This window comes from Heteronotia binoei, chromosome 5, assembly GCF_032191835.1.
Source record: "Heteronotia binoei isolate CCM8104 ecotype False Entrance Well chromosome 5, APGP_CSIRO_Hbin_v1, whole genome shotgun sequence".
Classification (NCBI taxonomy): domain Eukaryota; kingdom Metazoa; phylum Chordata; class Lepidosauria; order Squamata; family Gekkonidae; genus Heteronotia; species Heteronotia binoei.
Genome location: NC_083227.1, coordinates 83621919 through 83693231, shown reverse-complemented (window position 1 = coordinate 83693231; position 71313 = coordinate 83621919). Strand labels below are relative to the sequence as shown.

Below are 71313 nucleotides of genomic sequence, written 5' to 3'. Positions count from 1 at the left end.
AGGAGGGACGTGATGGAAAGCTGAAGTCAGAGGGGCAGATAAAGGGAAGGAGATATGAGTTGCCAACTCCAGGTTAAGAAATTCCTGGAGATTTAAGGGGTGGGGCCTGGAGAGGATGGGGTTTGAGGAAGGGTGGGACCTCAAACAGGTACAATGCCATTTCCCCCTGTGGAATCAGTCTGGAAAATTCCTGGACATTTGGAGGTGTTGCCTGGGGAGGGTGGGGTTTGTTGAGGAGAGGAAGCTCAGCAGGGCTGTGTGCCAAGCGTGCTTATTTCTGTACCATAATTGTCTCTTAGACAAAGAGCAGGTCACCAGCTCTCTACTGCTCCCCCCTTATTTACAGCCATTGGGCAAGCAATAAATCCATCTGGCCCAAGGATGTTTATGCTACAGCCTGGCTTGTACCACTTTCAAGTCTCCTCTCCCACAGGTTCACACAGACAACTCTTATCTTCTGTTAGAGAAGTGTGAGAATGGGAGATGTTTTTAATAGCCTAAATTCCTTAGTAATGAAAGAGATAGTGTGTAGTAACCTTTGAACCCGTGACTCAAGTATACATCTGTAATGTAACCTTTGAAGATATCCTATATAGCAACTGTGTAACCCTGTATACGTCATTACTCCCAAGGCTTGTGTCCTTGGTACAGCTTCTGAGTTTCTAACAATAAAACAGCTTTGATTTAAAACAAAAGGCTGCTTATTGAGAAATATCGATGCTTGACACCTCTAAAGCTACCATTTCCTCAAGGGAGACTGATCTCTGGAGGTCAGTCGTGATTATGGGAGAGCTCCAGACTAAACCTGGAGGTTGGTAATCCTACAGGATAGGGATGCCAGCCTCCAGTTGGGACCTGGAGATCCACGGAATTACAGTTCATCTCCAAACTACAGAGGTCAGTTTCCCTGGAGAAAATGGAGGCTTTGGAAGGTTGACTCTGTGGCATTGTACCCCACTGAGGTCCCTGTCTACCCTAGGCTCCATCCCCGAATCTCCAGGAGCTTCCCAACCTGGATCTGGAAACCCTCCCCTTACCCCATTCCCGGGCAGGGGCAGGGCTCTTTTTATAGCAGGAGCTCCTTTGCATATTAGGCCACACACCTCTGATGTAGTCAATTCCCAAGAACTTACAGGGCCTAATGTAAGCTCCAGGAGGATGGCTACATCAGGAGTATATGGCCTAATATGCAAAGGAGCTCCTGCTACAAAAAGAGCCCTGGGCAGGGGGCACCTGGCAATCCCATTATGTGGAGGGGCAGCATGTACATTCTCTAAACAAATTGCTTCTAGCTCAACTCCCGATTGAGAATATGAGAAGAAAATGATAATGGCTGATAAATAGGTAGTCAAAAATAACAATGGAATTGGTTTCAGTGTGTAACATACTTACAGTGTAAGTAAACATAAACTGCCTTCTTCGGATCCAGAATCAGTCCCTGTAGTACCTGCCTACATTCAGGAAGTTAAGAGTGAAAAAAAGAAGAAAGCAGAAAACAGAGTGCCTTAAAACACTGAAGTTAGTCAAATTACCCTGTAATATACTGAGTCCTCCGCCTCCCCATGCAATCATGCAATAAATAAATACTGCCCTGAGCCACTTGTTGGGAAGGGCGGGATAGAAGTCATAAAATAAATAAATAAAATAAATAAATAAAACCATTTTTCTAGATTGGTTTTGGCCTGCAAAGTTAACAGAGGAAATGTGAAGTGTCACCTTTCCTTGCTGCACCCTGACCCAAACGTCTATAGGGAGTCTGTGAGATAACAGAATGGTGCTGCTGGCAGCTTGGTGCAAAGTACACTGGCTGCTTGTGTAGTGCAAGTAAAGGACAACTCGGTAAAACAAGCCCTCTTCAGACCAGCTGGAGCTCACCACAGACATTAACATGTTCTGGGAGGACTACAGTAGGTGCATCTCTCTTTGTGTATGTTCACAGCAGTTAGGGGAGCAATGTGAATGGGTTGCCTGGATGGGCTTTATTTATTATTGTGCTTATTTTCTCATTTAAGAAAGGACTAAATAAATATTTCACAGTCCATTGCAAGAACTTTTCATTACCATTTCTTTGTGCAGCAGTAGTAATAGTAGTAGCAGTAGTATAAGTAATAGAATCTGCAAGTACTTAAACACGATTCAAGAGGGACCATCTGGTGAAACCGATTCAGCTGCCTACTATAGTATAATCATTATTCTGATCCTCATGCTGGTCAGGTTAGTACTTTTACTGCATGTTGTCTCAGATGTACATTGAGTGCAACTGAGACCACAGGTGTATTTAAGGGTGCTGCCTTTACTTCTTTTAAATGGGCTCATGGACATTATGCCACTTTGTCTTTGATTGGGAAGAAGTCACTGTTTTCTGAGTCAAATTTTTTTTTAAATACAAGCAAAGGACTAGAACACTTTTCATCCTCAGAAATGTCTCAGTTATGCCATAGCCTAAGTCTAGCTAGATAGGGCTGGTCATGTTAGTCTGTTAGACTCTAAATCAGAGTCTTGTGACACTTCAAAGATGACATTTTTATTCTACATAAGCTGCTGTGAACTAGAATCCACTTTGACAAATGCAAGTAGTGGGTTCTCGCTGCACAGTTAGCATCCATCACATGCATCAGAAAAGTGGGCTCTAGTACATAGAAGCTCAGGCTAGAATAAAATGTGCTAAAAGCTTCCTGTTTCTTTCTGCTAGCTACTAAATAAGTTCTTGATGTGATCTGCACTACAATCTGACCTATGTGTTTCAGATGGTTACATCTTACATTCCAAGCAAATATCAAGCATGATTTTCAAGGGCAAATACCAGACTGAGCTCTTAAATCAGGGGTGTCAAACATGCAGCTCGGGGGCTGAATCAGGCCCCCAGAGGCAGGGGCATCTTAACAGCATTATGGGCCCCGGGCAAAGCAGTGTACTGGGCCCCTACGACAACTGCTCACAGGAATAAAAATGTAAATGGTTACTAGTACTGCGTCATACACAGATTAGTATGGGGCCCCTATGCTCGTGGGGCCCAAGGTCAAGTGCCCATCAGGCCCATGCATTAAGACAGCCCTGCCCAGAGGGCTTCTATCAGCCCCCCACGCAACAAGCTCTTGTCTGCTTCCTTCTTCCTATATCTTGCTTCCTTCTGCATCTCAACTTGCTTTGTAAGGCTTGCTCAACTGCGCAGGAGCTACAGAGCAAAACCTCAGTCTTCTCCATTGGTTGAGGCTCCTTCCTCTCCTGGTCCCCTGGGGGGGAGGGAAAGAGCCAGAGCTTCCTTTGCCCAGTTCCCTGGATCCCATGGGAGAAATACAAAGAAAGCACCTTTAAGACCAACAAGTGCCAATGTTTTAAACATGTTTTAAGTTTCAAAAAATCTTTTGTTGTGTTTGTGTCCTTTCAAAAGTTTATATCTCTGCTACTTAATCTTAAATATGTACACACATGGCCTGGCCCAACACGACACAGCCTAGTCCAGCCCAACAAGGTCTCATTTATGTCAGATCCGGCCCTTGTAACAAATGAGTTCAACATTCCTGTCTTAAATGCTGGGCAGAGCTGGTCTGAATTAGACCCAAGCTGATTGCCTAACATTAACTTTTGCAACTGGACAGGTAACTTACAAAAGGGGTGCAGTGTGAATGGGAACCAATAAGTGCTTGATTAAGATTGGAAGGCACATAATGTGGCAACCTTGCTAAAGCTAAACAGTTGGGGAATGTGATAGGGCCTTAATGGAAGACCTCTTGTGCCAGCTTGGTTTCTAGACTAGAAGTGTGATGGGATATAAATGCAGTTAATAAAATCCTAGCCTTTTCTTTCTGAATACACTGAGTTCCCTCCATTGCAACACAGACAGAAGTATGCTAAATCAAGGAGTAAGGAAAAACCCTGTAAAAGTAAAATAGGTGCACTGTTTTTTAAAGTACTATTAGAGATAACAAAATGGTGGGAAAATTAACCATTTGGAAGAAGTTGTGAAACGTATCTCTAAAACTCATTTGCCAGCAACAAGGGGGTCATAAGTGGATGTTAGTGCTAAACAACCACCGATGCAGCTGCAGATACCAACAAGGCATGGTTACATATAAATAATTTGCCACTTTCTCTGCCCACCTCCACACCATTATGGTTGATGATAGGCAAAAACAATAGATGTAGCCCCCTCCACAGGTATAGAGCTATGGTGATGGGAAATTCTTTATCTTTCATATTTCTTATGCTATTGATGAAGGTGGCATCCATAACCAGGAAAAAAACCCCACAAATTATTTTAAAAGATAGCCTTTATTCCTCATTGATTTGTTGGAGTTATTTCCTGAAAAGTTCCTCCAACTAATTTAAGAGGAAATAAGATTGCTGGGCTTGATAAACTTAATGGCAGATAACTGATGCCTTGGAGAGGAACAAAGTTTGACTCCAGCTTTAAGACCAACAAAGTTTTATTTAAGATACGTGCTTTCATGCACACACACACTTCTTTGGATACAAAGAAATGGAAATTAGCAGTTCATACATATAGGTAGAGGGTGACCAGTAAATTAGCATAAAGCATCAAATGAAGATGTTTAACAGATTTTTTTAAATTTTTATTTTGTGTGTGTCTGTCTGCACCTGAAAGTCATGTCATCTTCTGGTGACTAACCCCCACTGGGGGCCTGGAGGATATTCAGGGAGGTGGCTGAATAATCCTGCCCTCACCTCCTGACTGGGTATTTCAAGGTCTCCCATCCAAGTACTGACCACAGTCAACCCTGCTTAGGTTACAAACCTGAGATCAGGTTTTCCTGGGCTATCCAGGTCAGGGCAAGATGTTTAACAGATTCAAGGACCAAAAAGAAAGCTTGGCTTATATGGTCATTTGTTTGGGTTTAATTCTTTGGGGGAGGGGCATAGTGAAAGTAATAAATATCTCACAATTGGAGATTGATAGGCAGATGTATCCTTAATTGTAGAATGCTGAGAGTAATTAACAGAGACCCTGTCATAACACCGTATCCTCTCAAGCGTGGAGGTACCCTCACAGCATCTTCTTCTTTGAAGTGGATGTAGAGTGATCTCTCCTGTCCCCAGATCAGAGAAATACATCCCAATCTACCACTCAAAATTACATTACATTGTACATTATGTTACAGCCCACCAGCAGGCGAGTGCACTTGAGTTTCTTTGTCAGGCTGAGGGGCAGGAGGGAAGGCTTTGACAAGCTGGTGCCGGGGCAGGAGGGAAGGCTTCAAGGCTATATATACATATGCACACAAGTAGTAGATGAGGTGTACACTTCTTTACATCAAGCCGCATACCAAAGTGACAGCTGCCCCCCCCCCGCCCACAAATGAATGCCAAATGTTTCCTATGGGGACTGAGGCAATTGCCCTGATGGGGGCAGCAGACCCCCTGATCCACCCACAAAATGAACTCCAGGTGTTTCCTGTGGGAAACCTCTATGAGACTGAGGACAACTGCCCCGTTGGGGAATGGGTGGAGACAAATGCTAGGGGTTCTTCATTATCCATTCATAGAAATGAGTCCATCTCTCCAGCACTTCATGCTTAGGTTCATCATTTAGAATGTCTGTCAGCATGTCTATTTCTTATTGGTTAAAAAATTATTTTTGGTAAATATGATGCCACAAATAACCAATAAGATAGCTAATAATACATATGGTAACTGCTACTAGGACAATTTTTGCCAAACACTGGGAAAAGAGGGAAGTACCGACTATAGAAGAAAATACCAGAAACCGTTGAAATGGACATGCAGACATTCTAAATAATGAACCTAAGCATGAAGTGTTGGAGAGATGGACTCATTTCTATGAATGGATAATGAAGAAAATAGAGTTTTAAGGTATGTCAAAATGTTATTCTTATACCTAGTTTAGAAGTTTACCACCTAAGGGTTGAAAGAGAACAAAGACATTTATTGTATCAATAAGTATATCTTCTCGCTCCTCCTTCTCCCTTTTCCTCGATTTTACACCCTATATAGTCATAACTACAATAAAACCTTTTTGAAAAGAGATCAAAATTACTTCTCTACAAGAGGCAGTCTGCTGTGTCTTAAAACATAACAGCTGATAAATGCTGCCAGGACTATATAAAAATAAAAACCCTTAAAATCTGTTGATAAAACCCTTCTATAAGGGTATAGATATATTACAATGGAATAAAAATACTAATCAGCATTAAGTGTTAAAATCTTTTATACACAGACCTTAGCTGAAACATTCAAAATCAAAATAATGAAATACTTTGAAAGGGCATAAGAAATTAAGGCATCATTAGGTAGGTGTTTGCAATAACAAAATAATAATTAATGGGGCAGAGTTATTAGAATGGAGCAGAACTACTAAATATTCATTATGTAAGTAGGTGCATTACTTGTTTGCTGAGGGACTTTTACTATAGGAATATAACATTTTATTTCTTCCCTCCTCTGAATGTCAGAAGTTCTGAATGAGAACCTCCTAAACAAGGGTTCCGACACTTCCCACCCTCACATACATTTGCAAACATGGGTCATATTATTAAAAATAACTTATTTAAGCCTTGCAGAATATGTTACACAAAATCATGTAAATTACAATGTTGTGCAATATTGATTTTGAAAATCTTACATTGTAAAAGTGATTCTCTCCCTCTCTCTCTCTCTCTCACACACACACACACAGAGCGGGGAGAGGGAGGGTGTTGGCATGTATGCACATTTTCTTAATACAAGCCATTAAATGCCAGGTTCTGCATTTGCAGTTATCAAAAAATCTATAACCAGGGTGTGACGAAATCTAAAAAAGGCAGTCATAATTCTAAAACAATCTGTTTTTTGGAGCTGCATTTCTTCTGCAAGCATGGATCAAACACACACACAGAGCCAGAGAGGGAGGGGGGAGGGGGTTGGCATGGATGCACATTTTCTAAAAAGAGACCATTAAATGCCAAAGAGCAGAAATTCCAGAACACGCATAGAGATTCCAGTTTTCTATGCAATGCACATTTTCTAAAAAGAGACCATTAAATGCCAAATAGCAGAAATTCCAGAACACACACACACAGAGAGAACCAGAGAGAGAGAGAGGTTTGGCAAACACAGCACTTCTACAAAACCAACCATTAAAATGCCAAAGAGCAGATTAATTAATATTCTTACTAGGCTCCTTGAATACTGTGACAGCCTGGGGTTGTTGTTGTTGAGGGGGGTGAGATGTCTGATCTTCCTCATCCGAAAAACCTCTGTCAAAGACAGATCAGGTTAATCCTAAACCCCTTACATTTATCTTTTGAGCATGATTGTCTCATCAAAAAAAGTCCCAGTAGAGAATTTTTACCTATTTCACTAATGGGATACTGTTGCAGTTCTAAAATGCTCTTCATGGCAACTGTGGCTAATTCCTGGGACTCCGTACACAACACCTCATCAAGAAAATCTAAAAAAACAGAATAAGATGCTTGATAAGTCTTGTTAAAATGACTATCTGCTGAATTTTCTCTAACCCCCACATCCCCTCCCAGATTTATCACCTTGATATCCATTGAGCTGAGATGTCATGTCAGAATTTTCGCTGGGCTGGGCTGTAAACAACTTGCAGCTTTAAAACTGTAGCTTTTAAAAGCTAGTAGCTTTTTAAACACTGGAGTTCACTCTCCTTCATATAGCTGATCAGAAAGGCTCAGAAAATATATTGCAGACTGATCATGTCATGAGATCCGATTTCCCCCAGAGATGTAGTTCTTTCCGTTTATTTATCTTATCAGGTCTATGCAGAGATTCTGATTTTAAAAACACATGTATTTAAGAATGTTTTAATAAAACCTGGTCTACACGACCTCGGGGCCTGACCGTTTAGGGGACCTTGAAACTCAATCACATTAGAAGCCAAAATATTTCTTTTGAAAAAAGTTTTGCAATGAATAATGCATTTAACACTTGTCTACACATCTGTCCATTGACCTCTGGCCTGACCTTTTTAGAGGGCTTGGAAGTCAAAATAATGCTTGTCTCACAAATAGCAATATATATGATCACATTAGAAGCCAAAATATTTCCTTGTTTTATAAAGCCTAGTCTACACATCTGTCCATTGACCTCTGGCCTGACCTTTTAAGAGACCTTGAAAGTCAAAATACTGCTTTTCTCACAAATAGTAATATATATGATCAAGCAGGTTAGAAGCAAAATATATTGGAAGAGTGTGTTAGGAGGGTGGCATAAGAATTCTGTATTGCTGAAAAGAGAACAGAGTACCAAAAAAAAGCACCCAACATTTTCCCAAATGCCTTTCATTCTCTCTTCCATGGTTTTTTTTTCTCACAGCACACACGCTTTCCCTCTGTAAAACACACAGAGAGACAGTGAAAATGCCTAGCGTTAGGGATGTCAGTCTCCAAGTGTGGATCTCCTAGAATTACAACACATCTGATTTTGAAAAACTCTCCCATTGCAAAGCACAAAACCCCCATTGTAAAAACCCCACAATAGCAACCATTTTACTCACATTACAAACTCCTCTCTCAACAAATAACCAGGGCTGGGTATCCCCAAGCATTTGTCTCCACCCATCCCCCAACAGTAGGGTTGCCAAGTCCAATTCAAGAAATATCTGGGGACTTTCGGGGTGGAGCCAGGAGACATCAGGGCGGAGCCAGGAACAAAGCTGTGACAAGCATAATTGAACTCCAAGGGAGTTCAGGACATCACATTTAAAGGGACTGCACACCTTTTTAAATGTCTTCCTTCCATAGGAAATAATGAAGGATAGGGGCACCTTCTTTTGGGGCTCATAGAATTCGACCCCATGGTCCAATCGTTTTGAAACTTGGGAGATACTTTGGGGAGAGTCACTAGATACTATACTGAAAATTTGGTGCCTCTACCTCAAAAAACAGCACCCCCAGAGCCCCCGAAACCTCCAGATCAATTCCCCATTATATCCTATGAGAATCGATCTCCACATAGAGAATAATGAAGTACTCAGCAGACTTCCCCCCCCCCATTTCTGGCAACACTGAAGGGGGACTGGCCTCTCTACTCACGAGTTGCTGCCAACTTCTTCAAAGTAACACAGACACCCCATCCCAAAAGGAAGCCTTTCAATCAGCGACTGAAGCCTCCGGAGGTAGAAACGCACATAGTCCTCTGGGGGCGGAGCTCCCCCCTCCGCCGGCCAGACTCCCCGAGGAAACGCCTGTGGCAGCCGGAGAGGATGCAAGGACTACGAGTCCCAGCATGCACCTCGCAAAGGGAGGCCGGACTGGAGCGAATAGCAGGCCAGCGGTGGGCGGGTCTTTGTGACCCGAAGGAAGGGAGAAGCCTAAAGCCTGCAAGGGAGGAAGGCAGGCAGGGAAAGAGACACCGAGCCGTTTCCCCCCCCCCCCGCTTCCCCGCTACCACATTTTTGGAGAGCGGGGGATGAGGCTGCTAATTCAGGGGTCCCCCAGCAGGGCGGGGGGGGGGTTGGGAAGCCTACCCAACAGAGCAGTTGTCCTCAGTCCCATAGAGATTTCCCATAAGAAACATCTGGCAATCATTTGAGAGGGGGTCAGGAGGTCTCCTGCCCCATCAGGGCAGTTGCCCCTGTTCCCATAAGAAGCAACTGGCATCCACTGGGGGGGTCAGCCAGGGTCATCTAGGCCTTTCCCCCTGTGCGTGAGGGGGTTAGGAGGGCAGTCTCCATCAGGGCCATTGCCCCAGTTCCCATAAGAAACATCTGGCATCCTTTGTGGGGGGTCGGTGCTGTCAGTTTGATATGCGATCTTGATGTGAGACTCAGAAAATGCCTTTCATTCCTCCCAACATAGTTTCCAAAGCACCACTTTTACGCACACACAAATGCCATGCATTAGGGATGCCAGCCTCCAAGTGGGGGGATCTCCTAGAATTACAACACATCTGTTTTTGAAAAACTCTCCGATTGCAGAGCACAAACCGTTGCAAAGAACTAAACCTCCATTGTAAAACCCCCACAACAGCAACCATTTTACCCACACTACAAACTCCTCTCAACAAATAACCAGGGGGCTGGGTAACCCCTACCATTTGTCTCCACCCATTCCCCAACGGGGCAGTTGTCCTCAGTCTCATAGAGGTTTCCCACAGGAAACACCTGGCGTTCATTTTGTGGGTGGATCAGGGGGCCTGCTGCCCCCATCAGGGCAGTTGCCTCAGTCCCCATAGGAAACATTTGGCATTCATTTGTGGGCGGGGGGGGGGGGGGCAGCTGTCACTTTGGTATGCGGCTTGATGTAAAGAAGTGTACACCTCATCTACTACTTGTGTGCATATGTATATATAGCCTTGAAGCCTTCCCTCCTGCCCCGGCACCAGCTTGTCAAAGCCTTCCCTCCTGCCCCTCAGTCTGACAAAGAAACTCAAGTGCACTCGCCTGCTGGTGGGCTGTAACATAATGTACAATGTAATGTAATTTTGAGTGGTAGATTGGGATGTATTTCTCTGATCTGGGGACAGGGGAGATAACTCTACATCCACTTCAAAGAAGAAGATGCTGTGAGGGTACCTCCACGCTTGAGAGGATACGGTGTTATGACAGGGTCTCAGTTAATTACTCTCAACAATCTTCTTCATGGTCTCTGTGCTTCACACCCGTGGGATAGTGCGCCTGCGCTGATCCCCGAATCGGTACCTGAAAAGCTCTGGATTTTTCCGCGCTCAGCGCCAATGGGCATGCACAGGCATCCCAGTACGCATGCTCACCGGCACCGGCTCGGGGATCCCGCCAGTTCCTTTCTGACCGCTGCGCTGAGAGGTTTACCTTTCATGTTCCTCCGGTCGGTGAGAATCTTTGGCTTTGCCTTTCTCTGTTATACTTAGCCCGTTTATTATTTTCTTAGTGTAGATAGATAGATAAGTTAGTTAGTTAGTTAGTAAAAAAAAAAAAGTTTTTTCCGTGTGTGTTTGTCGGATTTCCCTTCGGGGTTCTCCTTCCCTTGTTTTCCCCCAGTTTCTTCCCCTCAGAGGACTCTGAGTGGGTTTTTTGGCGACTACCGTCTATGGACAGTCGCTGGGGGTTTTTCAAGCGCTGCCGTGCTTGCGGGAAAAAGATCGCCCCCCCCCCAGACGGCCATTCCTTGTGTTTACTGTGTTTGGGAGAAGCGCATCGCGTGGATGCCTGCCCGCACTGCCTTCGCTTCTCCAAACAAACGAGAAGAAACCGAGCAGCCCAACTGTCGGCAGCGTTGACCAAATCGGCGCTTCGCCTGCAGGGATTGATGGCGACCTCGTCGGCACCGAAGATGGCAGACACCCTGGCATAGGAGCGTGCATCAGCCGATGCGGCTCCGGCTCTGACCGAGTTGCCAGAAGAGCGCGGCTCCACAAAGCGTTCCCGTGAGGGTTCGGTGGACACGCCCACTAAAATGCGCCGAGACGACTCAGGGACCCGAGTTCCTAAGAAGGCAAAATCAAAGGAAAAGCGGAAGCGACCCCGCACTCCTTCGCCTTCGGTCAACGCTTCGGCCCCGGTGACCTCAGCACCACCGAGGAAGATCCTGGCTTCCCCGCGCCACAGCCCGCTGACTCAGCCACGTCAGTCGACCTCGGAGCATGAGCGTGAGATCGATTTGACCCAATGATCTTCCTCTTCTGGATCACGTCAACTCAGCGCGAGCGGGTTGGCGTCGGAGGTAGAGGTTTCGACACCGATAGTCCAGCCGATACCGATGAGGCCCCGAGAGAGACGAGAGGTGGACCCCCTCCAGGCACCTCGTCGCTTCCCGATACCACCATGGGAACAGCGTAGGTGGCAACCTCTTTACTCTTATTACCCGCCGTACCAGTGGTACCCAGAAGAATTTCCGGAGTGGGAACGGGAATCGGAGTTTTCTTGCATGTCTTGGGTCTCGCACTGATCCCGGAAGGCGTCTGCATCGGTATCGATCCCCCCGGAAAGACGCATGGTCCCGCTCGAATCTCATCGACGACCATCGCCACCGATCCGGTCTCCCCCGAGGGAATGGACGCCGATGTTATCGGAGCACTCCGCCCACCAGGAATCCTCGTCATTGGCCTCAGACATCGAAGTCCAGGACGTGGAGCCCTCACCGGTCTCCCAGATGGCTGAGGATCTTCCGATTTCACCGTCGGAGGATCAGAAGTCATATGGGGACCTTGTGAGGAGAATTGCAGCCACTCTCAACCTGCCTGTGACTCAGCCAGAACCAATTGTGGACGATAATGTGTTCGATATAATGCAAAGGAACACATCCACAGCTATTGCATTGCCAGTCACCAAGGTGATCCTTCAAGCAGTTAAGGAGCCCTGGAAGAGACCATCATCCATGCCAGTCTCCTCCAAACGGTTGGACCACATGTATAGGGTCCAGGAGGCAGGAGCTGAGTTCCTCTTTACCCACCCGAGGCCAAACTCAGTGGTCGTCTCCTCCTCTTCTAAGGCACGTAAAGTCCATTCCTCTCCACCAGATAAGGAAGGGAAGAAGATCGACGGCATGGGCCGCAAGGTCTATTCAGCAGGGGCACTTGGAGTGAAGGTATCTAATTATGCAGCTTGCATGGCTAGATACCAGTACTCCGTGTGGGAACAACTCTCCCCTCTTCTCTCTTCCTTGAGTGAGGATAAAAAGGCTGCCGCCAAGAAGTTACAGAAAGAGGGCCTTGTTGCAGCCAGGCAACAACTGGCTGCAGCAAAGCACATGGTGGAGGCTTCGGCTAAGGCCATCACTTCCGCTGTCTGCATCCGGCGCCACTCCTGGCTTAGATCGACTGCTTTGCACCAGGATACTAAGACCTTTGTGGAGGACTTGCCGTTTGAGGGTGATGGGCTCTTCAGCACCACAACAGACACGGCGCTGCAGGAGTTTGACAAGAGTGTCAAAACCTCGAGGAACCTGGGCGTGCAGGCCACTTCTAAAACCCCCAGGTCCAAACAATGGCATAAGCCTTGGGCCAAGAAGCCGTACCAGAAATTTTCCCCTGAGCAGCAATGGCGTCCTCGCCCCTCGCAAGCTGAGAGACCCTCCTATTCCGGCAACAACAGGAGCCGTTACGGGTCCCAACCAACGGGCAAGTCCAAGGGTGCTTGCCCCCAGAAGCAGGGGCTTTGACTTTCCTCCAGCACGCGTTATCGCCCTCACTGGTGTAACATCCATCCGCCTATGCCCTTTCCTGCCTGCCTGGGAGTTGATCTCCACAGACAGGTGGGCTCTGTCCATCGTAAAAGAGGGCTACAAAATAGAGTTTGTTCAGACCCCGAATCAGTCCGTGGTAGTTACCACTCCTTTTTCCCCACCTCTGCTGGCGGAGGTGAGCAACCTCCTACAGAAACAAGAGAAAGTTCCGTTGGAAGCCAGTACGAGAGGTTTTTACTCTCGCTACTTCCTGGTCCCCAAAAGGGACGGGGGCTTGAGGCCTATCATGGATCTTCGGAATCTGAACAAATTTATTCTGTACCAGAAGTTCAGAATGGCTACGCTGCAAACAATCCTGCCTCTCATCAATCAAAGGGACTGGATGGCGACTCTGGACCTCAAGGATGCCTACTTCCACGTCAGCATCCATCCGGCATTCAGGCGTTTCTTAAGGTTTGCAGTGGGTGCTCGGCACTTCCAGTTCAGAGCCCTTCCGTTCAGCCTGTCTACTGCTCCTCGGGTGTTTACGAAACTGATGAGCGTTGTGGCTGCCCATCTTCATCTTCAGGGAGTTGTTGTCTTCCCGTATATCGACGACTGGCTTCTTGTGGCGAAGTCGAGGGAGAGTCTATCGACGCACATCGTCATCACTCTGCGTCTTCTCGACACCCTGGGGTTGCAGGTCAATCTGGAGAAATCCCATCTTACTCCATCAAGGACAGTGCAGTTCATAGGGGCTCTGCTGGATACAGACCAACACCAGGCATTTCTGCCTTCGCAGAGGGCAAAAGACATTATCAGTCTGGTGCAGCTTCTTCAAAGGCGGCAGTGGGGCACAGCCCAACAGCTTCAGCGGATGCTGGGGTTGATGGCGGCGACGACAAGCGTGCTATGTTTTGCAAGACTGCGAATGAGAGGTCTTCAACTATGGTTCTTGCGCCATTTTCGTCCTCTCAGAGACTCACCTCGAAAGAGGTTCACCATCCCGCCTGCAGCTCTTCAATCACTGCAATTGTGGGAGTTGGAGAGCAACATCTGTCAGGGAGCTCCCTTCCATCTTCTGACCCCTACTGTGACTATCACTACCAATGCTTCCTTGTGGGGGTGGGGGGCCCACCTGGAAGATCTCTCTGTGGGAGGTCAGTGGCCACCGAGACTGGCTCGGTGTCATATAAATTATCTAGAACTGCTGGCAGTTCACTTTGCCCTTCGCTCCTTCCGCCCGCTGGTAGCGGGAAAGACTGTGGCGTTGCTTACGGACAATACCACTGCCCTGTGCTATATCAACAGGCGGGGGGGGGGACAGTGTCTCGTCGGCTCTGTGCGTTGGCGATGGATCTCTGGTTGGAGTGTCTCCAGTTCGGCATTTTTGTAAAGGCGACACATCTTCCGGGGGTCCTCAACATACAGGCAGACTCTCTCAGCAGGGGTGGGGCCTCTCCACACAAATGGGAACTGCAGTGGCGTTTCCTAGAGCCTGTGTTCCAGCTTTGGGGGTACCCACAGCTGGATGTCTTCGCCACAGCCGAGAACAAGAAGTGCCCTCTGTTCTGTACCAGAGGGGGAGAGGATCCAGCCTCTCTGGGAGACGGGCTCCTACTTCCATGGGGGGGGGGTCGGTTCCTTTACATGTTCCCGCCTCTGCCACTGCTGACGAGGGTGGTCAACAAGCTAGCACAGGAAAGGCCACGCTGTATTCTGGTGACTCCTTGGTGGCCCCGCCAGAGCTGGTTCTCGATCCTGCTCCAGCTGTCGAGGGGGGTCTTCTACCAGTTCCCAGCGGAGCTGGACCTGCTGTTGGCTCAGGGCGGGCACGTGTTCCACCACAACATGCCGCATCTGAAGCTGACAGCGTGGTTCATCGACCAGTAGGGTTTTCTAACAGGGTCCAGCAAGTCCTCATGAGCAGTAGGAAGCCGTCCACCCGTGCTTCTTACGGAAGGAAGTGGAGGAAGTTTAGTAAGTTTTTGGCTGACTCTCCTGTGCCGCCTGGCAGTGTGGGGATCTCAGCAATTTTTGAATTTTTATTGACCTTAGTGGATGAGGGCCTGGTTTTCTCCTCCATCAAGGCAGCTATTTCTGCTTTTCATGATTTAGTGGAGGGGTACTCTGTTTTTGCTCACCCTCAGTCGAAAAGGTTCCTGAAAGGGTTGTTCAGGCTACATCCACCCTCGAGGTCCCCCCCACAATTGTGGGACTTGACTCTAGTTCTGGACAAGTTGACCCGTCGTCCATTTGAACCTATGGCAACGTGCTCTCTACAACTTCTGTCATGGAAGACTGCATTTCTAGTTGCCATCACATCAGCACGTCGTGTGGGGAAGCTCACGGCGATGCGTTGTGACTATCCCTACCTCGCTTTTCGAGAAGCTGGGGTTTCCCTAGCTCCAGACATTACTTTTCTTCCCAAGGTGGTCTCTCAGTTCCACCTTAATTTAGAAGTTTAGTTACCTACATTTTACCCTAGCCCTTCCTCGGACGAGGAACGCAGATTGCATGCGCTGGACATTAAGCGTGCTCTACTGTTTTATTTAAATCGTTCACGGGGTTTTTGTAAAGACAAGCAGCTTTTTGTTTCATATGCTGCTCCCAAGTTAGGGTCCAAGATTTCGTCTCAGAGGCTATCAAAATGGCTTACGGAGACGATTAAACTTTGTTATTTGTTGGCGAAGAAGCCTTTACCTGGACCTGTTCGTGGGCACTCCACAAGGGCAATGGCCACGTCGGTGGCATTCCTGAGAGGTGTGTCCCTTTCCGATGTCTGCAAGGCTGCTACCTGGTGTTCTCCGCATGCCTTCATGAAGCATTACGCGCTGGACGTGCATGCTCAGCAGAGGACTCGGTTGGGAACTGCGGTGCTGCAAGCTTTCTTCAGGTTGACCGTCTTCCCTCCTCCAGGTATGTTTTGCTTGCTAATCTCCCATGGGTGTGAAGCACAGAGACCACGAAGAAGATAGACAGGTTGCTTACCTGTAACTGTAGATCTTCGAGTGGTCATCTGTGCATTCACATGTCGATGCGCGTAGAGAGACCAAGAGGGTGATGCTTAGCGACGCAAGAATGAAGGCTGTACACAATAGCTGTAAAACCACTATATACATTTATTTACACCAACTCACTCTCCTGACTGACAATATGCTCCGCTGCACTCCAACTCCTTTAACCCACAATCACCACTGTTGCTCTGTACATTTATACATGGGACAGCCAATCAGCAACTTGCTGTGTCGTGCTGACTCTGCTGGCTGATGTAAGACTTCTGGCAGCCAGCCACCTGCTGTCAGGTAGATCATCTAAGCCTCTAGATCTACTTTCTGTTTTGCAGCACATGCTATAAGCTGTCTGTTTACACATAATAGTGACATCACACTACCCGCCCTCCTTCCCCACTGCTGACGGTCTCCCTCTGGTAGGGGCTTCCAGCGGTCAGGAAGGAACTGGCGGGATCCCCGCGCCGGCGCCGGTGAGCATGCGTACTGGGACGCCTGCGCATGCCCATTGGCGCCAAGCGCGGAAAAATCCCGGGCTTTTCAGGTACCGATTCGGGGATCGGCGCAGGCGCACTATCCCATGGGTGTGAATGCACAGATGACCACTCGAAGATCTACAGTTACAGGTAAGCAACCTGTCTTTCTACAATTAAGGATACATCTGCCTATCAATCTCCAATTGTGAGATATTTATTACTTTCACTATGCCCCCCCCAAAGAATTAAACCCAAACAAATGGTGACCATATAAGCCAAGCTTTCTTTTTGGTCCTTGAATCTGTTAAACATCTTGCCCTGACCTGGATAGCCCAGGCAAACCTGATCTCAGGTTTGTAACCTAAGCAGGGTTGACTGTGGTCAGTACTTGGATGGGAGACCTTGAAATACCCAGTCAGGAGGTGAGGGCAGGATTATTCAGCCACCTCCCTGAATATCCTCCAGGCCCCCAGTGGGGGTTAGTCACCAGAGGATGACATGACTTTCAGGTGCAGACAGACACACCTGCCTACTCATATATTAGGGTCCCCTGAGCATCCTGACTCAGTTGTACCTCTTCCCTCGCATTACGTTATGTTACATTACAATCTATTATTCTAATCTATTAATCTAAATAAAAAATGAAATACAATAGTATGGCTCTTCTTGGGGACTGATGAGAACACAGATTTAAGGGCTGAATGAGGTTAGCATATGTGGTGAGGTAAGAAACCAATATCCCTGTTAAGGACTGCGGATTCCATTTTTCTGAGAGCTATAATAATTTGCAACTCAGCAATTTCCCTTTCTAGTCTGTTCCTTTGCATTAAAAAAGCTACTCATTGAATCCCCTGGAAGGCTGAAAGGTTCTTCTACAGGTTTCTCAGTCTTGTGGTTCTTGATGTCAGATTTGTATCCATTTATCCTTTGGCATAGGGTTTGACCTGTTTGCCCTATGTAGCGAACTGAAGGGCATTGTTGGCATTATATGGCATACACAATATTAGAAGATGAATATTTGGGGTCAGGATTTTTCTCCAGGCCAATTTGGCCAGTGATCTGGGAGGTTCCCTCTCCCCCAATCTTCTGGGCATGGAGCAGGGGTCACTGGGCATGAGAGGGAGGGGGAATATTCGTGAATTTCTGCATTGTGTTGGGAGTTGGATTAGATGACCCTGGAGGTCCCTTCGAACTCTTATAAATCTGAGATGATGTATGTTGTTAGATCCAGTGATTGTACTGTCTGAGTATTTGTGGCAGCAAAACTGAAATCTGGGTTTACTGCAAGCTCCGATATCAGTGCCCATGTTCAAATTACCTGTTGTATTATTGTGGGTGAGGAGCGTGCCTGCACACGAAAGCTTGTACTCTGAATAAAACCTGGTTGGCCTTAAAGGTACCGCTGGACTCAACGTTTGTTCTGCTGCGTCAGACCAACACAGCTACTACCCACCTGTATACAGAGGGCTTGGGCCGGCATATCTGTTCCACTCCTCCTCTTACACACAAGAGGGCGCGCAAGAATCAACTTTCCCAAGCAGCCAGCATTTCGGCCCTTCCCCTCTCTTTGCTTCTGTTCTCCGCCCCTTCTTCCATTGCAGCTTCGCCAATCACGGAAGACTCAGCTGGGTCGGGACCTCAAAGCTTCCCGAAGGCTCCAAATCCCTTTGGCTGTTGAAGCGTTGCCCGCCAGCATTGGCTACAGGCTGAAGGACGACACGATCTCGTCACCTCTTTAGCTCCGCCCTAATACTGGCAGCCACGTATTGCCCTCTGCAGCCCACCAGCAGACGAGCGCGCTTGCGTTTCTTTGTCAGGCTGAGGTGTCTCTAAATGACAAGCTGGCAGGAAGTGGCGCCGGGACAGGAAGGAAGGCTTCAGGGCTATATACACACACGCACCCATTAGGGTCCCCTGAGCATCCCGACTGAGTTGTACCGCTCCCCTAGCATTTCTTTTCTTCCCGGGATCTTTGCCTCTCCCTTTGCCCTGGCTAGGTCTCCTCTGCTGAGCTAGACTGCTTGATTCCTATCGCCTCTGAATCCAGGGACAGGATGCTGAAGAAGTTTGATAAGAAGGATGAGGAATCGGGTGAGTGTGTCAATGCAAAGCAGGCATGTGGTGATGAACATCTGTGTGCATGTCAGGGCTTGGGGTTTCGTTGGCAAGGACACTGCAAGGTCCAGTCCTACCTGGTTCTGCTTTGGACAGGATCTCCATTGCGGTTCAAGGAGTGAAATCCTGGTTATATGAGTCCTTTAATGTGAATGCCTACTATGTCAAGGCTGTGTGGGAGAGAAAGCAGAAGTAACTTGTGCTACCTGCATGTAGTTATATCTGGTGACTGCATATCCCAGAAAAATCTGGCCTACTGTCAGTATCACTTCCTTGAAGCTAGTTGTGTACATTTTGTGTGTGCTTTTAAAAACTTATTTGGGTGATCATTTCAAACTGTCATGGTTTGCATCAGAGTGCTGTGAGGATGATCATAAACACAAAGAAGGGTCCATTACCACAATTGCTTTTTGCTGCAATCAACATACCGTTTGCTCTAGAACATACTGTTTGCTCAAGCAGAATAGTGGTCACCAGTTGCTCATTATGCCATTACAGGGTAAAAAAAAACCCCTTGGAATAAAGTTGGGTTGATGCATATTGGTCTCTGAGTTATGCAGCATTTGAAGACTGCAGATTTATACCCTGCCCTTCTCTCTGAATCAGAGACTCCAAGCGGCTTACAATCTCCTATATCTTCTCCCCCCACAACAGACACCTGTGAGGTGGGTGGGGCTGAGAGAGCTCTCACAGAAGCTGCCCTTTCAAGAACAACTCCTGTGAAAGCTATGGCCAACCCAAGGCCATTCCAGCAGGTGCAAGTGGAAGAGTGGAGAATCAGACTTGGTTCTCCCAGATAAAAGTTTGCACACTTAACCACTACACCAAATTGGCAGGTTGAAACAACCTGGATGATAAAATTAAGGAACTGAACTGCTACCCTATGTAATAATTTCAAACATATTACTCCTAGCAAAGGCAGGATGATATAAATATAGTTCAGAATGCTGTCTATTTTCAGAGTAAAATATTGAACTGAACTACATAGTGATTTAGCCTTTTGGGGTTCCTTGAAATCACAAATACATTTTTATCTTGCTTTTCCCCTGAGGACCTCAAACTGGCATATATCCTTCCTTATGTTCTACTGTCTCCTTCAATGTAATCCTAAACAGGCTTTCCTATGAGTAAGGCCCACTGAATAGAGCTGAGTAGGAATCTGAGTAGACCTGCATAGGATTGCAGTGTTTTTGCTGCCCCAGTAGCTGACTGCGTAACTGACCCAAGGTCTCCCAGAGAGCTTTCTGGCAGTGTGACCTTCCTTTCCCTATGCTCTAAAGCACCACACAGTGCTGGCTGTTCTTAAAATGCAGTTTTCATGAGCTTCTAGTTGACTTTACTGAGAAATGCAGATTATATGCTTGTCCACTATATTGTCAAATCTTAAAAGTACTACCAACTCCCTCTCTCTCCATCATTGCCCTTCTGGAAAGCTGAATGCTTTCTTAGGCAGCATCACTCAGCGTAAGAAAGAAGGTATTTGCCATTATGCCCCTTTGGTAAGCACTGTATTGGCTGAAGGGGAGAAGTAGACTATATGGAATATACCCATCTGATGACACCCATAGCCAATCAAGTCTCTGGGAGTTGTGTTGACAGCATTTCACACTGTCATACTGTGAAGTTTACTGTAGGGTCATGGCTGTGCTACAGAATCTTCTAATGCAGTGGTCACCAACCTTTTTGGCACCAGGGACCAGTTTTGTGGAAGACAATTTTTCCACGGACCAGGGGTAGGGGAATGGTTTTGGGATTATGCAATTGTGCACTTTTTTTTGGTGTGGTAGTTAAGTATGCGGACTCTTATCTAGGAGAACTGAGTTTGATTCCCCACTCCTCCACTTGCAGATGCTGGAATGGCCTTGGGGCAGCCATAGCTCTCATAGGAGTTGTCCTTGAAATGGCAGCTTCTGGGGAGAGCTGTCTCAGCCCCACCCACCTCACAGGGTGTCTGTTCTGGGGGAGGAAGGTAAAGGACATTTACTCTGAGATTGAGTGGAGGGCAGGATATAAATCCAATGTATTGTTGTTGTTGTTGTTACTATATTGTGATATATAATGAAATAATTATACAACTCATGGCTGGTACCTGTCCAAGGCCTGGGGGTTGGGGACCCCTGTTCTAATGTATCTTCTGTAGGCCCTAGGGCAAATGGTGTGTCACTCTTGCAATATGATCTAGCCCCTAAATGACACGTTTTAAATGTTATCTTCATATTAATTTGAATAATTTATTTCATCATCATTGTTCCTCATTGCCTCTAAATACATTTGATCTTAAGGGCTGTATTTATATTTCTTGTGCATTTCTACACTAGCCTGACTTGCAGTTGTGCCATCTATAAATGCTGTATGGAATTTTTTTTAAACACCAAAAAAAGTTTGTCTCTCTTATTTCTAGGCCTGCCCACCCCTCTTTTGTGTCTTGTTTGTAGCTTGTAAGCCTTTGGGAAAGTTTGTTTTCAACAGTGCAGTGAAAAGGACATCACAGTATATTTTATAAATATATCACAAAAGCAATCTGATCTGGCTGCTAGCTTGACATCTGTACACCCAATGAAAAATGTCTGACACTTTTTTTTTTTTGCCTTCAAGACACAGGCAACTTATGGTGACCCTGTAGGGTTGAGGTGTTTTGCTCTTGCCTGCCTCTGGGTCACTCTCCCCTGGACTGCCCTGGTGGTCTCCCACCCACATACTAACCAGGGCTGACCTGCTTGGCTTCTAGGATTTGACGAGGTTGGACTAAATTGGGCTATCCAGGTCTGACACTACATGTTCCTATTTCTGTTGTTCCATGTAGGATACAACATTGTTAACTGAATTTTATGTTGGATGTCTTGAGGCTCTGTTTTTGTATGGCATGATATGAATCTACAAGTAATGAATTTCCGTAGACAGATATTCTGAGTCACTAGCATCAATACTGGAGTTTCTATTGTATATCTGTATGGAAGTGTCTAACCTTTTCTCCTGTAATGTTGCAAACAGCATTGTCGTACAGTGGCTAGGGCTGACCTATGATACCCAGGATCCATGCCATTAGAATAATCTTTTCTTCTCCTAACCAAACTTACATCTCTGGGTTACTACATCTCTGCTTATGGACGGCTGCCAGGACTCTGCCCCTGAAGAACTGGGTGAAGTATTGCAGGCCATGGCTGGTTGGTTGTGTCAGAGCCGGCTGCAACTGAATCCATCAAAGACAGAAGTCCTATGTCTGGGTCAGAAGGGGGTGGGGAGTGGGATCAGGCTCTCACCCTTCGATGGCATCCAGTTGATGCCATTAGCAGAGGTGAAGAGCCTGGGGGTGTTCCTGGATGCCTCTTTATCTATGGAGGCACAGATCACTGCCACTGCAAGGCCGTCTTTTTCCATCTGAGGTGGGCCCAGCAGTTAGTTCCCCACCTTACCTCCCATGATCTAGCCACAGTGATTCATGCAATGGTCACCTCCAGATTAGACTATTGTAACTCTCTCTGCGTGGGGCTTCCCTTGACCCTGCTCCGGAAATTCCAGCGGGTGCAGAACGCAGCAGCCCGGTTGTTGGCATCGAGGCCTATGCGGGTGCAGATGCATCCTGTGCTGTGCAAAATGCACTGGCTACCTCTCGAGCACCAGATTTGGTTCAAGGTGTTGGTCCTTACCTTTAAGACTCTTAAAGAAGCAGCACCAGTGGTGTGTCCTTTATATGCCCCTGAGGGATAAATACCTTTATCTTCTTGTAGATGAACTTGCTATAATTGCTCACTGAACTGTGTGGTGTTTAAGGTTCATCTGATGATGATAAAGGCTTCATATGTTAGAAAGTGCAGATTTTCCCAGGCACTGCACTGCTTTGTGCTGAAAATTATGGAATTGCCTCCCCGGAGAGACTTGTCTGTTCCCTTCTATCATTGTCTTCCACCAGCAGGTGAAGACTTCTTGTTTTATATGGTGTTCCCTCACTGATTTTTACTGAAGAAGAAGAATTGCAGATTTATACTCCGCCCTTCTCTCTGAATCAGAGACTCAAAGTGACTTACAATCTCCCATGTCTTCTCCCCACCACAACAGACACCCTGTGAGGTGGGTGAGGCCAAGAGGGCTCTCACAGCAGCTGCCCTTTCAGGGACAACCTCTGCCAGAGCTATGGCTGACCCAAGGCCATTCCAGCAGGTGCAAGTGGAGGCATGGGGAATCAAACCCGGTTCTCCCAGATAAGAGTCCATGCACTTAACCACTACACCAAACTGGCTCTCCACTGACCTTTTCTCCTGTTCATGTCTGTGTTCCTAAATGTTATGTGTTATTAATCTTGCTTTGCCACCTCGGGGACCCTAAGTTGGGTGGAAAGGCAGAGTAAATGTGGGGTTGCCCTGGCCAGAACTCTGTGGCTTGTCTGATCATGTGTCGTGGCTGAACCATTGTGATGTGAGCAAGAGTTGGTGTTCAGTAATCAGCAAGTGCCTGTTCCTGGCAAATTTCAGTTTGCACACCTAAAGAGGGCACATAATAATAGAAAAATGTAACTATGTTTTCTGTTCTTCTGATCATCCCAGCTGCAGTTTCTGATGCTGTTCCCTCAGAAACTTGTTTCTTTTTTAAAAAGCTGACTAACTTCAGCCATTGTCAATCTTTGCCACCAATTAATTTTTCACCTAGTGAGAATCCTTAATCATTACAGAATTTGATGTTTTTATGTTGCAGGTGGGGGTTCCAATCCTTTCCAGCATTTGGAGAAAAGTGCTGTGCTGCAAGAGGTAAGCTTCTTTAAAATGCTACTTTAAAACTGCCCTTTTCCCCCTGCTGTGGCATAATTGGAGATCTCATTTTGCATGCCTCTTTCCTCATAGGCTCGAGTATTCAACGAGACACCTATAAACCCTCGAAAATGTGCTCATATCCTCACCAAGATTTTGTACCTGATCAACCAGGTAATGGGGAGTATTTGTTTTTCTACTGGGACTTGCTTCTTCTGTAGATAAAACCAGTCTGCTTGTTAATGTTGAAAAGCTTGTGCCTTACAGAGTATTGCTTGGGGAAAACTGCTGGCTCTACAGCATCTGTAGCAGGTTGTGAAGTGCAGGGCAGTTTCATCTGTTTTTCCTCCTGGCTGGTTGGGTGAAGAAGTGGGTGGCAGCTGTGTGCACTGTCGTCAGATGACTCACAGATGGGCTGAGGCAGCTGTAAAAGCGATTCCTTGTGGGTAGGAAGTTGGCTGTTGCTGACCTCTCTTCTCAGTGGAGGTGAACTGTTGACATGAGCTAAAGGCAAATGCTGACAATGGCTGTTGTGCTTTTTCTGGAAATACTAAATGTGATTGATTTTTGCCTACCAACACCAGCAAACGTATATTTTTTTCCATTCTAGGGGGAACACTTTGGTGTGATGGAAGCCACCGAATATTTCTTTGCAATGACCAAACTGTTCCAGTCCAACGATGTAAGCCTTGTGCTTATACCATGTGTATAACAGTGTCAATAGAGGGAGAGGTGCAAGAGAGTAGCCTAGTTCCTACAGTTACCAGAGGTCTGACAAAGGAATGGGGAGCAACAGGCCAAAGCCCCATGTTGCCTATACCAAATGAGACATCTGTAAAGATCCATTGCCACATTTGCTGTTCATCTGCCCCACTCTCTGACCTCCACAGTGGACAGTTGGTGGAACCAGTTGACTGGGGAATGAATAGACAGGTTTGACCCAAGGATCCATAGTTGCTGAGACCTTCTAGTCCATAGCCTTTTCTTTGAAAAATCCAGTGGAGACAGTAAAAGTAGTGTGAAGCATGCCATTCCACTCATTCCATGGTTTTATTTCAGCAACATCTGCTTGCCGCTCTGTCTTTGTCTTCTATGCAAAGAACAAACTGAGCATTACTTTAAAACTAAGGTTTGGTTTAAATAACACTGGTTAGGAATCCACCTTCTTGAGGGAATCAAGCGACTCCCTTTGGTGAAACAAAAACTAATGACAGATTTCCATATTTTAAAAACCTTGTTTTGCTTTGCTATGGAGAAAATATTCCAAGCAATTTTGCTGGCCATAAGGGCTAATGATAGAACGGTGCTTGTGCCCCACAAAGTGGGATCGTATGTAGATTTCAATCCTGGTATTGGAGAGACTGCTTCTGAAGCTAGATGTTTGTATTTACTAAATGCCAGTAAGCTGGGGGGAAATATGACTCAGGTGAAAGAGAATGCTCTGTGGAAGCTGGTTAGGTGGATTTGGGCAGACAGTGCATATTCTGAGATTACAAGGGAGTGCCATACTTGCTCTTAGTCAGATCAGATAGCATAAATGGTAAACGCTTGTACAAAAGATGGGAAGAGAGGAAAGTGCCATTTACTTACACAGCAAAGGCTTCTTGTTTTACAAATGGTGCATGGAGGCCAAGAGATCATAACTGACCCCAAACTAGTGAGTCTGCAGGTCTGAGTGCAGCACTATGCCTGGCAGAAGCTGCTGACTCAATGCAGAGCTCCCTGAATGGCTTAAGCAATTGTGCATAGTATTAAAAATATATATATTTTGTGCTCGTACGTTTGTAGAAAGGCAGCTTTGACAGCTGCCTGTTCTCTCTCCCCCCCCCCACTCCCCCTCTGTCTCCCTCTCTATCTCTTTCCTCCTTGGGGAAAAAACCCTGTGTGATCTGTTCTGTGAATATTTGAGATTTCTCCTGTCATGGGAAGCACATGCTTTGCAAGCCCAAGATTACAAAACAGATAATCACTATGCCTGGTTCCTGAGATCTCAGAGAGCTACCAACAGTCAGAGGCAGCAAAACTGGGCTAGATAGTCTGACAGTAGAAGGTGGGTTTTCATCCTTATATGTGCCCTCTAGTGTAACTTTGCTGAGACTGTCTTCTCTTTCAGTGCAATCCTATACACATCTCAATGGGTTTAGATTAGAGTGACTGCTTCTCCATTTAGAAGAGGTTCAGCATCTTATAAAACTGCAGAAGGAGTGGTTTACAGTGTAATCTTATACATGTTTACTCAGAAATAAGTTCTGCTTTATTCCATGGGGATTACTCAAAACATTCTAGGATTGCAGCCTGTGCTGTCAGTCAGATGCAGTCTCAAAAGTGTGGTGAAGATGAGGGGGAATTGAACAGAAGAATGGTTGGAGTTCAGCAGCTGTGGCAACATTATGCCTTGTTGGTACTTTTGCTCCCTAACACTTGTTTGTGATTCTTCACACCAGCCAACTCTCCGCAGAATGTGTTACCTAACCATCAAAGAGATGTCCGGTATTGCTGAGGATGTCATCATTGTGACTAGCAGGTGCGTCCTTGCTGAGCTGATCTCTCTGCACTTTTTTCTTAGTTATATGCTTTTCCTCTTAGCTTTTCAGGGTTGGCTGAAATACCTGCAGAGAATTATGCAGGTGAATGGCACAGTTGGTGAGAGGTCATGTGTCTATTAAAACAGGTGCTGAAGTTTAATAGTTGGATCTCTCCTGCCTGCTTTCTGTCTCCCCACCCCCAAAACAAAGTATGTCAAAGTATGTTCCAAATTAAGAAAAAATGACATCAAGCATTTTAGCTAAACTGTTACAGGGCGGTGGCCTCTCACTGTTTGCAGGCATCATCTGCCAATGCAGGTCTGTATACATTGACTGGGGCCATAGGGTTGTGCAGTTTTCATACAACATGCAGATAGATCCAAGTGGGCAGCCATGTTGGTCTGAAACAGTAGAACAAAGTTGGAGTCTAGTAGCACCTTAAGACCAACAAAGTCTTATGAAGTGTGCTTAGAGCACACAAAAGCTTACATTCCGAATAAAACTTTGTGGGTCTTAAAGGTGCTACTTGACTCCTACTTTGTTAATACAACATGGACACATTGTCCTGTTTAGTTCTCTTTTTTCTCTACCTGCTGAGAGCATGCTTGCTTTGCTCAGTTCTTGCAAGTCTTTTGGCTGTCGTCTGCTCATTTCAAAAACTGGTTGCATGCATTCAGAACATTAAACACTCCACCCCAATCTTTTTTTCCAGTTTAACTAAAGATATGACTGGGAAGGATGACAATTACAGAGGCCCTGCTGTGCGAGCTCTTTGCCGGATCACTGATGTAAGTGCTAACTGCTGATACGCTGCTAGATGGTCTTCTCTCTACGCCCCCCCCCCCAAATATCACTTTGCATTTTCCATCTCTTAAGTGTGGGAGAGGGCTCTCCTCTGAATTTCTTCCGCTGCCTCCTACATTGCTGGGTTCTTTGGTTTGCTCATCAGCCCTTTCTTGAAGTCCTGTCACCTTCTCTCCAAAGAGTGGTTTTGTCTTCTTCACAGAGCAGCATGCTGCAGGCCATTGAGCGCTACATGAAGCAGGCCATTGTGGAAAAGGTGCCCAGCGTGTCCAGCTCTGCCCTTGTGTCCTCCTTGGTACGTTGATGCTTATGGAGTCCTTGCCCTAAACCATGTAGAAGTGAGTGGCAAATTGTCCACAATCAGGTGTAGCAATAGCAACATTACATTTTGAAAAATATGGAACTTCACTGGAGACGTGTTTTTTTTTAAGTATTAGTTCATTTGTACCTCACCTTTCTTCCCTGGGGGTACCCAAAGCATATTACATTGTTCTCCTTTCCTGCATTTTATCATCCCAGCCACCCTGTGAGATAAGTTAGACTGAGAATGTGTGACTGGCCTAAGGTCACCTAGTGAGCTTCTGTGGCACAAGTGGAGATTTGAACCTGGGCCTCCCAGAGACTAGTCCAACACTCTTAACCACGAGACCACACTAGCACTCAAAATGCACTCTGAAATCCTGAGAAGGAGCTTGCTGGGCCATTGTTCTGTTTTTTGGAAGTAGTAGTATCAACTCTGAAGCTTTGAGCCTTTTTGCCAAATGGTATTAAAAGCATCAGCTGCTTCTCATTTGGGTTCAGATAATTAATGGAGAGAGAAGGAAGACAGAATTAGCTTTGATTCAGCACAAGCCAGAGAACCCCAGTTTATTCCAAATCTTCCTCCTCCCCCGCCCCCACCTTAATTACACAACGTGAACTCCTGATGCTCTTTTTGGCTTGGTTTCCTCACAGCACCTTCTGAAGACCAACTTTGATGTGGTCAAACGCTGGGTGAACGAAGCTCAGGAGGCAGCTTCAAGCGACAATATCATGGTCCAAGTAAGAATCATAAAGCCACACAAAATCCACCGAAACTGGGAATGATACTGGGTATCAGTTGTGCATTTCTTGGTTAGTTTTATTGAGGAGGTGGAGGAATCACTGGCTGTGTGGGATGCCTTTAGTAATGCTGCTTCCCCCACCTTCTTTGCTTACCTCTCCAGTATCATGCACTTGGCTTGCTGTATCACGTGCGCAAGAACGACCGCTTGGCTGTGAACAAGATGCTTAACAAGTTCATGCGGCAGGGTCTGAAATCGCCTTTTGCCTACTGCATGATGATCCGAGTAGCCAGCAAACTGCTAGAGGAAGAAGCTGGAGGGTAAGGACCTCTTCCTTTCTGATACAGAATAGCATTCGTGCCCTATCCTGTGCAGTGTATTGGAGGCATATCCCGTGATCTCTGGACAGGAGTGATGATTTCCTGTTTGCTTTGTTACCTAAACATTTTCAGAAGTGAGGGTAACTCCTTAGACAGCACGTGGAGGAAAGCAGAAGGAGAGCACACAGCTGTGAGGCTTGTTAGCTTCCCTGTTGTCACAAAATGGACAAGACCTGGAAGTAATAATAGTCATCTGAAATTATTCTTCCATATTGGACCTAGCTGTCTTTGGGAAAAGCCAGCAAGTGAGATTCACCCGTCCAAAGACTATTTTTCTGTGCTTGCCTCCTGTAGAGAAATAGTTAAACATATGAAGCTGCCTTATACCAAGCTGGATTATTGTTCCCTCTCCCTTGGAATTATCTCCTTTGGGTTGTTGGATAAATAAGGCACAGAGGTGATGGGTTGTTATTTCAAATGAAGCTTTTTATCTAAGTTTATTAGGAAGGGGAAAGAACGGGATGGTTCTTAAGAAAATAACAAAGATTCTAAAACTGCATATTTGCTCTACAAGGTAGACTTACACATAAAACAAGGGTGGTGTCTGCCAAAGTGCCAGAATATAAGCAGATAGCAAGGCAGGCAGGTGAGAGTAATAGCAATTCTTTTCTACATGCCTGACAGGAAGACATTAACTCATTAGAGAGCCAGTTTGGTGCAGTGGTTAAGTGTGTGGACTCTTATCTGGGAGAACCGGGTTTGATTCCCCACTCCTCCACTTGCACCTGCTGGAATGGCCTCGGGTCAGCCATAGCTCTGGCAGAGGTTGTCCTTGAAAGGGCAGCTGCTGTGAGAGCCCTTTCGGCCTCACCCACCTCACAGGGTGTCTGTTGTAGAGGAAAAAGACATGGGAGATTGTGAGCCACTCTGAGATCCAGAGTGGAGGGCGAGATATAAATCCACTATCATCATTAGCCAACGCAAAACACTAACAAGTCAAAACTACCCAATCATTTTGTCAGACACACCAGTTAACACACAGGATTGCCTCTGAGCCAGGCTGTACTTCCAGGTCAAGTCTCTGCTAGAATGAAAATGAGTATGTTAACCCTATAATGACTGAAATTTAGATCTTGCTATATCCCAACATGGCTGGCAACATCTCTCCTGAGTCTCAGGCAGAGAATGGATTTTCCAGATGCTTTCTATCCAAGATTCTTTAATTGCAGATGCCAGAGATTGAACCTGGGGAACCATCTGCATACAGAACACATGCTCTGTTGCTGAGCTACAGCCCCTCCCAAAGACATGGGTCTTTCTGTAAAATCTGTTCTCCTCTGTGCCTTTGCCCTATTGCTTCTTCTGAATAAAACAGTGGGAAATTTGCTCTCTCCCTTTGTTGTCCTTTGAACCCATTCATGCCTTATCTCCTCCCCCAGTGTCTCATGGCCTGTTGACAACAAGCATGTGCCTCAGATGCCACAGGGAGAATATCTGTATCACTTCACACTGCTTTTTAGTGGCATAAATAAATTCCTTCAGTTGCTTGTCCACATGTTAAAGCACACATGTGTAAAGCAGCCATCGTTGTCTTTTTTCCCCCTCTTTAAATTGTCTTAGCCGTGACAGCCCACTGTTTGATTTCATTGAGAACTGCTTAAGGAACAAGCATGAGATGGTGGTGTATGAAGCGGCATCTGCCATCGTTAATCTCCCCACCTGCACAGCCAAAGAGCTGGCACCTGCTGTGTCTGGTAATTCCTTTGCTTTCTGATCGTTTGATGGTTGCGAAGAGGAGGGAGGCTTACTGGTTGACTCTCTGTATAACAGGGCTGGGGAACCTTCATCCCGAGGGCCATAGACAGCCCTTGAGGTCACTTGGTGTGGCCCTTGGGGATTTCTGGACAGATACATAGATTGCCATGTGGCAGCCTCCCTGGGACCTGGCTGGCGAGTGAGGATTGTGGGGCCCAGCCATGCTATGCAGCAGCCTCCCCAGGGCCAGGCAGGGATCACAGGGCCCAGATGTACCGTGCAGCAGCCTCCCTGGGGCCTGGCCGGCCAGCCAGAATTGCTGCAGGGCCTGGAAAAGTTACTGTCACAGTTCAGTTTGCACTTGATTATCCCAGATGGTGTGGCCTAATATGCTAATAAGTGTGTGACCTAATATGCTAATATTAGGGGATGTGGTCTAATACACTACTGAGTCCTGCTGGGCTTTTTCTACAAAAAAGCCTTGGACCTAGGCATTTGCCCAGGGCGGCGGGCCGGGTGTGTGTGCGTGTGCCAGATTATGCTCTCCCCACATGACTTAAAATAGAAAAACAATTATTTGCATTAATTTTGCTGGCCTGAATCATTCTTCCTCAGCAGAGCACTGTTTTTTAAGTTGATTTTTTATGGCTTGTGAATGATGTTATAAATATCCATATGGCCCTTGGCAGAAAAAAGGTTCCCCACCCCTGCTCTATAACCTGGATTGACTTACTGATGACAGAGGGCTAGTCTAATGGGCCCGATGGTAGCTGTTGGTGCCCTGCTGGGTTCCATGTAGGGCTTGCCAAGCCTTTGGGTCTTGTTGCAAGGCGTGTGCTGTGGAACAGCTTCAGTGGAGCAGCATTCAGGTGTTTCGGCTCTGGGAAGGGGGCCTGCCTACCAGCTGTGATAAAAAGAAATGATGCTGAAAGGGAAGCAAATATCCACCAAAAACCCTGGGGCTTAAGCAAAATGGTGAACAATAAATTTAACCAGCTGCACAATTTACTTTATTTAGAACATTTTTATGTAGTATTTTCAAGAACCCACCTGAGGCAGCTTACGAAATAAAAAATAATACAAACAAAACATTAAAAGATATTAAAGGCCAGCCGTAAAAAGCCCCAGTCCAGCATAAAAACATAGATAACAAAAACAGATGACTGGCAGCTTGAAATAGCAGTTTTGAGTTTAAAATATATCAACCCCTTGCTTAAAAGCCTGGGTGAACAGAAATGTTTTGTGCCTTAAAGAAAGTGCCAGGTGAGCCTCAAGAGGAAGGATATTCCACAAGAGCAGTGCCACCACTGAAAGAGCCCTGTCTCTGATTGCCGCCCACCTCACCTCCCGAGGTGGTGGTATACAGGACAGGATTTATGAGGAAGATCTTAACTGGCAGGCTGGACAGTATGGGAGGAGGCAGTTGTTCAAGTACCCTAGCCCCACACCATTTAAGGCATTCAGGATAAAAACCAGTCCTTTGAATTTTGCCTGGAAACAAATGGGTAGTCATTGGATATCTTTCAGCACTGAGTTGATATGATCTCTGTATTCTGCCCCTGACAATAACCTGGCTGTTGCATTTTAGACAAGCTGAAGTTCCTAGACCATTTTCAAAGGTAGCCCCACACAAAGTGCATTACAGTAATCTAATGTGGATGTAATCAGTGCAGAGATCGCTGTAGCCAACTCATACTTTTTGAATACACGGCATGATTTTCCGTAGCTGGTGTATCAATCATAGCTGATAACAGCTCAGAAGAGACTGGGACCTCCAACTGAAGGTCAGGATACAGCAGCACTCCCAAGCTGCAGATCTGTTCCTTCAGGGGGAATGAACACTTCCAGGACAGTCTGACACCTCAGTCCTCAAGCAGCTTTGGCATTAACCAACAACACCTCAGTCGTATACTCTTGACCCAAGAATGGTACACTCCTATCTGGGATGGTTGCCCTCTTCCACCGAGTGCGCAGCTTGGGAGGGACGCACATGGAGAGGTGAGGGAGGTAGGGGACACTTGCCTAGCCAGCCAGATCAGCCGAATCAATCCTGGCAATCAGTGGGGTAACAGATGTCGCAGCCAGATTGCCCTCACACCAACACCTAAGTCATGTTTGGATTAAGCTTCAGTTTATTGACCATCATCCATCCCTTTGCCATCTTCAGGCGCCTGGTCCAGACTTCCACAGATCCACCTGGTGGTTTCTGTCCCAAACCAGTAGTCTCCAGAAGGCAGTTTAGATCATGGGGAATGCCGTGCATGGGCCATTTCTTATCTTGCTCTTCCTCCAAAGAGCTCAGGGCAGCATACTTGGTCCTTCTGTTTGAGAGATGACTGATCACCTGGTGACTTTCAGGGCAAGAAGGGATTTGAACCTTGGTCTTCCCAGATCTAGTCCCAGCACTCCAACCACTACATTGACAATAGCTGTCTGGACACCTAACCTCCCCAGTTCTCTGTGAATACAGAAATTTGTCCCTCTTGCAAGTTCTGATTCTCAGTTTTTCCCATATGGTGGTTATGGGAGTAAATTTGAAGCATAGCATGTTGCGTCTGTGTCACTCACAGAGTTGTCATTCCTTGCAGTGTTGCAGTTGTTCTGCAGTTCTCCCAAAGCAGCCCTTCGTTATGCAGCAGTTCGAACCCTCAATAAGGTAAGGAGAGCATGGAACTCTGTGACTGATGTGTTTGCCTCTGTAGATTCATGTAAAGAACAAAAAAGAAAGAGAGACACCTGTAAGAAACCAGAAAAGGTACCAAGTACCAGAGACCACAAAAAGGAAACAGCAAAAAAAAGCAATTGTCCTTTACTGTGTAAAAACAAATGGTTACTATTCATTTAAGCAAATGCTCAGCGGGGCTTTGCCTTGGATGCCAAGGTTTAGTTCTGGAGTAGCCGAAGTAAACTTTTTAAAAGGAAGTACCACTGGAAATAATGTCAGTTCTTCTGTGGCATCCTTTTCCTTGCACTTCCCCCATTCTGACATATCTGGAATAGGAAGGGAGGGCTCTCTGATCAAAGGATGCTCCTAGTAACTGGGATTGCCTCTTAGCTTACAAAATAAGAGCAGAGTGTGTCAGTGTAGGTCACAGGCAAAAACAGTGTATCGATGATTTGATGTGCAGGCTTGAGTGGCGCCTAGTTGCCTTGCCTGCATGGAGTGAACTCCAATTCTTCTCTGCCAGGTCGCTATGAAACACCCATCTGCTGTGACTGCCTGTAACCTGGACTTGGAGAACCTTGTGACCGACTCCAACCGCAGCATTGCCACCCTGGCAATTACAACCCTGCTGAAAACTGGCAGCGAGAGCAGCATTGACCGACTCATGAAGCAGATCTCCTCCTTCATGTCAGAAATCTCCGATGAGTTCAAGGCATGGATAGAATTTCCTTTTATTTTAGGTCTTTATTTAGCTTTGCATTGCAGAAAGGGGCTGATGTGATGTGTTTGTTTATATTTCAAAATATGGCCAGGTGGTTGTGGTGCAGGCGATCAGCGCCCTGTGTCAGAAGTATCCACGCAAGCATTCGGTCCTCATGAACTTCCTCTTCACAATGCTTCGTGAGGAGGTAAGTACAGCTGCTCTGTCTTATCACAACGTATAAAACAATATGTTTGTTTCATAGCCCAGAATGAAAGGCTATGATGGACTTAATGGCACTGTACTCCGGGCCAAAGTACACAATGTTTTTTTAAAGTCTGATCCAGGTCCCCTCCCCAAACCCAATTCACTTTCCTTTCAGCTGCACAGTACCTGCAGGAGACATCATTTTTGAACCCCAGGGGTGGGGGAGGGACTGATTCAGATTGGGACTATGGTGTGTATGGATGAATGGGTTTCTGGGGGGAGGAGTTACTTGTCCCATAATCCATGTGCAACTCTAAAACAAGGCAAATAACTGCTCCCCAGGACTATTTATGCTTGGGAAAACAAGGCAGAGGAGAAGGCAGGAGCACCTCCAACCCATGCTGCGCTCCCCAGCAGAATCAGGGCTCCACAGACTTTTAAATATTACTTTTCTGTCAGCTGTTGTTTGGCTGAGGAGAAAGAAAGTTTGCTCTAAGCCTCACTAAAATATATATATTCTACAGTTCAGCCCTCACAAGATATCTGGCAAGAGGTAGCTTCTTCGTTTTCTCATGCATTTTATTTAATCTTTTAAAATGCATACATGCTCAGATGTATAATGAAGAAGAGATCATGCCATAGGCCATTTTGAAACTAGTACAAACACTTTTGACTGAAACTGGATGACCACAGAAATATAAAACACGGGTTTCCTCAGGAGGTCCCAGATTCAATCCCAGTCATCTCCAGTGAAAAGGATCAGGTAGTAGATGTTGTGAATGACTTCTTCCTGAGACCTGAAGAGCTGCTGTCAGTCAGAGTAGACAGTAGTGACCTTGATAGACCCATGATGTAAGGCAACCTCATGTGCTGTTGGCTTCCTACCGCTTTCTACCTCTCTTTGCTTTCTATTTGATACAGGTGTTTATTTTTGATACAGATACTGTGATTATAGCTGGTTTCTTGGAATGGCAGGAGGTTCCATTGTGCAGAAAGACAGAGTTTTTAAGGGAGCTGGTTTGGTGTAGGGGTTAAGTCTGTGGACTCTTACCTGGGAGAACCGGGTTTGATTCCCCACTCCTCCACCTGCAGGTGGTGGAATGGCCTTGGGTCAGCCATAGCTCTCACAAGAATTGTACTTGAAAGGGCAGCTTCTGCGAGAGCCCTCTCAGCCGCACCTACCTCACAGGGTGTCTCTTGGGGGTGGGGGAGAAGATAAAGGAGATTGTAAGCCGCTCTGAGACTCTGATTCAGAGAGAAGGGTGGGGTATAAATCTGCAGTCGTCTTCTTGTTCTCGTGGGGGTTCTAATAAGGCTACCTATGCCTTCCATTGAACTCTGTCTCTAAACTTTTCCAGCTTCTGTTCTCACTCATAAGAATTCGATTTTAAAAACTAATGTTTGTTATATTTAGATACCTTTCTTTTTCTTGTGGAAAAAGTGACTAATGAGAGGTCTATGGCATACAAATAAAGCAAGCAAGAGGAATATATTTTTTTAAATGAGAGCTTAAATTCCCATGATTCCAAGCCCTTTGCTGAGCATTGCAGACAATAACTCAGTGTGCTGCTACCCCGTCTTGTTTTGAAACTTTGCTGAAGGTTGACTATGGAGTAGCTTGGAGTTTTTAGGAAGTCACAGTAGGACTGCTGTTCTGCATGTTCAGTTTTATGACTTGATCTGCCCACTTGATTTCTAGGGTGGCTTTGAGTACAAACGAGCCATTGTTGAATGCATCATCAGCATCATTGAGGAGAACTCTGAGAGCAAGGAAACTGGCCTCTCTCACCTGTGTGAGTTCATTGAGGACTGCGAATTCACTGTCTTGGCTACCCGCATTCTCCACCTCCTGGGTCAGGAAGGGCCCAAGACCAACAACCCTTCAAAATACATTCGTTTCATTTACAACAGAGTTGTGTTGGAACATGAAGAGGTCAGGGCAGGTATGTGAACTGGAAAGGGTATGTGCCCTTTGTAGTAATGGGAGTTTTCTGGCTTAGAATCAAATTAAGAACACAAAAGCAAATCACTTATCTGAATGTTTTCCATGGAAAGAAAACACCACTGAACAATGCTGGCATCCTCTGTCTAAGGTGTGCAGACAAGTATAGTTTAGATATCAATTTATCTAATTTTCAACTTGGCCAGATCTGTGGATACTTATCTGCCTTGTCTGTTCATATTGTGTGCCGTAACTCAAAAAGGACATCACTTAAAGAGGACATTACAGAGCTGGAAAAACTACAGAAGAGGGCAACCAGGATTATTAGAGGGCTGGAGCACATTTCCTGTGAGGAAAGCCTGAAGAGTCTAGGACTTTTCAGTTTAGAAAAGAAAAGGCTTAAGGAGGGACATGATAGAGGCTTATATAATTATGCATGGGGTGGAGAGAGTTGACAAAGAGAACTTTTTCTCCCTCTTCCAAAATACTAGAACTTGAAGGCATCCAATGAAGCTGGTAGGCAGTAGATTCAGGACAGAAAAAAGGAAATACTACTTTGTACAATGAATGATTAAAATGTGGAATCTGCTGCCAGAGGATTCAGTGAGTGCCTCAGGCATAGATGGCTTTAAAGGGGAATTAGATTCATAGAGGAGAAATCTATCAGTGGCTACTAGCCATGGTGACTAAAGGGAACCTCTATGTTCAGAGGCAGTAACCCTCTGAATACCAGCACCAAGAGGCAACATCAGGGGAAGGCTTCAACCTCTATGCCCTATGTTGGACCTTTAGAGTAACTGGTTGGCCACTGTGTGAGGTAGGGTACTGGACTAGGTGGGCCACTGATCCGATCCAGCAGGGTTCTCCTTATGCTCTTAAGACAGGTTGGGGGAACATAAGGTAGGCTGGCTGGTGGGTGAGAAGAAAGGAAGTGGGAAAAGATGCACATGTGTGCCTGCCAGGAGGAGAGGAAGAGGAAATAATGTGAAAAAAGGAACACAGTGGGAAGTGAGGTGCCCTTGCAAGTTCAGCATTACACAACTGGGTCATAATTTGTCCTAGTAAAAGTTGCCAGAGGGAGGAAAAGCTGAAGACAGGACAAATAAAGATAAGTTTGCTGGTGGGTGAGAAAAAGAGATGTCTATGGGGGCTCTCAGGGAAGGGAAAGAAGAAATGAGATACACATACTGAGTGAGACCATCAATCCATCAAAGCCAATATTGTCTACTCAGACTGGCAACAGCTCTCCAGGATTTCAGATAGGGGACTTTCACATCACCTGCTACCTCATCTTGAAACTGGAGCTGCTGGGGATTGAACCTAGGATCTCTCCGCATGTCATGGGGATTGAACCTGGGACCCTCCGCATGTCATGCAGATGCTCTACCATTGAGCCACAGGGAAGGGAAAATGCAATGCCCCTGCAAGTCCTTGGGGGGCCCATTTGTTTTCATATAATTCAATTGCTGAAGCTTTTAGATAATTATGAAACCTTTCCGTGGCTGTTTTCTTAATTGTGCCTGGCTGTGGCAACTTCTGCAAAATATTATTCTTTCCAAATAGGTTAAAAAATTAAACCTTTAAGGATCATTTTTGGCTCTCTTTCCCATCTGAGCTTCCCCTTTTCTTTTTCTGCTTTTCTGCAGGTGCTGTGAGTGCTCTGGCCAAGTTTGGGGCTCAGAATGAGGAGATGTTGCCAAGCATCATAGTGTTGCTAAAGAGGTGAGCAGTAGTTTTAGCAGCTTTATGTAGGACATTTGGTGGGGCGGGGGGGGGGGGGGAGGGCGGGGTCAACAGAAATATCTGACGATATGTCTACACAGCAGTTGCTTCCAGTACTGCAACATGCAGCCAGAATTGGAAGGAATTCTTACCTGGATAAATGGACACCTTTCTCTGCTAAGACAGCTCTGCTGGATGCCAGATGTGCAGAATGTGTCTCCTGTGCTGGTCCTAATTATTCCTAGTAGTGTGTGGATAGGAGGATGACTAATCTAGGTTGAAATCCTCTACATATTTGGACTGTATGGATTGGGCATGATGTAGCAACTGACTTTCTCCAAACACATAATGCACAATAGACACAATCATGTACTCTGGCTTCCTTCTCACGTGGGAGGACTATCCGGTTTGTCAGAGTCTGGGACTGTTAGACCCATGTCTTTGGACACTGGCTGCATTCAGACATCATAACAATGAATGTTAATAATGAAACTGTGATTGGCATGGCTGGGCATTCCTCCTGCAGTCTCCTCTTGCATGCACAGCTGTACGCAAAGCTTCCCAGTTTGATAATTTCAATTTCCCATGATGTCTGAATTCAGGCATCTGGGCAAACCAGTTATTTGATCATGCCTGGAAGTTTCATGCCTGAACGTTTTTTAAAAAGCTCATATCCTCCCAAAAAAATTGTTAGTCTTTAAGGTGCCAGACTCTTGCCCTTTGCTGCTGCAATGGACAAACATAGCTACCCATCTTCATTTGATTATAATTTATTGTGGTGTCTGAATGCAGCCAGTACAGGCAGTATGGAAGCATAGGATCTCAGTTGTTTGAATATATAATCAACTTAAGGCATGAAAAATGTACAGAGCAGTTTTTTCACTAGAAATTATAGGCTTTTGCTTTGTAGATTCCAAAAATTACATTGTTCAGGGGAAGGCAGGTGCAAAATTAGCAGAAAATACCAAATATAACACTAAAAATCTAAAATTAGTGAAAATAGAGTGGATGTAAAAACTGTAGTGGACACTTAATGAATTCAAATTCCTTTGCATAGAACCATACTTGCAAAACTTTTCAGTTTGACCTATGATATCTCATGTGGATTAGATGGGACATTTTCAGGGACCTGAACATAAACAGATGTGCAGTGCTACCAGATGATGAAGGGAGGAGTGCATTTATTTGGCAGCTTATACTCCATTGTCACAGAGGAGATTGTGCTGTTTCCTCATCTTGTTCCCTCGAATCTAAACAGCACATTTAAAGATGATCCAGGAAAGGGTGATTTCCGCAACCTAGTGTGGTGGTGGGGTCTCCAAACAGCCAATGTGGTGTGGTGAACCAGAGAGTCAGACAAGGATCGGGGAGTCTCAGGCAGGAATCCCCACTCTGCCCAGGAAGCTTGCTGGGTGACCTTGGGCCAGCCATATACTCTCAACCTTACCTACTTCTCAGGATTGTTGTGGGGTTAAAACAGAGGAGAAGAAAACAACACATGCCACTTTGGGTGCCCACTGGGGACACAGGTGGAGTATAATTTAAGTAAGTAAATAAGATATTGTGCCAGCACTGTGTGCACTAAATACTGGATTGGGTCTCTCAGGAGCAATATTTTGGAGGCACTTGCAGTAGCAAGGGGGAGGGAGGGGGAAGCCCAGAAAGTCACAGTACATGAATGAAAATGGTTGTATTTGCGGACACTTTCTGTTGGATCCAAAGCCCTGCCATCTACTGCATATGTGAGTGCTTTGGTAGTATGTAGTACCATTCAGTACTCCAAATAGTCTTGAAGGTCACTGGGTGAGAAGTTAATCTCATGCTTGGATATACGCTGCTGCTCTGACCTTTCCAGTGCCAAGCTGGTCTGTCCAGCTGTGTTTGGGGTGACATTCTAGGTGGGACTGTGTGAATTTCAATGCTTTCCATTGAGGAAAACTCTCTGATTTTGATTTCAGATGTGTGATGGATGATGACAATGAAGTCAGAGACAGGGCCACTTTCTACCTAAGCGTCTTGGAGCAGAAGCAAAAAGCACTAAATGCTGGATACATTCTGAATGGTAACTAAGAAGCAGATGTGGTGACATTAAAACATGAAATTGTTTGTTGCTTGACACATGCATGCCACCTCCACCAATGATGCTGAGCAGAGGAATCATTAGAAGCTTAAACATTGTATGGTTTGTGAAATGGAGCTAGTGTACATGTGGCACAGAATGAGATCATAGGAATGTAACGAGGCAAAATGGTCATACAATTTCAAGGTGTGTGGGTGGGGGGAGAGTCAGATTTTTAATCATTCCTAGGATGGTGAACAGCATGGAGAAAATGTCCTGTCCCTTTAATAGAGGCTCAATGGGATGTCACGTGATGTTGTGTACCTTCATAGCATGAAAAGCTTCACTTGCCCATTTCCACACAGTAAGCCTTTTATTAAATGGACAGGACATTTTTTCTTCAAGCACTCTCCCAATGGAAAAACTAACTGCATTTTTTTTAAAGTATTTCAGAAAGAAAGCTATAACCTAGGCCTTAGCCTTAGCATGTTATACTCTAGTTTTCAATTTCCCAAAGTATTAATATTAGGGAACTTTGCAAAATTTTAATCCTCACCTTCAGGCCATTCTGCTAAATCAGCTCTCTATCATCTCATTCTGCTGCATGGAAAGAACAGATCTCATAACTGGGGGAGGGGGGGCGGGTTAAGTCAAATGTGCTACTTTTACTTGTTGGGGTGTGGTCTATTTTTTTATTGGAACACTTTCAAAAGAACTCCAGAACTGGGCATGCTATAGTTGAAGGTTGGTTGTTTTAGTTTGCCATAGCCCAATGGCTCAGGGCCAGTTTTATATGAATACAAATATTGTTCAAAAGCATGCATGAGAGAGAAAAAGACTGACACACAGCAGGGGGGTGGGAGGTGGACTGAAGGCAAGATGCAGCTGGGCATGTATTGCATTGCAGTAGTAATGATTTAAACATTTGCTGGTTGAATTGAGGGCCAGAAGGCTTTGTTTGATTACAGGCAGTTAATGTCTGCAAGTCAACAGAAATAGTTTAACGCAGCATGAAAGGCAGACAGAGATATTATCCCAGTTTCCAGATCGGCTTACCTTTATGTTGTCTGATTAGGCCATATAATGATGTATTGTTATGCCTCTGTGCCTGCTATCTTTAGCCCTAAATTCAAACAGATGTATGCCAGATGTTTCTACACTGCTTTAGAGAGAAGAGCCATTTCCATAGGTGTTCTTCTGAGGTCTGAAATTCTGGTATTCACTGAGAATGGATTTGCTGCTGAGCATAGAGATAGCAGCATCTGGATGGCGAGCGTCACAGTGGATAGTTGCTTGATGAAACTGTAGGGGATTAAACTGGCTAATATCCAAACTCTTTAAGTATATTTGTAGATGAGGACATATGGAAGAGCAGATGTAGAGAGTTAATTGTGCTCTGATTTATAAGCTGTCAAAGAGCTGTCTCATTTCCCGTAGATTCAATTTCTTTTTTTGTCACCATTTCTCCCTCCAGGATTGACAGTATCCATCCCTGGCCTAGAGAGGGCGCTACATCAGTATACTCTGGAACCCTCAGAGAAACCTTTTGACCTGAAGTCTGTTCCTTTGGCAACCACCCCCATCATTGAACAAAGAATAGGTAATTGAAGAACCATGAGGGAAACCTTTCTCAACAGTGCCTAGAACATTTCTTGGGACTCTTCCCAGTCTCTCTGGTTTCTCAGAGATGTTTGATTTCATATAACTTTTTCAGCTCTAGCACCTGTGAAGCTACAAATTGCTTAACTTCCTGTTTTAAAATGTTTCAGATAGTTTAGTGTGTTTGTCCTTCTGGTTTGTCATTTGATTAGAATTTTGGCGAAATAATCTTCTATAATAGTAATAAACCTACTACTAGTTCCAAAACAATCACTTTATTTCCCTTTTCTAAGTATCTAACCTAATACACAGTACTTTCCTTTATACAGAAAATATTCCTGTCTCTGCAGTGAAGCAGCCAGAGAAAGTGGCAGCCACTCGACAAGAAATATTCCAAGGTATGATATCCCCTTGTATTTGGAAAGGAGATATGGAGCTTCAATTGTCTGGGCACTGTATATATGCATATAGCATGGAGTACACACATCTCCTTTCAGTTCTGGAACTGCTCTTGAAAGCTTTAGTGCGGAGAGTTCATGTTCTAGAAATCAAAAGCATACAAAACTGAATCAGAGCAATGAATCTTAAGCCCAGTATTGTCCATTATGGAAGCAGCCCTCCAGGGTTTCAGTAGGGATCTTTCCTGGCCCTGGTACTAATGATTGAATGCAGGACCTTCATTGTGTGCTCTCTCACTGATCTGTGGCTCCTCCCCAGAAACACAGCTAACAGTTAAGAACTTTTTCTCTAACTTTCTCTCTTAAGAACATAAGAGAAGCCATGCTGGATCACGCCAATGGCTCATCCAGTCCAACACTCTGTGTCGCACAGTGACCCAAAAAAATCAGGTGCCATCATGAGGTCCATCAGTGGGGTCAGGACACTAGAAGTCCTCTTGAAAGACCATCTCTTTCCATATGTCCCTGTGCACCAGATATGGTCTTCAGGCAGCCATCTTCTAGCTAGCCCACCTCTTAGGATGGCTAGTTTAGCACTGACCAGACCCCAGACTTTTCCCATCATGGCTCCTGCTCTGTGGAATGGGCTCTCTGAAGAAGTTAGGGGAAGCCCCTCCTTGGAGATCTGCTTGTTTGCCAGGGCTGAACAGCAGGCATCTTTTAAAGAGGGGGGAGGGAGAGAAAGATTTGTGGGTTTATTATTTTCTTCTGGTTTTAACTAATAATGCCTTTATTACTGTAAGCCACCTTGAATCACAAGGAGAGGCAGGATATGAATGTTTGAATAAACAAATCACACTTGACTGAAGATTATGCAGTCTTATTTTATTCTGATAATTTTTGGTCTTTTATTGTATTTTAGAGCAACTAGCTGCTATCCCTGAATTCCGAGAACTTGGCACACTATTTAAGTCTTCTGAGCCAGTAGCTCTCACAGAATTGGAGACAGAGTATGTGATTCACTGTACCAAGCACACATTCACCAACCACATGGTTTTCCAGGTGGGTATTGTGTTGAATCAACATTATACAAGTAATCTTCTGATAAATATGATGCCAATGGAAAAAGAACCAAAGGGTGATTAACATGTGGAATTCACTGCCACAGGACGTGGTGGCGGCTACAAGCAGAGCAAGCTTCAAGAGGGGTTTGGATAAAAATATGGAGCAGAGGTCCATCAGTGGCTATTAGCCACAGCATATTATTGGAACTGTCTGGGGCAGTGATGCTCTGTATTCTTGGTGCTTGGGGGGGGGTGCAGAGTGGAAGGGCTTCTAGCCCTATTTGTGAACCTCCTTTTTTTTTGGCCACTGTGTGACGCAGAGTGTTGGACTGGATGGGCCATTGACCTGATCCAACATGGCTTCTCTTATGTTCTTACGAATGCAGTCAGGGGATTCAGTAAGCATAACTGAATGGTACTGATTCCTGGAGATTAACTCTGATCCCCCCCAAAAAACTAACACTGAAGATATTGTGTGTGTTCTACAGCTATGCAGGTACTCATTTAGTGTTACTGTGATGGTTCACTGACTGGAGTAACTAATTTGGGATTACTGGCATTACCCTTTCCAAAGTGGTTACATGAAGATTTATATCCTGCTCTGAGCCTGCTTCAGCGAGGAGGGCGGGATATAAATCAAATAAAATTAACTAACAATTCCTTAGCCTGACATATTGAAATGATTACTGCAAGACAACTCTATCAAAATGGGCTTATTTACTTATTTATGCCTCTTTTTTCCTGGGATAGAGGACTATAAAGTGGCTTAAAAACTTTAAAGGTGTAAACAACATAAGTATAATCACTGAAAACCCTAATATATCAAAACAAAGTATTAGGCAGCCCCTCCGTTCCCAGTCCCAGGTAGTTGGTCTTCATGTCAACTCTAAATTGCTACTCTGAAAACACTGTGAAAGCAAAGACACTCCAGAGTCGGAAATGACTAGTGCTTGCACAGGGTGCTACCTTTACCTTTTTAAGTGGAATTAGGAGCTGGCAGTCTGCTGGCCAAGATAGTAAGCATCCTCCAGCAAGGCAGAGGTTCTTGTTCACAGTTGAATGATGGGGATAAGCTGACTAGTATTACTTTTATTGAACTTCTGGCTTTTTTGTTTTATGTGGCATACCCCCCTCCTCCTTGGTTCTGATATTCAGGTGCTTTTACTGAATAATTTTATTTTTAATTGTTCAAACATTTTAATGTTTTTATACACACCACATTGGGAACCCTAATCACATAGAAATGTGGTATTAAAATATTTAAAATAAATAAGGTGCATTTTTGATACAGATCCTAAAATATATGAAAATATCTGTCTGTGTTCACTGCTGAGATGGTGTTCACTTCGGGAAATTTGTATCTCAACAATGAAGCTATTAGGAATGTCACCCTTTTGAAGCAACTGTGCTGTATACATTTTAAGAATCTATCATCCCAGGAAGCAAGTACAGTTAGCTAAAGGGAGCTATCTTCATGAAACAACACTGAGAACAAGTTTTGTGCCTGTGGAGGCTCAAGAACTGCACTTGCCTTCAGCACAGCCAGCATGCTTCCTTGGATTCCTGTAAAATGCAGTGCATTGGAGGTCTTCCTAAACATAGATCTTAAGGATTGTGTCCATAAAAGTACTGCTGGATACTGCTCTTAGATAATCCAACTCTAGCTATGTCTTGGAAATAAAACAGCTGTTCTGCCTCAGACTACATCTGTCAGTACGCGTGTTGCAGGACTGGTGGAATGATCTTTGGCTATGATGTATCCCTACTTGCTCCTACAGTTTGACTGCACAAACACCTTGAACGATCAGATTCTGGAAAATGTCACTGTGCAGATGGAACCAACAGAAGGATATGAGGTTATTGGTTTCGTACCTGCAAAAAGCTTGCAATACAATCAACCTGGTACTTGCTACACATTGATCATGTTGCCTGAAGACGATCCAACGACAGGTAACTTTCATTCCCTTTTGTGTAAACCAATGCTTTCTCGCAGTGCAGAGTCATATCCAGGCCCATTTTTATAGATGCTGAAATGGGTGTGAGCGGCTTTGATGCTGGAGACACAAGAAGACTTCCTCCAGCATGCATGCTATGCCAGCAGGGCGATTGCAACAGCCCACTTTTCTCTTTTTAAAAGACATTTGTGTCTTGGAATTGATGTACCCTTTGATTTCTTCAGGTAGTCTTTTGGTATGTGGCTACTGTTTAGACTTTACACTGTGACTTAGTGGCCCTTGCTCTCTGCCCTCCTTTCCCATATACGTTTGCATATTATTATGATAAAACCCAAATGGAAAAGGGAGAGAACCATGTGAAGACTTTTTTAAAAATCCATATATAGCATCAGATTATATACTGCAGAGCATAAATTGCAGGCATAAAGCTTTTTAAACAGTGTTTCTGTAAATAATCTCACATGGTTGTTGGTAAGAATCTGAGCTTTCCATCTGTTGAAACTCTGTCTTTGAGAATTGCAAGGTACTTTGTAAGTCCTCATTTCAGTTAACTGTTTAATAAACAGGCAAACTGGGCCTTGGACAGAAATAAGCAGTGCAGATATTGTCATGATTCTTGTGTATGTGTTGTGTTCTTTGCAGTAGCCTGTACTTTCAGCTGTATGATGAAATTCACTGTGAAGGATTGTGACCCAAACACTGGCGAAGCTGATGAGGAAGGCTATGAGGATGAATATGTGGTAAGTAGGGAGCATTTGTTCCTTTGCTCTTTGTTTTCACTTAAAGCATGGTCAGGTATGCTTAAAAGATTACTTCAAGAGGTAAAAGCAAGCAGACAGCTCAGACTTAGTCCAGCAAATATGTCAGAAAACCAGTTTCTTCAAGGCCAAAGGATATATTTGATTAGTTCTGTGCTAACAAGCTGTTGAATCTCAGCATGTCCAGATGGCTGAATGTCAAGGCTGGAATGTCTTGTCAGCATTGCTCAGGCAGACTTGGCTTGTAACCAGCTCAGTTTTGGCAGTCATGTACTTAGTAGCCATGACATCTCCCTTAGGGATGATTACTGTGAGCTTACCAAGTTATCCATACATTTAATGAATAAAAATGGCTTGGCTGCATTTTACTTGTGATAGTCTGGGCAGAGTTCTTTTAGCAAGCCCTTCCCTGCTCATTTCAAATACCAGTAACCTTTTTTGATGTTTCTTCAATGGAGAAAACTGATGAATTAACTTCTGTGTTCAGTGGGCTTCTTTATATGTGCCAGAGCAATTGATTTCCTGTTAGTTTAGGGCATCATGGAAATGTCTCCAGTGAGTGTCAATCTTGGAAGCTGACGACAGGGTCAGGGAAGGCTATGCCAATAGCCTGGGCCATTTCATATGGGATTTTCTTTTTACCCTGAAGAGTTGGATGCATGATGTAACTTGAACCCTGTCCTGATCTATTGACTGTTTCTCTCCGTCTTCCTTCCTGCTCAGTATGTGCCTCTGGAAATTCAGCTGAGAATTCAAGTCTGCCATTTGTGCTGCTGCTCAAAAAGCTGTCATTAATAATGTCAGAGTTTGGGTGCAGACAGGATTGATGGGATTTAGTCTCCATTTGTGCTGCAGGAGAAAGAAATCTATTTCCTTCTAAAATACATTCAAGCAGCTGTATCTCACATTGCTGAAGCCGACTGATAAATTAATCTTGCCAGGGTTGCAAATCACGAGACGGGGGACTGGGGCAAGCCCATTTCCCACACTCATAGTACTCTCTCTGTGTGGAGGTGGGAAGGCCCAATTGTGAACTTCTTCCCCCTCAAAAAGCCTGGAGTGGGGAAGAGAAACAGACTCCAGACAGGGTTGTTTTTGTTTGTTTTTGTAAAGTGGCTTAGGGAGGAGGTATTGGAAGGACCTCCTCCCCATATTGTGTAACCTGCTAGTTAAAATTTGCTTCACAAGCCCTGCTGTGTGTGCCCCATCATCAGAAGTAAGGCAAGTGGCAACCGGAGGCAAGGCTTTTTCAGTAGTAGTATTTCCCTTGTGGAATGCCCTTCCCCGTAAGGCTCACTCAGTGCCTGTATTGCTCTCATTTAGATACCAGGACAAAACATTTGTTCACCCAGGCTTTTAATTAGAGGGTTGATCTTTTAACACTGTTTTAGTTTGGAAATTGTTATTTTAAGCTATCTGTGGTCTGTTTGTATGGTTTATGTTTTTATACCAGGCTGAGTTTTTAATGCTGTATTTAAATATCTTTTAATATTCTGTTTTCATTAATTTTATTTTTATAAGCTGTCTTGGGCATGCTAATGTGTGGGCATATGGAATACATACAAACATGCACATGTACTCATAGTAGGGAGATAATACTTGCCCCCCCCTCAAAACAAACAAACCAGGAACTCTGCGGTAGTTGTTCTGACTTTTCATGTATGGTTCTTGTATAGCTTGAAATTATAGACAACCTTCTGCATTCTGAGAATTGTCATTCGGTTGATCTTTAACAGGACATGTACTTAGATCTGGTCTCACCACTAAGCTGTCTTGAGCTTGACAAACAAACTGTCTGGAGCTGGCTTTGACCCCCCAGATAAGAAAACTTCCTGGTTACTAAGAGATATAGAAGTAACTGTACAGGTGGCTAAATATCAGGCAGCAGTTATAGCACAGCATATTTAAAGAGCCACCTGCCTGGTTGTTTTATCTGATTGTGTGCTCCTGTTCATGACAGTAGTTGAAAGAACAGTGATTGGACTGTATTGACAAACAGACTCTCTTTCGCTCTCTCTCCTGGACCAAATGCTTTTAATCTTTGTTTCTTTTGGGTGGTCTTTTACTTTGAATCTCCATCAAATAATGTATTGTCATTTTTGCATGTTCATATTTGAGTGAGGAGCCTGCTCTAGATCACTCCACAGCAAGAATGAGTTATACACACAATTCATCATAGTTCCAATATTAGACCAAAATATTGATTTTTTTAGAAAAAGCAGATATTGCAGCAGTATGGAGATGCTGGAATAGCTTGGAATATGTGTGTGTGCAGAAGGAGTAGGCAATATGATTTTAAATTTCTCTGTCTCTATTGATTAATCTTGATTTAGAACAATATTATTTCAATTAAATACTTTTACTGTACCAGCTGGAAGACATTGAAGTGACCATAGCTGACCACATTCAAAGAGTTCTAAAGCCAAATTTTGGAGCAGTGTGGGATGAAGTCGGTAATGAGTTTGAAAAAGAAGAGACTTTCACATTATCCACTGTTAAAACTCTGGAAGGTGAGAAAGCATCTCATTATTATGGAACTGTAGATAATTTGCCTTCTAAAATTTTAGCACTGCTTTCTGTTAAACTGATACATGATCTTTCAACAATCTGGTTGTATTCCTAGACCTGAACTTTCATCAGTCCCATACAAACATTGTTTAACAAAGTAGTACATTTCCATTAAGTGGCCTTATCTCAGACAACTTGAAAACAGGATAGCTCTGAATATTACTTGTCTATGTGTATAGTAGAAGTCTAGTGTGATATCTCAAAACTTGGACCCATGGACAGTGTTATGATAGAAGTACTCTAGAACTACTTGCATTTTCTGCAATGAACCATGTTCACCTGGAAGAATTACAAGAGGTAAAAATCCAGAAATGAAATATAGGTATAGATGATGACAAATAATGGTGGCGATCTTGGAAGTAGATAAACAGATTTCTCCAATAACTCTATGTTCAGTGTCATGCAATCACATGCTTAAAGAGTTATCCATAACTGCCAAAAATTAGTAGCAGCTTGCTGGTTCCACTAAACTTATAGCAATTGCTTTCCTGCATATTCGCCTTTTATTTTCTGGGCTCTTCTCCCACCCTTTCCCCATTTTTGATCTTCCTCTCATATCAGCACAAGCACATGAAATGCCCTAATTGAGTGTTTCCATTAAGCTATTTTACTGTCTTTAAAATTATATCCCCAAGGCCCATCAGGAATTTAAAATAAACCCATCAAATAATGTTTGCTGCCATGCTGTGTTACAGCTATCTTTTTAAAAACCCTGTGCTTTCTTCTAAGCCATCTTCATATATAATGTTATTTATGTTGGTTGCCTTTTTCATTTTTATGGATCTTGATATATTACAGTCAGCTGTATTGCTTGTGATATCCACAGTTCTCTGGTGGAGTCAAACTCACAGTTCAAGCATGCATAGGAATTTATGGCATATTTATGAAACTATGAAGCGAATAGTGCTACAGATAATAGAAAAATGAGCATCATATTTTTTCCCCACAGAGGCAGTAAGCAACATAGTGAAATTCCTGGGGATGCAGCCCTGTGAGAGGTCAGACAAAGTACCAGAAAACAAGAATTCCCATACACTTTATCTGGCTGGTAAGGTGTTGTTGCTTCAGATGTTGTAATCCTAATATGTACTGTTGACTGAAAAATCAGCCACATATTAGCTGGGCCTCTATTCAAGGCACTTTAGGGCCTTTCCAGACACTATTTAGGTGATCAACACAGCAATCAATAATATGCCTTAGCTTAGAGAGAGGGGTCATGGCTCAGTGGTAGAGCTTCTACTTGGCATGGAGAAGGCTTCATCTTCAATCCCCAGCATCTCCAACTGAAAACTTCAAGTAGTAGGTAACGTGAAAGACTCTCCACCTGAGATGCTGGAGAGCTGCTGCCAGTCTGAGTACATAGTACTTCCCTTGATGGACCAGTTGTCTGAATCAGCGCAAGGCAACTTCATGGGATACATTCACCTAGCAAGCATTTCTGTTGTTGTTAAATCAGTTTTCCTTGACACTGAGGCAATTGCTTAGACATAGCGATCTTTATCTCAGCTAGCATGTTTTCCCCCCTTGTAGGGAAGCTAGATGTGCTGTTGGATGTGCCTAGGAAATTATAACCAGACATGTCAGAAGCTCCTCCCTTCTGTCCTCTGTGCAGTTTGGAGCACCCTGTGCCATTATCCACTCCAGCATGTCTCCTGCAATTTAAAAAAAGGGCAATTATTACCCTTCATCCCACAGAACAAGACTGGCAGCACCATTTTCTCTCACTACACTGGGGCAATATCCTGTCATGTGGCTATAGGAGAACAGTGTTTTTCTCCTGGGAGAAATAGAATGTCTGAAAAAGTGCCTTTACTACCCGATTAGAAATATCTCTGAAAAGGAGGGTAACCAATGCAATTTTTTTGTTGACTTGAAATAATTATTTTGCATGATTCTAGATAGTGATGACCACCTTTGGGAGGATGGGATCCACCTTTGGGATCCAGTCTATTTTGGGAAAATAAAAGGAAACAAGGCAGTTAATGCATTAGGTTATGTTTTTTAAAAACAACATAGGTGTTATTCTAGATAATCATTGATTAAAATGTGTTTATTACATTACATCCAAAACAGTATTTGTCTTGATTTTGGCATGGAGAATTTGAGAGCACAGCGAGATCAATTTATTTTCAGGGGGGGTTGTAGCAGGAACTCCTTATGCCACACACCCCTGATGCAGCCAATCCTCCTGGAGCTTACAATAGACCCTATATAAAGAGCCCTGTAAGCTCTTGGAGGATTGGCTACATCAGGGGTGTGTGGCCCAATATTCAAAGGAATTCCTGCTACAAAAAAGCCCTGTTTATTTTTATTTTATTATTATATTTATGAATCACCTAATCCCTACTACAGGGGAGGGACGGTGGCTCAGTGGTAGAGCATCTGCTTGGGAAGCAGAAGGTCCCAGGTTCAATCCCTGGCATCTCCAAAAAAAGGGTCCAGGCAAATAGGTGTGAAAAACCTCAGCTTGAGACCCTGGAGAGCCGCTGCCAGTCTGAGAAGACAAGACTGACTTTGATGGACCAAGGGTCTGATTCAGTATAAGGCAGCTTCATATGTTCATATGTACTATTGTAGGGCTCTTGGCAATGTATAACATTATAAAAACATTAAAAACCATAAAATCAGTACATAGCCGTATTAATACATTATCAAGTGGCAAAATTTGCAGTTTCCTCCAATTTCTGGCCTGCGGACACCACATGGATGTAGGTGAGTCAGACTAAGGGGATGGAGAGCAGGGGGGCTGCTGGCCAGAATATAAACTGCCGCTGCCCTCAACTGAAAGCCAGGTGGAACATCTCTGCCTTACAGGCCCTGAGGAATTGCATAGTGTCCCACAGGGCCCTGCTGTTGTTTGGCAGAGAGTTCCACCAGGTTGAGGCCAGGGCTGAAAAAGCCCTGGCCCTGGTCGAGGTTGGCTGGATGTCTCTGGGCCCAGGGATCGCCAACAGATTGTTATCCGAGGGGATGTACCAGGAGAAGCAGTCCTGCAGATACTTGGTTCCAATCCAGACCACTCAAGGCCTTGAAGGTCAGTACCAAAACTTTGAACTTGACTTGGTGCTCCACTGGGAGCCAGTGCAGCTGGCACAGCACAGGTCATATATGTGCCGTCTGTGGTGTTCCCATCAGGATTTGCACCACTGCATTCTGGATCAGTTGGAGCTTCCGGGTGAGTCTCAAGGGCAGGCCAGCATAAAGTGAGTTACAGTAGTCTAGCCTGGAAGTGACCGTTGCATGGATTACCATGGCTAGGTCAGGGCGTGGTGGGAAAGGGGCCAGCTGCTGAGCCTGGCATGGGTGGAAGAATGCCAGCCTGGCAGTATGTGTGACTTAGGCCTCCATATTCAGGGAGGCATCCAGGGTCACATCCAAAATCTTGATGGACTGCATCAGCATCAATGGCACCCCATCAAGAATGGGCAGTCTGAACCTCAGCCCTGAAACCCCCACCACCACTGACCCTCCATCTTTGTTGGGTTTGGTCTCCACCTGTTCCAAACCCACGGTCAGATTTTGTGGCTGTAGATTTGTAATCAGACTGCAGATCTGTAATCCAAACATCCGTAAATCTGTACTCCAAATATTTTTAATTTTCTTCAAAAGCAAAAATGGGTGGGAATTTGGTTCAGGGCCATAGAGTAGTTAAACCTTCCCAGCCCCCATCATGATGCCTCTAGCCCCCTAAAGGAGAAAGAACTGCAACGTGTCCATTTGAGATGATGATTAATAAGGTATTGTCAATGTCTGTTTCCCTGTTTCTTACCTACAGGTGTATTTCGGGGTGGTCACGACCTCCTGGTTCGTTCTCGCCTTGTCCTGACAGACACTGTGACAATGCAAGTCACAGCACGAAGTGGAGAAGAGCTTCCTGTGGATGCCGTTATGGCCTCTGTCGGCTAAATTCATGTTAGGACTCTACTTCAAACTTACTTGCTAGCTGAAGGGAATGCTGAAGAACTTTCCCTGAATTCTGAGCACGGAGAAAGAATCACTTCAACACTGACATAGAAAAAAATTAGTCGTGTAGGCTTAAAGCCACAAGAGTGTTTTATGAAATGCTGAATGGGTTACTCTTCAGGTCATTTTGAAAGAGCATTTTCTTGCATACCAACCTGCAGGTTCTTCACCATGCCTACAAATTCATATGGTCCTTTCAACAGTTGTTGTTGTGGTAATAGTGTATCAAATCTTTCTCTGCAGTGACAACCTTTCTAATTAGCATATTTAATTATTGCCAGTTTCTACTTATGCTTATGATTTTTTACAAAGGCTTTCAAAATAGGCTATAAAATAAAAGCATGCATTTTCTTTTCATTGTGCTGTCAGAGTTTTGATCCCTTAAAATAACTCCGGATTTGCTCCCTTTGAATATATGGGGTCCCCCAGGTTTGAAATTATATCTCAGTATGAAGTATCACTTTGAAAGCAGCTGGAGTGGAATTTTTCAACTTCTGCTTTGAGCCACCTACCCATCAGAGAGAGATGTTAGGGTTGCCAACTCCAGGCTGCAAAAGATCTGGAGATTTTTGAGGGTGGAGCCTGAGGACAGCAGGGTTTGGCAAGGGAAGGGATTTCAATAGAGTATAATGTCAGTTCCCCTTCCAAAGCAGCCTTTTCCTCCAGGTGCTCATCGCTTTTCCCTGGAGATCAGTTGTAATAAAGTGGATTTCCAGCTACCACCTGGCAGTTGGCAACCCTAGATAGTGCTAGTAAGAAATTTATTATATTCACCTCAGCTATTTCCATATAATAATCCAGAAAGACTGCTTTGAATTCAAATTTGAAGTGCCTAAAACAGTTTCAAATGTTTCTGCCTTTGTAAATATGCATTTTGAGGCCTGTATACAGAAAAATCCACTTGAGGACAGTAACTTAGACAGCAGCATTGCTTGATTCAGAACGTCCCAAATCTCCCCAAGGTATTAATTTATAACATTTAGTGTGTCACTAAAAGCAAAAAAATTATAAAATCTTGTGTGATGCTTATCATTTTTGTATTGAACAAAATCTAGAGAAAGGAATGCCCAACTAAATTACTGGTAAATAAAGTGTTAGATCTAATAGAGCTTATTTTAACACACCAACCAGTGTTTTTATCTATTAGTGTGGTTAATTTAAGCTTGATGGGTAAGGGTCATTCAAAGATGGTTTCCCCATATTTACAATAGTAAATTAAAAGTGAAAACTTTGGCTGGATAGTGCTAAAAGAACCTTAGACGTATATTTAGAAATGAAATCGGTGAAACAGCCTCAAAAACTGTCAAGCAACTCCATGTATTTTCAGCATTAAAACACAATTTCCTTTTCTGTAAAAGATTTAATTTCCATGTCCTGACAATTCTTGATTGCCATAAGCATATTCTCTGGGTTTGTATATACTCTGCCATCTATTTTTATAATTTTTGCTAAAGTCCATTTTCACATAACAAGATTTCCTGGATTAGTTGGTCTGATTGTATCCTTCATACTGCTTACTTGCTTGCTAGCTTCATATGTTTACCCTTTAACATTCTGTGTTGAAGCTCAAGGAGCTTGTACAAATAGAAGGGGAAAAGCCAGGTGGAAAATATGGTCACGTTAAGCGCCAGGTGTGCGGCTTGCTGCCGGCTGGCATAAGGATAGGGGAGGGGTTGGGGAGAAACAGGTGATCTATAAACAAGAACTTTGAAAAAGTGCTCATGCAGCAGCTCATTGTTACTTTTCAAGTCTGGCAAAGCAGAGTTGTCAAAAATCTATCTCAGAGGATTCAAATAAGTGTCCATATTAGCACAGACTATTGATGAGACATTTTTCAGTTCATTATGCCTTTAAACCAATTATTTTTATGTTAAAAGTGTAAGATTGGGAAGGCAGTGGAAAAAACCACTTGGCAAATAACTGCTGTTCAGTGATTGGAAGGAAAAGCCATCTCTCTCCCCACCCCCTTTTAAAGTGTTTATAGTTCATACCAGAATCAAAGCAGCCTCAAGAAATGTTTCCCCTTCAGTCATCCTGAGTACAACGTCTCTTGCATTAAAATTAGAACCACCAATTTCATTAGGTAATCTCTTGATTTAAGCTAGTCAAAGCTTTCCACTGTACTCAAAAGTCAATTTGGGGGATCTCTTCATTTTCTAGTAAGGAATTGTTCCTTATATACTGAGTAGTTCTAAACAAATTCACAATATCTCAACCAAGTGTGCCTTCTCGTGTGGATGTGAGAGTAAAAGCAGTGAGAATATAAAACATTTGGAACATTAAGAGGTGTTATAAAAAGAATTACTGGACTCAACATGAAGGGTCCTTCCCATTGTGACTTGTGTCCTTTAGGGAGGCTACTCTTGGTTCAAGCAAGCACAGGTTGATATTAAATTACATTGCTTAGTATCTCCTGCCAATAGAGATTAGTATTTTGGTTAGTCTTTAGAAGAGCACTGTGCTCAGGGAACAAGAGCCTATTGCTGGTCCCTGGCAGTGTTTCCTCTACGCTGAGTTAGTGTGAACTAGCTCATTTTAGCCTCTGACTCACACATTTTTGTCTTGGCTTAGAAAGGATGGCTGCAGAGCAACCTAATTTATGCAGCAGCTCACGGAGTAGAATTTTTGCTTGCAAGACTCCATGTCTTAGAGGGAGCATAGGTCCCTGGCCCAAGAGAGATTTAGCTGTCCTCAACAAGGGCCAAGACTTTTTTGGCCCTGGCCCCTGCCTGATGGAACTCTGCCAGAGAACATCTGTACCCTGCGGAATCTAGTACCTTTCCACAGGGCATGTAAGGCAAAGATGTTCTGCCAGGCATTTGGTTGAGGGCAGTGATGGGACAGTGTATAATCTGGCACACTCTCCCTCAACACCTGGAAACACCCCAGGAGGCTCAAAAATTGTAACTTTTTGCCGTCATGTAATGGGGACTTATATCTGGATTTGGTTTTTTTGTGTGTGTGTATTGTAAGGGTGATTAATACATTTAATGAAATAAATAGATTATTAACTAATATTAGGTTTGATAGCAGACTGATCCCTTATTTTGGCATAGAATCTTACTATTTTCTGAAAGCGCTGTTTTTGTAAATGCCCTTACTGCACCAGTGTCCCATCACATCTGGCTACTCAATATTTTGTTTTAGTTGACATTTTCAGATGTTTAGATTTTGAACAATTCTAGCTTTTCTGTATTGTTAAATGCTCCTAATTAATCTAGCTACTAGGAAAAGAACTCCACATAGCTATAAGATAAAAATTAAAATACTGCATCAACAAGAAACAAGAATGCATTTTTTTTTCCTTCTAGATGCTCAGAAGATCATCAGTATATCTTATTATCAACATGTCCCCCTAAAGCCAGAGACTGAAGCTATGACTGGAACTTTCTAGAAAGCCGAGAAAAGCCCAAAGGTCTGCATAAAAATCAGAGACCTTTAAAACACATACATACACAACATGACTAAATGCGGTTAGTAGTTTAAAAACCTCCAAAATAATAGAAGTCTACCTTTAAGAATGCAGTAGCCATTGTGGAGACTGCTAGGCAATCATAACAATATTGCCAGCCTTCAAACCTTGATTTCTGTCAGTAAAAGGCAGGGGGACCCTTTCTAGGGCTATTTTGGCCTTTCAGTTCACCCATGTTCCTCTTCCCCCACCTCAGAAGGACTTATCAGAAACAAATCCGGCAGTAACCACCAGGCAACTCACTACATGTGATTTCTGTGACTCACCCAGGCTCAGCGGTTTCTACCAGATGAAGTGATGCCATGCATCTTGCCTGGGCCCAGTGGTAGCCACCACCAAATTGTGCAATTTGGCCAGTCCCACAGGTGACTACAACACAACTAATCTGAGTGACTTGCTCTTCCTAGAGTTGCCAACCTCCAGGTGGTGGCTGGAGCCCTGCTATTACAACTGATCTTCAGGTGACAGAGATCAGTTCACCTGGAGAAAATGGCCATTTTGGAAGATGAGCTCTGTGGCAGAATACCACATTGAAGTCCCTCCCCAAACTGAACCTTTCTCAGGCTCCACCCCCAAAATCTCCAGATATTTCCCTTTCTGGAGCTGGAAGCCCTAGCTCCTGCATAACTTTTTCAACTTTGCTAGAGTGGGAAAGGCTGCCAGGAGAAGAAGACTGTGAGCCATGGTGATGTAGTGGTCAGGCATGTTAGACTAGGATTTACGTACAATGGAAGCTTGCTGAGTGGCCTTGGGCCACACACGGTCTCTTAAGCCTAACCTCTCATTGTTATTGTGAAGATAAAATGGAGGCAAGGAGAATAGTGTGAGCTGACTGAAGTCGCCATTGGGGTGACAGATGAAGTATAAATGAAATAAAGCTCAAAAAAGGTAGGTTGGTTGGTGGGAAGAACAGAAGGAAATCTGGAAAAGAAAGAATGGCGCTGGCAGGAGGAGCAAAAGGGGTAGCAGCACAAGGAGATGGATAAAGGGGCATATAAGGTATCCCCACTGCAAATCCTTGTGGGTTTCCCAGTGCCTTTTAAGTGTACATAACTCCAACCAGAAATCTAAAAAACTGCAATTAGAAGTGATTTCCCATTGTTAGCATTAAGCACAGATTTGGTACATACTAGCAGCTAGTGTGCCTTTTAAATGGCACCTCTTACCCATTTCACTCAACAACATACAGCAAATGTTTAGGAATTAATTTCTAAATTCAAGCTTGCCTGGAATGCCTGCCTTCTAATTTTCTGGATGCCTAGCACTTAATCCCTGTAAACCACTATACTTTAATCCCATGTTTTGTACGAAGTAGTCATACCCAGCCAACAACCCTCTGAGGGGCATTATGCTGAAATCTGAAGCTATACAAATCAATAGATGAGATGCTAGACCTTTGAACTGCACTTCGGAAAGGTTTGACTACTTCCTTCTGAAAAAAATCAGTGTAGAAAACTAGCATATCATGCAGAAAGGTGTTAGTGTCGCTTTCTAGTTGACTGGCTGCAAAACATCATTAAAAATTATACCCCATGTCACGCTTGAAGGGATGCCAGATGAGACCAGAATTCTCCGATCTAATTCTGTGCAACATTTAATGGAGGAGGCCAAACTGCAGCTTAAGAGCCACATGTTGCTCTTTCATACATTGTATGGCTCTCAAAGCCCCCCCTCCCCACACTGGCCAGTTTGGAGAAGGCATGTGTTTCTTAAATCACTTCTCCAAGCCAGATGGTGGCTTGGAGAATGCATTTAAAGTTGCTCTCTTTCCACCTATCTCTCCGCAACTATTTGCCTGCCTCCCTCCCTGTCTTTCAGCTCTCAAACATCTGACACTTATTCTACATGGCTCTTACCTTTAGCAAGTTTGGCTACCCCTGTTTAAAGACAATCCAGATTACCGAGCAGTGCAATGAAATAAAAAATGCTCTGCACATGCTCAAAGACTCTGTTATGCTTCGGTGCCGTTGAACCCTGTGTAGGGGCTTAAACCTTAGATGCAGTCGCACTAGGCCCTTGTTTAAGCAGGAGGCGCAATTCTTTCCCTCAAACCTTCAAGCAAAAAGGATGTGACCAATGCTCCCTCTAAGCTGTGAAGTCTTGTGAGCAAAAATTGTACATTGTGAACTACTGTCATTAAAGTTGTGAGCTATTGAATCAGTTTGCTTTAGGGCCATTTTTACTGAGCTGAGACAAAAATCTGTGAGCTGGAGGCTAAAAAATTGTGAGCTAGCTCACACTAACTCAGTTTAGAGGGAACATTGGATGCAGGCCCGTAGCCACCCAACACCCCCTTCCACCTGTGTGGCCCCTCCTTTACCCACTGCTCTCTCTGTGGCCCCGTTTTTGCTGCCGTCGCTGCTCTCCCCGGGTTCTTCCCACCATGTCCTGCCTCCCCTGGTCTCCCTGCAGCCCCGTTTTTGCTGCTGCCACTCCCCCAAGCTCTTCCCTGTCTCCCCCGCTCTCCCCACAGCCCTGTTTTTTGCCCGTTCCCCCAGGCTCTTCTCTGCCTTCCCCACTCTCCCCACAGCCCCCTTTTTCACTGCTGCCGCTCTCCCTGGGCTCTTCCCTTCCTCCCAAGTTCTCCCCGCAGCCCCGTTTTTGTCACAGCTGCTCTTCCTGGGCGCTTCTCTGCCTCCCCCGGTCTCCCCGCAGCCCCATTTTTGCTGCTGCCACCCCCCCCCAGCCTCTTTTCTGCCTTCCCCACTCTCCCCGCAGCCCCGTTTTCACCACAGCTGCTCTCCCCGGGATCTTCCCTGCCTCCCCAGCTCTCGCCACAGCCCCGTTTTCACCGCCGCCACTCTCCCCGGGTTCTTCCCTGCCTCCCCAGCTCTCCCCGCAGCCCCGTTTTAGCCACAGCTGCTTTTTCTGGGCTCTTTCCTGCCTCCCCCGCTATCCCTGCGCCCCGTTTTCACCACTTCTGCTCTCCCCGGGCTCTTCCCTGCCTCCCCCCCCCCCCGTCACCCTGCAGCCCTGTTTTCACTGCCGCTGCTCTCCCCAGGCTCTTCCCTGCCTCCCAAGCTCTCCCCACAGCCCCATTTTTATTGCCGCCACTCTCCCCGGACTCTTCCCTGTCTCCCCCCGTCTCCCTCCAGCCCTGTTTTCACTGCTGCCGCTCTCCCTGGGCTCTTCCCTGCCTCCAACCCTGTTTTCACCGCTGCTGCTCTCCACGGGCTCTTCCCTACCTCCTGCCCCCCCCCCCCCCCGTCACCCTGCAGCCCCGTTTTCACTGCCGCCGCTCTCCCTGGGCTCTTCCCTGCCTCCCCCCAGCCCCGTTTTCACTGCTGCCGCTCTCCCTGGGCTCTTCCCTGCTTTCCCCGCAGCCCCGTTTTTGCTACTGCTTCTCACCCCGGGCTCTTCCCTGCCTCCCCCGGTCACCCTGCAGCCCCGTTTTCACTGCTGCCGCTCTCCCTGGGCTCTTCCTTGCCTCCCCACCCCACTGCCTCCAGCCCCGTTTTCACCGCTGCTGCTCTCCCCAGGCTCTTCCCTGCCTCCCAAGTTCTCTCTGCAGCCCCGTTTTCACCGCTGCTGCTCTCTCTGGGCTCTTCCCTGTCTCTCCCACTCCCCGCACTGCCAGCAGCCCCATTTTTGCTGCCACTGCTCTTCCCTGCCTCCCAAGCTCTCCCCACACTCCTGTTTTCGCTGCTACTGCTCACCCCAGGCTCTTCCCACCCCCAAGAGCATGAGAGAGAGAGAGCTGGGGCTTAGGAGCTGGAAGAAGCAGCCAAGCCTCCACGGCCACCCCACCCCAAAATTTTTGGCTACGGGGCTGATTGGATGTGACCCACTTCCTACCGAAAGCGGGGCTATGAAAACTGATTGTGAGGCGGCGCTTGGTAGGGAGGCGGGGAGGAACCACCCAACCGAATTGACGTCACCGGACCAAAACGAAGCTAAGGAGAAAGAACAGCTCGAACCCTGGAAGGCGGGAAGCCCATGAGGTAAGGGAGCTGCTGTTTCTCCACCCAGCTCTGAGGAAGGTTTCATCTCTCCCCTCCCCCACCCCGCTCTTTTGTATTGCATACCCGCGGGTGTAAAGAGCGGTGGAGACGAAGCGAAAGGGCCGGGTGGGATTGCAGGAATGACTTTTAGCGTGCTAGTTAGTAAACATGGATTGCCGGCTTTGAGGAAACTTCGTTTCCCCTTGCAGTAGAAGATCCTTCCTGTCATTCGTCCTTCCTTTCCTTCCTTCAGCAAAGGTCGGAGGCCCCCGGTTTCCCCCTTTATCCTCAGATGCTTGACTTCTGAGCCAAGGGTCTACTGATCGCAGTACTGCACTTCTGGTGGACCTGGGGGTGGGGTGGTAGTTCAACGGTATCACGAGCTTTTGCAATAACTTCCTGCTGATTTGGGTCAGTGCCGTGGCCCAAGAAGTTCTGTTCCATAAATTATTTTTAGCTATAAAGGAGGACATTTTCCATGATGAAAATGTATTAAAGCGGGTTCCCTCCCTCCCGTTAAGAACGTCTCTGTGAACATTTGCTCTCATTCCGTTTTGCCCCAGGTCGTTTAATAAATGGAAGCTGAACGGTTAGATTCGGCCGTCTGCACCTTAGAGACCAGCAAGATTTTCAGAATATAAGCTTTCGAGCTCTTCTAGCAGCTGCATTACCACATATATTCTGAAAACAAATTATGATCTCTTTTTTGTGCCTATTATGTTTATCCATAAAGCAGCAACAAACCCAAATTGCACCCTCAAGGTGAATTTGGATCCAAGGGAAGTAACTCATGCAGCAAACTGTAGAACAGAACAGTGAAAGTGCATTAAAGTCTGAAGCCTGAAAAATTCACATGGAATGTTCAGTAGAAAGTAGCAGAACTTCAGTGTGCGATAAGGCTGCAGGCTCTGATTTGGGAAATACCTGGAGAGCTTAGGAGTGGGCTTATGAGGGGAAGAGAGACCTCAGCCATTGAGTCCACCCTACAAAGCAGCCATTTTCTTCAGGGGGACTGCTCTCTGTAGACTGGAGATCAATTGTAAAAGCAAGACATCTCAACCTCCCCTCCACACACCGAACCGGGGGGGGGGGGGGTTGATGGTTTTGGAATTATACAATTGGGCACTAATTCTAGAACTGGGGCACCACTGATTAAGTGAATCTGATTTCATTAGGTCACTACTGGAAAATGTGTGGCCGCACAGCAGTTTGTCTTGGAGCAGATGGCATCCGTCGGGCCTGCGCATACCAGGATAAGCAGGGGAGGACAAGATACCCTGATTGGAAAAATGCTGACAAATATAGTCCATCCTACAATAAGTGTCCACAGTCTAACAATCCTGTGCTTCTCTCCCAACAACACTTTGAGAAGGTGAATCCCTGAATTGTGCTTTGTCGGTATTTTAAAAATTGTGCATACATTTTTGTTTGCCTTTTATAGATCTATATTTTTAGCTATGGCTGTATGATCAAAATTTTACAAATTAGAGGAATTCTGGTGATCTGTGGACTTCTGTGGCGTTCTAGCATTCTTAAAAGGGGACATTTGTTTTTGTCTTGCATATGACAAAGACTGTACTTAGGAATGGAAATGTGCGTACTTCCATGAAGGTGTTTTGGTGCCCAAGCAGTTGCTTACTCTGAGATTCAGTAGAGGACTTGATGCCAAGACTTCTAAACCAGCGGTGCCCAACCATTGTGGTACCAGGGACCGGTTTTGCGGAAGACAATTTTTCCAGAGACCAAAGGGGGGGGGGGGGGTGATGGTTTTGGGATGATACAATTGGGCGCTTTATTTCTATTAGTTTGGCATAAGAACATAAGAGAAGCCATGTTAGATCAGGCCAATGGCCCATCCAGTCCAACATTCTGTGTCACACAGCGGCCAAATATATATATATATACACACACACACACACTGTGGCTAATAGCCACTGATGGACCTCTGCTCCATATTTTTATCTAAACCCTTCTTGAAGGTGGCTATGCTTGTGGACGCCACCACCTCCTGTGGCAGTGAATTTCACATGTTAATCACCCTTTGGGTGAAGAAGTACTTCCTTTTATCCGTTTTAACCTGTCTGCTCAGCAATTTCATCGAATGCCCACGAGTTCTTGTATTGTGAGAAAGGGAGAAAAGTACTTCTTTCTCTACTTTCTCCATCCCATGCATTATCTTGTAAACTTCTATCATGTCACCCCTCAGTCGACGTTTCTCCAAGCTAAAGAGCCCTAAGCGTTTCAACCTTTCTTCATAGGGAAGGTGTTCCAGCCCTTTAATCATTTTAGTTTCCCTTTTCTGAACTTTCTCCAATGCTATAATATCCTTTTTGAGGTGCGGCGACCAGAACTGCACACAGTACTCCAAATGAGACCGCACCATCGATTTATACAGAGGCATTATGATACTGGCTGATTTGTTTTCAATTCCCTTCCTAATAATTCCCAGCATGGCGTTGGCCTTTTTTATTGCAAACGCACACTGTCTTGACATTTTCAGTGAATTATCTACCATGACCCCAAGATCTCTCTCTTGGTCTGTCTCTGCCAGTTCACACCCCATCAACTTGTATTTGTAGCTGGGATTCTTGGCCCCAATGTGCATTACTTTGCACTTGGCCACATTGAACCGCATCTGCCACGTTGACGCCCACTCACCCAGCCTCAACAGATCCCTTTGGAGTTCCTCACAATCCTCTCTGGTTCTCACCACCCTGAACAATTTAGTGTCATCCGCAAATTTGGCCACTTCACTGCTCACTCCCAACTCTAAATCATTTATGAACAAGTTAAAGAGGATGGGACCCAGTACCGAGCCCTGCGGCACCCCACTGCTTACCGTCCTCCACTGCGAAGACTGCCCATTTATACTCACTCTCTGCTTCCTATTACTCAACCAGTTTTTGATCCACAAGAGGACCTGTCCTTTTACTCCATGACTCTCAAGCTTTCTAAGGAGCCTTTGATGAGGAACTTTATCAAAAGCTTTCTGGAAGTCAAGGTAAACAACATCTATCGGGTCTCCTTTGTCCACATGTTTGTTCACCCCCTCAAAGAAATGTAACAGGTTAGTGAGGCAAGATCTTCCCTTGCAGAACCCATGCTGAGTCTTCCTCAATAACCCGTGTTCATCAATGTGCCTACTCATTCTGTCCTTGATAATGGTTTCTACCAACTTTCCCGGTATTGAAGTCAGACTGACTGGCCTGTAATTTCCCGGATCTCCTCTGGAACCCTTTGTAAAGATGGGGGTGGCATTTGCTACCTTCCAGTCCTCAGGAACTGAGGCAGATTTCAATGAAAGATTACAGATTTTTGTTAGAAGATCCACAAGTTCAACTTTGAGTTCTTTCAGAACTCTCGGATGTATGCCATCCGGACCCGGTGACTTATTAGTTTTTAATTTGTCTATTAGTTGTAGGACCTCCTCTTTTGTCACCTCAATCTGACTCAGGTCTTTCAACACCCCTTCCAATATTAGTGGTTCTGGGGCGGGCAAACACTTCTCATCTTCCACGGTGAAGACGGAGGCAAAAAATGCATTCAGCTTCTCAGCCATTTCCCCATCCTCCTTCAGTAATCCTTTTACCCCATGGTCATCCAAGGGCCCCACTGCTTCCCTGGCTGGTTTCCTACTTCTAATATATTTGAAGAAATTTTTATTGTTGGTCTTTATGTTTTTTGCAATATGCTCCTCATAGTCCCTTTTTGCCTGCCTGATCACAGTCTTGCATTTGATTTGCCACTGCCTGTGTTCCCTTTTATTAATCTCACTTGGACTGGTTTTCCACCGCTTAAAGGAGTCCTTCTTACCTTTTACAGCTTCCATTACTTTGTTTGTTAAGTGGTTAAGTGGTGGTTAAGTGTGCAGATTCTTATCTGGGAGAACTGGGTTTCCTACTCCTCCACTTGCAGCTGCTGGAATGGCCTTGGGTCAGCCATAGCTCTCACAGAGTTGTCCTTGAAAGGGCAGCTTCTGTGAGAGCTCTCTCAGCCCCATCTACCTCACAGGGTGTCTGTTGTGGGAGAGGAAGGTAAAGGAGATTGTGAGCCACTGTGAGACTCTGAAATTTGGAGTGGAGGGTGGGATATAAATCCAATGTTATCTTATTATTACTACATTGTCATATATAATGAAATAATTATACAATTCATGGCCCAGTTACTAACAGGCCATGGACTGGAACAGGTCCATGGACCAGGAGTTGGGGACCCCTGTTCTAAACCATCTTTTGTTCTTGTAGTAAAGTACAGGTTTGTTATACAAATATGAAAATTGTCTAAAGATGTAGAATACATATAAAGTGATTTTAATAGCAGCATGGATCTGTACAACCAGTTGTGCAAATGATCCTTTTCTATTGTCATCTCTTCCTCAGAAGCAATTGGTTAGTATGAGCAACAGCAGCAGTAAAGAGGTCAGAATAGAGCTGTTTTGCAGGCCCCACTGCATCTCTGGATGCTGAAACTAGAATTATGTGGTGTAGCGCACAAGTAATTTTGTTTATTCTGCATATTCCCAAGAACTGAGTTTCCTATATGTTTCCGAAGCATGAGTGGAAAAAGTTCTGGTGAAAATTTGCCTGTAGTCTGAAAACATTGATCTCTCCTCTTGGTTGCTATAATATGATTTTTTTAAATGCATGTGCAATAATATTTTAATATTAATAAACTCATGGACTTGTATTGGCAGTCCATTGTGTTTTTTCAGCAAGCAAGGAGGGTGACTGTTTGACCTTTGGAAAATATGCTTGTGCTGTGTCATGATGTCACTTTTAGAAGCAAGGAAGTTGTTACATTTTTAAATAATTGCATTGCAAATCAGTGCACATGTACAAATATAAAAACACTCATACAATTATGTTTTCAAGCATAACATTTTGCAAACTGCTTCCTCTTTCTCTTTCCTGCCTAGGCACTCTAGATAGGGTTCACACAAATGCTATAATGGCTATTTAATTGATTTTTTTCCCTCTGTGTGAATTTAATATATACTGCTGAATAGTCATTCTGTTTTTCCGCTCTCCTGGGCTGCGTACCAGTTATCCCCAAGCCAAGCACAATGGTAAATTAATCTGTCTGCCCATCATTTCTTGCCCTCTGCTGCACCTGCCGCTCCTGGACCCCAAACTAGCAGCTGCTGTGCTGTGCTTCGTTAGCTAGGCAAGAGCAACAGAGCATGCTCTTTCCCTCCTGACAGAAGAAGCAAGTTTGCATTCAGTAATAGTGTGTGGAGGGCAAAGAGGAAGGGGTGAGCAACCTTTTTCTGCAGTCTAGTACCTAAGCTATGAAGCCATCCTTCATTAATTTTGTTTTGGTTCATTTTACCATGCAGCAAAAGTACATTGGTTTGTTGTTAAGTCAGAAACTAAGAGCTTGTGTCATATTTCCAGATGTTTTGAACTTTCTGTATGTTTGTAAAAGTTGAGGCCAGCAAAGTTTTTTCCTGATATTTGTGTTTGGTTTCGTTAAAAACCATAAATAAAGCATTCTAAAGCCACTCACTCAAGCTAATACTAAAAGTGAACTTAACTAGAAACTGCTAAAAAGCAGAAGTGAAACCCGTTAGTCTGTTTCAATTGTTTCAGCTGAGAAAAATGCAAGCAATAATGTAAGGTAGACTTTGAAGTGGTTATACAAATTTTTTTTAAAAAAAATTGTGTGTGTGCGTGCGTGGCTAGAAGTTATAGTGACTTCTGGTGACCCCTACTGAGGCATGGAGGATGTGGCTTGATCAGTTTGGTGTAGTAGTTACCTAAGAAGAAGAAGAAGAAGATGATGATATTGGATTTATATCCCACCCTCCACTCCAAAGAGTCTCAGAGCGGCTCACAATCTCCTTTACCTTCCTCCCCCACAACAAACACCCTGTGAGGTGGGTGGGGCTGGAGAGGGCTCTCACAGCAGCTGCCCTTTCAAGGACAACCTCTTCCAGAGCTATGGCTGACCCAAGGCCATGCTAGCAGGTGCAAGTGGAGGAGTGGGGAATCAAACCCGGTTCTCCCAGATAAGAGTCCAAACACTTAACCACTACACCAAACTGGCTCTAAGTGTGCGGACTCTTATCTGGGAGAACCGGGTTTGATTCCCCACTCCTCCATTTGCACCTGCTAGCATGGCCTTGGGTAAGCCATAGCTCTGGGTTGTCCTTCAAGGTTGTCCTTGAAAGGGCAGCTGCTGTGAGAGCCCTCTCCAGCCCCACCCACCTCACAGGGTGTCTGTTGTGGGGGAGAAAGGTAAAAGAGATTGTGAGCTGCTCTGAGACTCTTTGGAGTGGAGGGCGGGATATAAACCCAATATCATCATCTTCTTCTTGATACAACCTGCCTCTGCCTCCCGATCCTAATATTCCAAGGAGTTTTCCATCCAAGTACTTGCCAGGATCAGCTGTGCTTAGCTTCTGGATCTGATGGGATCAAGATTGCCGAGGTTACCCATGTCAAGGCTGTACAGCAATTTTAGAATTCTCCAGTTCTGTGCTCTGACCTGGATATCCCAGACAAGTCAGATCTGGGAAGCTAAGCAGTACTCGAATGGGAAACCTCCAAGGAATACCAGGAGCGAGAAGCTTCCAGGCATGCACGCACACAAATTAAAAAAAAACTTTTTAAAAAATCCTCCAGTACCAGAATTAGAAAGGTGTTGGCCTGCATGCAGCCTTTTATAACAAAACTAATTCTGTACAGTCTGCAGCTGCAGACTTGTGAGTAGCCTAGAGTAGAAAATGTTGCTAAAAAAAACTAAATTACTCGTTACCATGTCAGTCTTTATATGAAAGCTTATACTGCCAATAAAACTTTTTTGATCTTTAGGGTGTCACTGAATTCAAATTCCATTTTGCTGTTTTAGACCAACATGCCTACCCACGTGAACCAGACTTTATATTGTCATCTTCAGTTTTTCTGTTTCATATGTGATCTTATCCCGCAGCTTGCTATCAGATGTTAAGTTTACAAGCATTGTAGCTTTGGTTTTTACTGCAGTTCTTGCTGTCATTCTCATTCCAGCCTAGAACTAGAGTGACCTGTTGGTGAACGGTTACTAGCAGAGAGATCATAAAATACAGAGAAAACTTGCAGTATCATCCTAAGTGGAGTTCATAGCCTTCTAAGTCAATTGAAATCAATGGAGTCAAGAAAGGTGTAACTCAGTTTAGGATGACACCGTTTGTCTCTTGTAAACATAAAAACAGAATATTTTTTTGGGGGGGGGGTTGTTGTTAGTAATTAGTAACTGAATGGACTAAGTTGCTGTAGCTTTCACTATGTGACAAAGGACAAAGTGAGAAGTAGAAGGTCCTTTTGCCCCAAGCAAACTAGCGACCATGTGCGTATTTTTCTAGGAGAGTGGGGGAGCTACATGCACAAACCTGTGCTGTACATGCAGTTCCCCTCCCGAATTCAATATGTGGTACTCTGCACACACAATGCTACTTAAAAGGTAAAATCTCACTGATTGGGATGGTGAGTGGGATGGAGCAATCAGCTTCTCTTCCCTACTAAGCAGCTGATTTCTGAAAAGGGCTTTGTGTGCACAGTACTGGCAGCTCTTTACATAGTGTGTTCTACAGGAGTTTCCAACTAAATTGTAATCTTCTTTCTCTATGAAGGCTTCTCAATTTTTCTCTCTGTTTTTATGTTATGAAAGGATTCTAGTTCTTCTGAGCGTGTCCTTGTAGCCATGCGTTGGGGACTTATTCCAGCCTGGTTCAAGGAAGATGACCCATCTAAAATGCAGTATAACACTTCAAATTGTCGCAGTGACACCATGATGGAGAAACTCTCGTACAAGGTTAGTTTTGTGTAGCCTTCCTCATGAAATAAGACTTATATTTATCTCCTTCTGGCAATACTGTTAATTCCTTTTGAGCAAGACATGAGCACTGAATATTTTTCCCTAGCAGAATTGCCCACAGTTGCCCTGGCTCATCAGGTGTAAATATTTCTGAAATACATGCTGTGATCCCAATGTCTTGATCTTCCTGAAAGACAAGACTGCAAAAGGTGATAGCCTTCACATGCTGTGCTTGACAGAGCATCCCTAAGCTAATTTGCTTGATTTTTGCACAGGTTAAGTTAGTGAAACAAAAATAAGACTCGTTGCATGGAACGTTTTTGGAAATATGATAATACAAATGAACATTCACTGAAAGGTTTATTCCAAGAGGAAGCACATTGGACATTTAACCATTCTTGCCTCTCCACGTCTGGAGTGCACAGCTTCCTTGGTCTCTAGACCCAGATGGAAGATTCACTTCACATATGTTTGGTGAGGGTGGAGCAGTTTAGCCAATGTTGAGTGTGTGCGATTGGGCCTTTCCTGTATCTCTTATCTTGGTCTTCACTTTTGTCACCATTTCCTCCATCTATCCTTTTATGCTCATGATTTTGCTGTTCCTCCTTACTTATATTTTTCTGCTGCTCCCTCCTTCCATAAAGCCATAATAATTTTGCCTTGTTTATTATAATCAGCAATAAAGCACAGAAACATGGAGATGTGAAATCACTCCTTTATCTGGGATTGTGATGACTGTATTGTATTGTATTATCTTAGCTTTGGAAACAAATGTTTGGAAATCCCTGTAATGCTATGAATGGCACAGACACAATAACTGTGTAGTATTTAAAATTTTGCTTTACTTCGGATAATTTTAGTTCACAGCTCCAATGTGAACTCTCATTGCTCTGAGAATCACTTTCTGTAATCTATATACAATGCTTTTAAATCCTACTACCTCAAATGTTTATTACATCTGACCCTGCCACATGCATAGATTGATATTTTCTCCTCCTCTGCTCCCTCCCTCCCTCCAAAGGGGCCTCTGCTCAAAGGCAAGCGCTGTGTGGTGCTGGCTGATGGCTACTATGAATGGCAGCAGCGCAATGGACAGAAGCAACCCTATTTCATTTACTTCCCCCAGATTGTGCAAGAAAAGGTACAGCCATTGTTCATTAATATTTAAAGCTAAGTTGCTCAGCTATTGCCTTTCTTTCATTATACCCTTTTCCTCTTAAACTGCAGTTTCCTTTAGGAAGTTGATGCTGTATAATATTGGTTTGCTTATATAGCAGATGTTGAAAGGACTGGAGCTTGTACATATGTTGAGATCTGTTTGGGTATATATACAAGATACTGAATGTGGCGCTATCAAAAATAACATACAGAAGTGCCCATTAATTCAAAGAGAGGACCAACAGTCATTTTCTCATAGTCCATCTTCAGTATCTCATGTGTGGCAGCAGCTACTCCTTTTGTGAGGGAAAGACATGAAAATCAGTTTGTTAACAACATGCTTGTAAGAGAGTGGGGATGGGATTAAGAATCACAGGTATGGGGACAGGGTTGGGGGGTGGGGTTGCAACTGCCTCCACTTGTTCCCCATCACAGTCTTCATCACCTACTGTTGGTGAAATGTGAACCAGAAGTGTGGTTGGGCCTGGGACATGATCCTACTTGCAGAAAACTAGCTGCATCAGTGGTTCAGATGAGGGGCTGTGAAGAGGACTCCCTACCTCTGAGTTCTTAAATTTTCCCATAAAAAAGCACCATCCTATGTAGTCACCATTGAAGGCAATGGAAGTTTAGTGTGTCCCAAGTGACAGAGGTATGCATCTGTGTTTTATATATATTATGTTTTTAATAATGTAGTCCCTTTTCCCAGATCAGGGAACCAGATATAGAAGATGAAGATCCAGATGGTCAAAGGTTACTCACCATGGCTGGTGTTTTTGATTGTTGGGAACCTCCTAATGGAGGGGAAGCATTGTACAGCTACACCATCATCACAGTAGAAGCTTCTAAGAGTGTAAACTCCATCCATCACAGGCAAGGGAGAACAACTGGACAGTGGTTTGTTGTAACATGAAACTATGTTATGTAACTCAAACATCTCATTACTGTATATACTAATATGGCTGTTATTTTTTCCTGAATAAATAGCTTCAAAGGAAGGTCAGATCACTGAGATAAAAAACATGTGGGTTTTTTTCCTTATTTCAAATAGTCACCCGTGGAGAACAATTAAACATAAGCAGCCCGTTTCAGGTGCTAGATCTTAACCTTACCATAAATTACTTTCTTTGTGCTAACTCTGGAAGCAGTCCTTCAGATTACTCCGAGCCCATTGGAACCAAGTTTCCTTGGTGAATGTGTATTGCAGGTTCATGCAAATAGCAATTGCTTACTGTTCCTTCTGTCATCTCCAACAAAAAATCATCTCCAGGTTTTTGTTTCCATTTTTGGCAGTCTGGCTATTACTGTGGCTTAAGATTGTTCCTGTTTTTCAGTCATAACACATGCTGAATTAGTTTGGGAATTTCGGTCCACTAAAGAGAGCTGCTTTTTTGCTTATTTAGGATGCCAGCTATTCTGGATGGGGATGAGGCTATTGGAAAATGGTTGGACTTTGCAGAAATACCCACACAGGAAGCACTTAAATTTATTCAACCCATAGAGAATCTTGCCTTCCACCCAGTCTCGACTGTAGTGAACAACTCTCGAAACAATACACCAGAATGCATTGCACCCATTCAGCTGGACCTCAAGAAGGTAAGATCTGCTGGTCATATTATCCTGATTGTTGGAAGAGGAGGAGGAGGAAAGTGCTGATTGATGGCAATCCCAGAGAATTTTCAAGGCAAAAGACATTCAGAGGTGGTTTGCCATTGCCTGCCTTTGCATCACAGCTCTGAACTTCCTTCATGGTGTCTCATCCCTGCGTAGCTTCCAAGATCTGACAAGATTAGACTAGCCTGGTCTATCTAGGCCAGGGCCTTTCCTAACATATTACTCTTAATATTTTTCTCTAATATTTCAACAGATTACTTCATGTTGTAATCACTCAGCTAAGCCCTTTGAAGCACTTTCTGTTGTTTGCTTTAACAGACAAAGGGGGGCAGCAAGTTCAGCATGTGTTTTGCATCTCTTTTCAACGTGGCTAGGCTGGTTGCCTAGTATCCGAAAAGATTGTGCCACATTTATCAGCCTTTGTAAAAGCTATCCTGGATGATCTGAAAAGTCCTTGGTACAGTTGGAAAGGATTGTAGCATCCCTTTTCTTAATATTTTAAGACGGCAACAAAGCCATTTTTATTTTCACTTTTTTTATATTTATATTTTCCAGAAAAAATTTTGTCCGCAGTGACTTACAATACAATGGCACACAATGTTCATATTGACCCATTGTGCTACAAATTATCAATCAGCAGCAGAATAAACGCAAATAAGAACAGAATGGCTAACTAAGCAGAGTCCAACCAAGAGCTGAAGAAAATATAATGGCCATTAGCTAGTACCTAACATCAAAGGCTCCAGGTAGACCTCTCTGCAGCATGCAGTCCAGAAATGCAAAATGATCTCTGGGTGTGTTCATACTATGCTAAATGTTTTGCAACTGGATGTTTACTGTGTAAGAATAGCAGTTGCAGAACACATTATTTAGTGTAGTGTGAACACACACCCTGTGCATAATTTATGCTGGGGAAGAATGCTAAGCTTTACTTTAACAAAGTTTGAAATGCTCCCAGAAGCCACGGGGCTTTGTTACTGGAAATGCTTGAGTCACCTCTTTTAGATGGGGGAATTAGCAAAGGGAGACTAGGTAGAGCTAATTAGAAGCATGGATCTTTTCACCTATGATACAAAGGTCCAGTCCTAGAAAAACTCCAGATTGAAATCATTTTATAATGTTTTACTAGAAATTATGTGAAAAGATACAGTCATATACACAAGCAATACAACACAGACAATCAAAAGCTATGAAAAATAGAGGTGATCGATAGGGATTTTTAGGATTATCAAGGCAATATTACCTGTCCTGATGTGCAAACGTTCATGAATCCATGAAGCAGAAGACGTGAATGTGGAAAGTGGCCCAAACAGAGTTTGGGGGTGCAAGTCTGTGGTAGGATAAGACAAGACACACTGAACTGGCAGACACATGGCCTTATATTACCAAATTTTTGTGTCTCCAGGCAATGGTATCGGGTGATCCATGACACAGAGATCAGTGACTTATGACACTAGTACATGTGACCTCTGATGTCACAGAAGAGGCGGAATGGAGAGGCTCCCAGGGGTTTGACAAGATTAGTGAATCATGGTGGGTCAGGACTGAGTTTTAATGGTTTAATCAATTGAGCTGTGATATCCTGAGGAGGAGTAAATGTAGAAGACAAAGGATCTATCCAGGTGTCAACCGTTACCATAGCTGTAAACAAAAGAAGAGCTGAGTTGCAGTAAGGAGGCAAGGAGATGGCCACGTAATCAGTTGGCCAAGGATTAGAACAGAAACAATACTTACCTGTTGAAGCCATAACATTCTCCGGTGGTCTGGTCAGTGGGTCGGTCCGACTACTGGGTATAGGCTCCTCCTCCTCATCACAGGGTCGGGTCTTCCAATTGATCCGGTGGGGGGGAGTGGCCTATACCTCCCAGAACTCTCCAGTTTT

At 44.5% G+C, this 71313-nt stretch overlaps 2 protein-coding genes across 2 annotated transcripts in view; both read left to right on the top strand.

Moving 5' to 3' along the window:
- Positions 1–18409: 18409 nt before the first annotated feature.
- COPG1 (COPI coat complex subunit gamma 1) lies at positions 18410–51809 on the top strand. Its single transcript, XM_060239708.1, has 24 exons — positions 18410–18639; positions 23353–23405; positions 23499–23579; positions 24016–24087; positions 25850–25929; positions 26643–26718; positions 26937–27029; positions 27689–27775; positions 27940–28097; positions 29718–29851; positions 32441–32508; positions 33041–33229; positions 33330–33425; positions 35124–35367; positions 37013–37088; positions 39047–39150; positions 40622–40747; positions 41076–41144; positions 42067–42206; positions 43987–44158; positions 44806–44903; positions 47293–47431; positions 48439–48537; positions 51265–51809. Exons 1-24 carry the CDS (start codon positions 18603–18605, stop codon positions 51393–51395), a joined length of 2622 nt encoding a protein of 873 aa, XP_060095691.1. The 5' UTR covers positions 18410–18602; the 3' UTR covers positions 51396–51809.
- Positions 51810–58741: 6932 nt separating this feature from the next.
- The window catches only part of HMCES (5-hydroxymethylcytosine binding, ES cell specific), a 21473-nt gene continuing 8901 nt past the window's right edge, over positions 58742–71313 (top strand). Inside the window, exons 1-6 of the mRNA XM_060239707.1 lie at positions 58742–58865; positions 60041–60237; positions 66513–66656; positions 67681–67800; positions 68527–68690; positions 69221–69413. Coding sequence (XP_060095690.1) covers positions 60055–60237; positions 66513–66656; positions 67681–67800; positions 68527–68690; positions 69221–69413 — 804 coding nt within the window. The 5' untranslated portion in view covers positions 58742–58865; positions 60041–60054. The remainder of the gene's footprint in view (positions 58866–60040; positions 60238–66512; positions 66657–67680; positions 67801–68526; positions 68691–69220; positions 69414–71313) is intronic.

What these genes read in the sequence shown, in the direction of transcription:
- COPG1 (XM_060239708.1), top strand. Translation starts at nt 18,603, where the DNA reads ATGCTGAAGAAGTTTGATAAGAAGGATGAGGAATCGG. An exon ending in GCTGGCACCTGCTGTGTCTG is followed by an intron (nt 29,852 to 32,440) that starts GTAATTCCTTTG and finishes CATTCCTTGCAG; the next exon opens with TGTTGCAGTTGTTCTGCAGT. An exon ending in CCAACCACATGGTTTTCCAG is followed by an intron (nt 42,207 to 43,986) that starts GTGGGTATTGTG and finishes TTGCTCCTACAG; the next exon opens with TTTGACTGCACAAACACCTT.